Source organism: Poecilia latipinna, unplaced genomic scaffold (genome assembly GCF_001443285.1).
Source record: "Poecilia latipinna isolate Pla-1442-1.1 unplaced genomic scaffold, P_latipinna-1.0 Scaffold265, whole genome shotgun sequence".
In the NCBI taxonomy this organism is placed as follows: Eukaryota; Metazoa; Chordata; class Actinopteri; order Cyprinodontiformes; family Poeciliidae; genus Poecilia; species Poecilia latipinna.
In genome coordinates this window covers 259778-318499 of record NW_015112881.1, presented here as the reverse complement: position 1 = coordinate 318499, position 58722 = coordinate 259778, and the positions used below count along the sequence as shown (strand labels likewise).

The 58722-nt window shown below is 39.6% G+C and overlaps 5 protein-coding genes and 1 long non-coding RNA gene across 7 annotated transcripts; 3 read left to right on the top strand and 3 right to left on the bottom strand.

Moving 5' to 3' along the window:
- Nucleotides 1-6346: 6346 nt before the first annotated feature.
- hbp1 (HMG-box transcription factor 1) lies at nt 6347-14738 on the bottom strand. Its single transcript, XM_015033358.1, has 11 exons — nt 14653-14738; nt 12714-12867; nt 12442-12619; nt 12003-12123; nt 11789-11903; nt 10996-11114; nt 10580-10736; nt 9099-9243; nt 8549-8836; nt 7222-7363; nt 6347-7113 (listed from the first exon to the last, which is right to left on the bottom strand). The coding sequence occupies exons 2-11, from the start codon at nt 12784-12786 to the stop codon at nt 7096-7098; spliced, it is 1356 nt and encodes a 451-aa protein (XP_014888844.1). The 5' UTR covers nt 12787-12867; nt 14653-14738; the 3' UTR covers nt 6347-7095.
- A 1811-nt stretch (nt 14739-16549) lies between these two features.
- Nucleotides 16550-30792, top strand: LOC106947975 (uncharacterized). Its single transcript, XR_001425082.1, has 3 exons — nt 16550-18432; nt 28322-28328; nt 30782-30792. It is a non-coding gene; the product is annotated as an uncharacterized LOC106947975 (long non-coding RNA).
- Nucleotides 18583-27355, bottom strand: LOC106947974 (cAMP-dependent protein kinase type II-beta regulatory subunit). Its single transcript, XM_015033356.1, has 11 exons — nt 26817-27355; nt 24751-24786; nt 23444-23496; nt 23226-23309; nt 22946-23052; nt 22701-22854; nt 20523-20624; nt 20369-20443; nt 20203-20271; nt 19920-20058; nt 18583-18826 (listed from the first exon to the last, which is right to left on the bottom strand). The coding sequence occupies exons 1-11, from the start codon at nt 27088-27090 to the stop codon at nt 18693-18695; spliced, it is 1227 nt and encodes a 408-aa protein (XP_014888842.1). The 5' UTR covers nt 27091-27355; the 3' UTR covers nt 18583-18692.
- On the bottom strand, nt 30238-37252 carry hsp90b1 (heat shock protein 90, beta (grp94), member 1). Its single transcript, XM_015033354.1, has 18 exons — nt 37073-37252; nt 36426-36528; nt 35573-35714; nt 35372-35488; nt 34587-34918; nt 34334-34445; nt 34116-34241; nt 33320-33436; nt 33091-33228; nt 32919-32996; nt 32771-32836; nt 32411-32680; nt 32081-32326; nt 31844-31980; nt 31104-31182; nt 30838-30993; nt 30645-30737; nt 30238-30555 (listed from the first exon to the last, which is right to left on the bottom strand). The coding sequence occupies exons 1-18, from the start codon at nt 37119-37121 to the stop codon at nt 30532-30534; spliced, it is 2385 nt and encodes a 794-aa protein (XP_014888840.1). The 5' UTR covers nt 37122-37252; the 3' UTR covers nt 30238-30531.
- Nucleotides 37253-40082: 2830 nt separating this feature from the next.
- Nucleotides 40083-55158, top strand: nt5dc3 (5'-nucleotidase domain containing 3). The gene is made up of 14 exons (XM_015033355.1): nt 40083-40482; nt 41099-41271; nt 41873-41947; nt 42035-42090; nt 43025-43115; nt 43208-43345; nt 44952-45012; nt 45184-45286; nt 48271-48372; nt 48472-48553; nt 49423-49509; nt 52798-52938; nt 53035-53099; nt 53205-55158. Exons 1-14 carry the CDS (start codon nt 40200-40202, stop codon nt 53500-53502), a joined length of 1755 nt encoding a protein of 584 aa, XP_014888841.1. The 5' UTR covers nt 40083-40199; the 3' UTR covers nt 53503-55158.
- Nucleotides 55159-55302: 144 nt separating this feature from the next.
- Nucleotides 55303-57442, top strand: LOC106947970 (pinopsin-like). Of its 2 annotated transcripts, XM_015033353.1 has the most exons (5): nt 55303-55698; nt 55807-55957; nt 56283-56611; nt 56725-56970; nt 57096-57442. In XM_015033353.1, the coding sequence occupies exons 1-5, from the start codon at nt 55636-55638 to the stop codon at nt 57252-57254; spliced, it is 948 nt and encodes a 315-aa protein (XP_014888839.1). In that variant the 5' UTR covers nt 55303-55635; the 3' UTR covers nt 57255-57442. The 2 variants fall into 2 exon arrangements, with proteins under 2 accessions (XP_014888839.1, XP_014888838.1); XM_015033352.1 differs by having other exon boundaries at nt 55303-55957.
- The last annotated feature ends 1280 nt before the right edge of the window (nt 57443-58722 follow it).

Sequence of the window (58722 nt, the reverse complement as noted above, 5' to 3'; positions counted from 1 at the left end):
TCATGCACTTTTTCACGAAAATCGGCCCGATTATGATCGGTGACCGATCGATCGGCACACCTCTAGTGAACATAAATGTAGGCCTGTCACAATAACAAATTTAGTTGGACGATAAATTGTCCCAGAAGTTATTGCGATAACGATAACATTGTGGTTTTGAGACCATTTTCAACTAATGTAACGATATTGATTGTTGTGACAAATCTGCATAAATGCATGCTGCACTTTTCAGAATTTTGTTTGTAAAAACCCCAAAGTAAAGACCCTAAAAAAAAATGTCTGTTTTACGTCTTTGCCCAACTTTGCGTTGGGTTTTATCCCATAAAATCCCAATAAAACAAACCGAAGATTTCACTCGCAAGATGGCGAAACGCAAAAGAAAGCAGCAACTTTTTTTAAAAAATAGAGCTCTGTTTGACTCTCATGTGATTTCTGTCCTTTCAGCCTCTCTGTTGTTGGACTGTCAGAGCAAAGAGCAAATTGTATCAACACGAGTAAATTCAGGTCTACTTCTCCCTCGTCTGAAACCTGCGGACCAAGATAATGGAATAATTTTCCCCCCATTTCACAGTGTTCACACACCAACCAATTAGAGGGAGGCTCAGGGGAGCGCATGCAGGCAGAGCTGTGGATCTTATAAAAGGACAAAAGAGCGAGAGCAATGTGACAGGTTACAGGACACACACTCAGTGAAAAGGACACAAATTAAGCAGAACATATGGTGATTTATGCATGCAACATGTTCTTAACATAAATGTATTTTCTGTTCATTTCTTCACAGAAACTGAGTACAAATATTTACTTTTCGCAGGTTGTGAGATGCGTTTATGCCTTTCCACTATGAAGGGGGGGGAAAAACCATTTGTACTTTGCTCTCTGCAGTCAGCTTTAAATCACTGACTAATAAAGACCGGCAAGGTAGCAGTCACTGGGATTTCACTGGCCTCTGACGCGCTGGCTGTTTTTCAGACACTTAGCTGTCCATTTTTTCCACCGTTTTCATAAAACTCCAAATAGAACTATTTTAGATGAGGTCAGAGGTCAGTGTGGCTGCACTTTTTATTCTCTGACACAGAAAGCATCAAGGAGATTTTTTTTTCAAAGGCAGAGTCGCTGAATTACAAAAAAATAATAATAATAACTCCGCCATCAGTTGTAATGGATGAAAAAAATAAGCAGCACAGTCAAAGTGACGAATACGTCACAACACAAAGTTCAAAACACTGTCAGGTTTATAGATGCGGCTTTAAAATATTTTCTACCATCTGAAATACAAGGTCAAGGGGTAATTCAGGACAGTCAATCTAAGCCTTCAAATATTGGTTTTGATGTATATTTGGGATCATTTTCCTGTTGGATCACCGTACTGTGTCTCCATTTCAACCATCTGACCCAAACTGCCAACTTGAAATGAAAGAAAATTGATTACATTGCTCAGGAATTACCCACTGTTATCTTTAAAATGCTAAATGTGTCCATGTTCATTTGAACAACAAGTCCAGTTTTGGGTTTGACTTGAACTTTTAATCCTCAATGGCAAAAACAAAAAATCCTTGGAAGAGTCAAGGTGAAGCTTCAAAAGCCTAAAAAGACAGAATCAAGTGTGAGGCATGGTGAGGCAGCGTCATACTGAGGGCCTCTTCTTCTTGTTAATGCAGCTAATGACTTGCACATGGAGATGGAGGACTTTCTCTAAGTTACGACTGAACTTTACCATCTTCAACCTCAATCAGAGGAGGAATTTGTCGATGGCTGCGAAACAAATTTGTGGGGAGGGGGTGGTTTACAACTTGCTAAAATACAGAATAATTATCTGAAATGTTAACGGTGGTCTACATATACAAAAAAACAAATGTTTTTGAGATCTGCATAAATGATCAACATGCCAGGATGAATCTCTCTTTCCCAGCATCGAAAGAGTTTAAACACGTGGATCGAAAAGACCCTGTCCGTCTTTTAGTTTCATACCTCCTCCCTTGTCATCACTGACAAGATTACGAGCCGGCAGAAATATTAGGCTCTTGTGGAAACCGAGACGGCTGAGAAAGTAAGTGAGAAATTCATCCTGTCCTTTACCTGCTGCCTCTTCTCTCCGGTGCCAGCTCCTTTTCGTTGGAAATTGTCCCCGTGTCTTACAAAGTCGGGCATCACACATGATTCATAAAGCACCGACGCCAAGAGGAAGGCAGGAGATGTGTCTTTTGCAGCCTTTTCCACGTGTGTGATTGGATAAATTATATTAACTGCTGCGTGAGAAAGATAAGATCATACATCTGTATTAAAATACCTCTCAGACATTCCTTCCAGACAAAAGCACTTGCTCTAACAAAGACACTGGATGTCTGCTCTCTCTCAGTGAATTACTTAAGCTAATTGCCCCTAATTAGACAGCCATGATTGAGGTGCAGCCTCTGATTCATGAGGAAGCCAGCAGCGATGATGCCTGCCGCATTTCTCCACCATTCAGACCGTTCATCTCAGCGTTCACGTCTCCTTTATGTGTTCTTTCACGCGACTCCATGCATCCGCGCAGTCGGTTTGCCTCTTCGCTCCTGCTGCACCGCTTCCTGTTGTGGACTAATATGCAACCCGGTGACCTCAAATGAATATATAATTTGCACATTTTTGAATCCCTAATACGTGCTTCTATTCTGGCGCGCGGCTCAGTCCCATTTGAATAATGTTGTTTAGAGTAGAACGGAGCTTTCTGCCCGCCTGTTAAACGACATTAAGTGTGTTTTTTTGCTGCGAGATGTACCACATTTCTTTCATGTCCACGCGGTCGGGTTCATAAATAATAGAATTTGGCTTTCGCTCTCTGACAGTGACACATTGTTTTAATTTCCAAAAGTGTGACAATGTTTGAAAAATGCTTTTAATTCCCAAGCACTGTAATGATATTCTTTAGTCTTCCTTGTAAATTTGAAGCGATGTGCAGCCAGGAGCGCATCGCACTCAGCTTCTTGTCTACCACTCAAGTACATCAAGAGTTAGACTTGTATTCCTGTTGGAAAAGCCTGTTATGGATGGGTTTTAATTAGATCCCTGTGCTGAAAAGTAAGTGGGTTCTTGATCAGTGTCTTTTTAAAAAAAAAACAAGTACAGTAAAGGCAACAGCGTCTCATCAGTTTAGGCTGAATTTATTACTCACAGTCAAGATTTCTCCTTGTCTAATTCATTAATTCACTAAGAAATGTCTTTTCTTAAAGCATTTTTTGTCAGCTGTTGTTCTATATTGAATATTGACATTCTGGTAATTCTGGCTTGGTACTAATAAAAACAATTTTTCTTTAGAATATTGTGAAATACCACATACAGTTATGCCATGCAAAGCCATGTTCTTGTATGCACAGTCACTGGAACTGCTGACTAGATGGTTGTTTCGCATACAGTCACTGACACAATACATCATTGCTAAAGAGGCCGGCTGTGTTCAGTCATAATAAAATAAAGTTGAGTGGTAGAAAAAAATGCACAACAGCAGGGACAGCTGCAGGCTGTAAGGCAGATCCGACCCAGGAGTTTTAGGGGATGTTCGCAAATTGTGTTTTGTGACTGGAATCACAAACAGACGTTTCCTGAGCATGGGCGACAAACACTCTGTTTCTCATTTGGGGATCAAGAGTCTGGAGGAACAGTGAAGAGACACAAGATCCACATGGCTTGAGGTCCAGAGAGAAGGTTTTGTATTCAGTGAGGATCTTTGGAGCTGTGTTGTCTCACGGTGTTGGTCTGCTGGCTTTTCTCAAGTTCAGAAGTTTCAGGGTACTTCACGCTTCTCTTTGCCGCCATGTTTCATGGATATTTCCAGCAGGATTTGACCACCGTGTGCTCTGCTGACGGTACCAATACCTGCTGTAATGACCGTGGGATGGCTGAAGTTGCCTGAACCGCAAACTACCCTGACCCAAATCCAACAGAGACTCCATGAGATCAGGGTTTTAAGAGAGCTGAGAGACACAGCAATGCAGACAAGTGAATATTAACCCAACCTGGGCAGAACCACAAGCTGAATACCTCTATACCTTACTCTACTGATTCAGTCATTTACGCATAAAGAGTCCTGATCAAATTTTCTGAAAATACTAAATTTTTGGACACCATCAAAATATCAGACAAAAACATCCTTTGAATAACTATGTGATGAATCTACACAGGTTTCAAGCTTTGATTGAATTACTGAAATAATTATGTACCTATATGGCATACATGCAGACTTTTTCCATAAATCACATTTTACAGGGAGAAAAAGAGATTTCATTGAAAGAAAGTGGATTAATAGCGCCCTCTGGTGACAAAAGCATGTACAGGCTGAAACAGAATGATGTAAGAAATAATTTTATACACAGATCTGGAAAAAACATTAGGAGACCTCAACACTGAACCCCATTCAGTATATAAATCAACATTTGTGGTTATTCCACCAAATATTGGTTTCTGAACTCTTCCTGAGTTAAAACATCAGTATTGCTGTTTCTAAATGAACATGAACTTGTTTTCTTTGCATTATTTGAGGTCTGAAAGCTCTTCATCTTTTTATTTTGACCGTTTCTCATTTTCTGCAGATAAATACTAAATTTTTGCTTGGAATTTCAGAGACATGTCAGCAATTCACAGAATAAAAAAACAAAGTTCATTTTACTCAAACATAGACCTATAGAAAGTAAAATCAGCGAAGCAGATCATTTTAAGTCGTCTCTTAAGTTTTTTCTAGAGCTGTATATTTTACAAAGTTATGCTGAAATTGTATGGAGACATGTGTGGGTGCCCCTAAAGAGAATTTTATTTTCTTAATCTTAGTATTTGATCTCACTTAATCTGGTTTGACGGAACAAATATTCTACTGTATTGCTAATTTTAGGCAATGATGTGTGCCGTAGCGAAGAAGAAGATAACCAGAGAAGGTGAAAGACGGAGCTGTTTGACGAGCTCAGAAAGGCGACTATAGTTGTCGGTATTGGAGGTAAAAGTTGTAAGACCGTCTGCAAGCAGCAGCATGTTCGTGTGACCACTCTTTCCAAATTTATTAAAAAGTGGGTAAATCACCGGGCTGTAGCCAAACTCTCAGGATGTGGATGAAAAAGCAGATCCAGGTCGGTCAGGCAGAGAGTGCAGATGGTAGAAAAAGTGCCAAGAAGAACATCCAAAACCATTCAAGCTGAGCTCCAAGGTCAAGGTACGTCACCTTCTAACCACACCATCTGCCACATTTTGAGTCATCGTGGGCGCCATGGAAGAAAACCCAGGAGGGCTCGACTATTGACAGAAAAAAGCAAACTAGCCAGACTGCGCATTGCCAAAATGAGTGTTCACAACGCCCAGAGTTTCTGGGAGAAAATCCTTAAGCCTAATCAGACGAAATGGAGCTGTCTGGGCAGTCGCATGAGCCTCTACACAAGAGACTTTCAATAAAGTTAGTTTCTTGTTACTTCAGGAGTGGCAGGAGCCTTTCAACCATGAGTGATGAATGTGGCTGAGGAGTCCAAATTCAAAGCAGACACTAAACATTTTATTTAAATGTCTGTCTGGACATTAGAAAGCCAGAAAGTGACATTGCTTTGTTTGATGATTTGGAATATTTTGGCGTGACAAAAAAAAAAAGCAAAAGCAAGACGTTTCTAAAAGGGACAACAATGTTTATCACAGCACTGTGGTTTGACTTATTTTTCAAATTTAACTATATATTTCAGTTTAGCTTTTAATCAAATGTAATGTAAAAACATGCTACTAAACAGAGCCTCACTTCAGATACTTGTCTCTTTATCAACATCAATACCTATTGCCTATGTTTACTGCTTTAAAATATGAAGCAAACCAAATGAGATGTGATGATTTCTTTGGGGGGTTTTGTGAAAGGGAACCAACAAACCCGTCTGCAGCTTTATTTCCTTAACTTTTTCCCTCTGTAACTGCTTGTCTTCGATGCGTCTTTAAGTCTTTGGAAGCAGCGTTTAGCCACAGATTCTCAATGTTCCACATCAAAGGAGGCTTTCTCCAGGGAAAATACAAGTTTGCCTCAAAACCACTGTCTGCAATTAAAACATTTTCTCTCATTTACATTTCCTTTGAGACTCTCCAAGGTCCCAGCGTTTATACGATTCACTTAAAACCTTTGATGTTTTCCCGCACTCAGCCCACCGAAAGTGTCTTTTTTTTTTTTCCTCCCCTCCCCGTGTTTTTGATTCCTCTATACCATTTGCGCACAATGTTCACCGTTTTGGCCAGCAGACATTGAAAGGAAGTCACCTGGAAATCACGTCGTAAGATTGTTTCAAATTCACCGACTTACTTCCACACGTGCGAAACTAAGGAGTTAAATGCGCACATGAAATAACAGACCGACACAAACGGTTGAGAAGTTTTTAAAAAAAATTATTTATAATATGATACAAGGATATTCTGTGCAACAGGGGTCGTTGGTGCAGTGAAACCTGTACATTATCAACAAAGCACTTAAAATCCAACCTGAAAGCAGAGCCTGACTCGCTGGGCCATGGCTGTGTTAAATGGCTAACTACTAAGATACTAGTTTCAATATACAAAACTTTTTTTTTTTTTTTATCTGTATACATTGGTTGTATAGATTCAGATTACATTATTTATATAAAGTGCAGAAAGTTGACTGGTGGCATGATAGGGATTCATATAAACTGTTGGCCATCGTTCAGCGGGAGAATATACACCGCAATACAAACCGAGTTACCAATCTGTGCATTAGCATACAAAAATGAATACAAACAGGTATAAAAGTTTGCTGATATTGCCCTTTTTTTTGTACAATTTTATTAATGCTCGCGGTTTTTTCTGTGCAATTTATTTTTTTCGGTTTTTCGCAGCTGGATAAGAAATGACCTGAAGTAGGTGAGAAGTTTCACACTCTTGGTTTTTTTTTTTTTTCCTCCAAGAGAATAAGACATCTTTAAAAAGGTATATGAAAATATATAAGCTGTTAGTGACTAGATTATATGTTCTGTATACATTTCATAGTTCTGTTTTGTCACTATAAATGCGTCGAGGTTACAAAAGCGAGTGAATTCAGCATCACAGTTGAGTCGAGGATGCAGGAGAGCAAAGAGGCGTCGGGCGGAGGATGGTCTAGGTCTGCTGGGAACCCTGCAGGAGGACAACAGGAGAATGCAGGTGAACCTTCTAAGAAGGTTGTTATTAAAAGACCTGAATTACGTTTTTTTTTTTTTTTTTTTTTTTTTCTGCGTTTGTTACCGAGTTGGTTCGTTTCCGTTTCCAGCAGTCTGGATTGAGTCTCTTCTGCTCCTCGGCCAAAGCCTTGGCCTCCATGGTGTACATCCTCCTCTCCTCGTTCTTCATCTTCTTCCATTTGTCACCCAGGATGACACTGATGGCTCTGAGGTTCAAACAGAAGCAGAAGGGTTTCAGACTTGCCATCATCTCCTGCTTTTTTTTTTTTTTTTCTCTTTTTCTCAATGTCGAAATAATGCAAAAAAGTGCATTTCGCAGGATCTAAAACTAAAGATGTAGCAGGGTTTTTTTTTTTTAATGAACTAGAAACTTAAGACTTTAAAAAAAAGAGAACAGAAATTGGGAACTTGTGCAATTCTTCAAAAGTGTAAAAATAATAAAGATGATGGATATATTTATTCTTTGGATTCTTAAAAGTGATTTCAATGTAATGCTGACATAAGTTGAATCAGTTACTGTATTGTTCAGAGTGTTGATTCTCTAGGTTTCTAACTCTACTTTTAAAGCTGGAGTTAGTAACTTTTATTTAAAAAATGTTTAAATATTTGTTAAAACTCCAAACACGTTTTGACAGCAGAATATGAGACAGATAATCTGTGGTCCTACTGCCATCTGCAGAAACACTCCATTAGGTCAGAAACAACCAATCACAGCCAAGAGGAATATCTTTGCACTTCCCAGCTTTAAAGCTGGAAACGTGCAGATATAAAAACACTCCAATATATTTTTTTATGATATATAATTAAAAGGAGAGATTTTTTATTTTTTTTTATGTATAAAAACCAAAAACAGGTTTGTCTCCGTTACCAGTCCACCGTTTTCCTGCCACGTCTTAACGGTTAAAATCTAGTCCTTGGGTCCAACAGAAATATTCCAAACAGCTAGAAATTTGATGTCTGGGAAAACACAGATTTATCTACGGTGTGATAAGGCCGCACAAATTAGGTCAACCATAAAGTTGCTGGTTAATTCCCGATAATAGTTGTTATTAATCCAGATTTTTCTCATCTTTTCATGCCATCATTACGTCATCTCCACTCTCTATGAGCTTCAACATTTTTCGCAGTAAATTTCCTGTCAGGTGTGGACAGGAGGAGCACTTAAGGTTCACCCTGAAGACCTTATATAATCCCGACATACAGAATGTGGATCCATCCCATTTGAAATATGATAACCTACTAAATACTGCAATTTCACATTTTAAGGAAACGTGAAATTGCACACATTAATACTGCAATAGGGGCTGTGATTCAATATAGGCCCCTAAGGGAGTGGAGAATGAGGTAAACACTCACAGAGAGAGATTTGGACACTATGTGTCAAAGTTCACCTGTTGTCCTTTCCGGGATACATCTGCGTGTACTCCACTCTGTACTTCTTGGCGAAGAGCATGAAGGCGTTCATTGGCCGCTTGCATTTCGTAGGCGTGGCACCGCTGGCTGTCCCTGAGAGGTGGCTCCGGTGGGATTTGCTACTGGAGGATTGTGGGGAGCAGGAGCGCTCCAGCTTATCGCAGTCTGGACTGACAGCGCCCCCGCTGGACAGGGAGGCTCTGCGCTGACGGGCCATGCTGCTGAGAACGTAGACTGCTGAGGAATCTAGTGGGGTGAAGTCATAGCTGCAAAAAAAAAAAAAAAAAAGGAAATTGGAGAATTTTTAATATTGGGGGAATTTAATTTGTAACAGGTTTTTTCCAGTGCAAGTACATTTAAATTAAAGTCTTAAAAAAATGGCACTTATATTGAAATAAAATTTAACACCAATTCAAAATAAATCTCAATGAGGTCATTTTTCAAGCTGGAAACGCTACACATGTATAACCATAAAAGCAGAGCAGGTGTTGACTTATAGAAATGAAAATAAGAATGGAAACTGCTTACCTTCTGAAAGTGTCAAAGACAACCGAGTCGTCACAGTTGATAGCATCTGGGTGGTTTGGTGGCAGGCACACATCCCCCAGCTGCATCTCGTAGCAAGGAATCCCATGGTGCACCACGGTAAGGCTCGGGTAAAAGGAAGACCACCCTGACAGAAACAGATGATGCAGAAATTTAAAGCAGTTTCAAACAAAACAACCCTGACAATAAGTCTGCAGGCAGCAAATGGTATTTTGTCAGACATCAGAGATCAGTGATATCACAACCACAAATTTCAATGTGCTTTATGTTGCACACAATAGAAGGGAATATTTAAATGGGGCGGGCAAAGATAGGTGATCGTATCTTTTGTTTTAGCAAGAAAATCCACAAAGTGTGGTGTACATGTGTATTTACCCCACGAGTTCTGTAATTTTTAGAGACTGTGAGAGAGAGACTGTAGTTACACCTCCAGACTTTTACAAGCAGCTATGCAAATCTACAGGCTAACACTCTTTGTAAAATCTAGAGCCTAAGACTCATCACTCTGTAAAATCGACAGCCTATGAATCATCACTCTTTGTAAAATCTACAACGTAAGAGTCATCACTCCTTGTAAAATCTAGAGTCTGAGTCATAACTCCTTGTAAAATCCAGAGTCTGAGTCATAACTCCTTGTAAAATCTAGAGCCTATGAGTTATCACTCTTTGTAAAATCTACAATGTTAGAGTCATCACTCTTTGTAAAATCTAGAGTCTAAGAGTCTTTGTAAAATCTACAGCCTCTGAGTCATCAGTCTTTGTAAAATCTAGAGCCTAAAAGTTATAACTCTTTGTAAAATCTAGAGTCTGAGTCATAACTCCTTGTAAAATCTAGAGTTAGTCATAACTCCTTGTAAAATCTAGAGTCTGAGTCATAACTCCTTGTAAAATCTAGAGTCTGAGTCATAACTCCTTGTAAAATCTAGAGCCTATGAGTCATCACTCTTTGTAAAATCTACAGCGTAAGAGTCATCAGTCTTTGTAAAATCTAGAGTCTGAGTCATAACTCTTTGTAAACTCTAGTCATCATTCTTTGTAAAATCTACAACCTGAGTCATCACTCTTTGTAAAACAGCTCAAGCTCGATCAGACTGGATGCAGAGATTTTCTGTGAAAAATCTTTACACTAATTTTCAAATAGATTTAAATTTATGCTTTGACTAGGCCAGTAAAACAGATGAATATGCTGCAATCTAAACTAGAGATGCAGAATGGTAGAATACTGAAATGGCAACACTTATTTTGATAAAAATAAATAAATGAATAAATAAATAAATAATAAAAATATGCTCATTCGTGTTGATCCCATAAAATCCTAATAAAATACACAGAAGTTTGCGTTTGTAGTGTGATAAAATGCGAAAATGTTTAAGGGCCCATTAATACACAACATGGAAAAGACTGGAATCCTAATTCATTTTTATTGTTGGCTTTCAAATACTGTAGAAAAAGTTAAACGGTACCTTTGTTCTTGACAAAAAACGGGTGATCCAATCTGCACTCGGCTGTGAGGAGACCTTTTTCTGGGGAGCCGGGGTCAAAGGTCAGCTTGAGAGCAGCCTGGCCAAAGGATACTGTATCTTCATGGTTTACGAGTTTAAGCCCATCTGAACCAAATCTCTGTAAATGAAGTAAATAGCCAATAAGAGAGTTATTTACCAGCAGAATGAGCAAACTCATGTAGAAACAACTTGGCGTCATGTTTCCTGAACCATGTGTTCCCGTTTTATGTCAAGGGATTATCAACGCAAATCATTTAGGTTTCACTTACTGAACCACTCCATTTTTCCTAGGCAACTTGTCTGCCATCTTGTGGCCAGTTCAGGGAAAGTTAGAAAATTCAGAAACATCTCAATCCTTGAGGTGTGCACTGCCTTACTTTGGTTGAGAATGAGGACTGTGACATGTTTTCATCGTCAGAGTCGTCATCCGAATCCCCCAGCTCATCAGCTTCTTGCCATTCCACGTTCGGACCTCGGTGGAAGCGCAGGCGGGTTCCTGAATCATCAGCACAACAAGGTAACCAGATGAAAAGACCACAGCAAACAGAATCCATGTATATAGATGCAGTACTAATGTTAGAACACTAGAGGTTGGAGAGGCTTAACAAATCTGCTTCTTCCAAAAATACTCCAATCAGAGTGTGGAGTAAAACTTTGCCTAATCAGTGCTGCTTGGCCATAAAGAGTCTGACTCAAACCAAACGGGGTATTTTCTCAAATGAAATGACTTGTTTCAGTTGATATTTTAGTTTTATATAATTTAATTGTGTTTGTGTGCACAAAAATGAGTTTGTTGCTCATATTTTCCTACATTACCATCCTAGACTACAGTCTGTTTTATTTTTGTTTTTATGTGACAGACCAACAGAAAGCCGCACCTTTCCACTCTCTCTGGAAGGAAAAGCACAGATTTATTTCACAAATTTAAAACTCCAACTTGATTCGCATCTGAATGCTGTATTTTTTTTAGATTATTTTTGGAAACCAACCATAACGCCATTCATATGTTTTCTACCTCTCACAAATAATTTGCGTTGATTTATCACATCAAGTCCCAGTAAAATACATTACAGCTTGCTGTTGCAAAAGCGATAAAATGCTAAAACGTTGAGTTGAGCAAGTACGAGTACTTTTGTAAGGCGTTGCAAACGTGCGTGCAAATGCATTCACCTTTTAGGAAGCAGTGCCAGGCTGTGGACGGCCAGGAATGAGACCACGCCATGTCTTCGTCATCAGAAAACGACGAGGACATGGAGAAAACCCCGGACTCTGATTCACTGCTGGCCTGTCATGGGTAAGCAGGGTCATTCTCAAATGATTAGGAATAAATAAACAGCGTAGATATTAAGGGGTTTGCAGGAAATCATTTGTGCGGAGAGGTTACCCTGACGCGTCTGCGCTCCCTGAGGTGGCCCCTGGAAGGGCTGGGCGCGCTGCTGGCTAACGGAGGCCGAGCATAGGAATGTAAGCTGTTACTGTTGCCAAAGATGTGAACTGGAGATGATCTGGAATTGATATTGAGATAAATGTAAATGTTTTTCATGCTTAATATACACTTGCAGTGCCATTTTTTTTTTTTTACACAATACCAAAACTACACACACTGTGTAAGTGACACTATAGCTTTAAAGTGAAACATTAATTTGAAAAAAGAACAGAAGTGCTCAGATACAAAAACTCCTCAAAAGTAGTTTTTTGAGCCTGCCAATCCTGCTTTCTAAAAACTCCCCTGTGGGTGTGCTGGAGTATCATTATTAGTGTATCAGCAGGCTTGAGTCACCTAAGTGGATCTGATTTTCAAGTTAGAGCAAATTTATCTGAACCTCTTGTGTGGCACGTCCTTCAGCAGTGGGCTCTGGGGACTGGTGGCAATGTTGGCTAACTCGGCGAGCCAGTTGGTGTTAGGGGAGCAGCCGAGCTCCTGGTGGGACACGGCTCCAACCTGAAATAAGCCCTGAGACCTCTGGTCTTCCTCCACCTCCTGCAGTTCAGGCATGTCGTCTGAAGAAAAGATTGCAATGAGATTCAGCCCAAATATGGCAGGAAGGGGGAGGGAGTGGGGGATAAATGTAATCTTGCTGTTTCAGCATTTCACCATATTCCATGTGGCAACCAGGTGAGGAAGGCAGGTCCTCGTTACACTTGAGTGGATCAAACGACTCGTCCATTCTCTGTGCGAGTCGTTTCCTCTTGTTTTCCAGCAAAGATTGTGAAGGAACTTACTTAGCTTCCATGTTTAGCAACATCAGCTGGTTGGGATAAAAAAAAAAAAGAAAGAATTAACAAGCACTTAATAATTAAAGTCGATAAATCGATGCAATCAGCTGGATTTCTCCTGGTAAATGTTTTTGTTTTTTAATAATTGCCATGAAGTAATCAACTGAATCTATGAATTTCATTATAATATGGATTGAACTAGAATGTACTGGATCTGAATCCTAATAAATGACACGAATTCTTTGGACTAAACTGGGTGTATTGAAACTGGCCGGTCACTGGAATCAGACGATTTTCAAATTAAATGGTACCAATCTGTAACTACTAGCTTGGAAACTCAAAAATCTAATTTTCAACACCAATGAAGTGGCATTAAGATGAAGTAAAAAGGAAGTATAGACATTTTCTATGACATGTCAAGACATGTCTGTGTTTCATTCAGCCACTAAGAGCGAGACTTATCAGCAAATAACAGGAAAGCTTTACGAAGAACAGCTTTTGACCTCCTTGAACCAGATTTGGAAATGTTACGAAATTTGAGACATCTAAAAATGATATGTTGAGGAAAATGCAAGGAAATGCACATTAAACTCTGCTGCTTCAGTGAGACTAACCATACTAATCATGCTCATAGCTGAAATTACAGTGTAATGTTTGTGTAAAATGTCAATTCTACCGCTATTCAGGATTTGTTATAAAAATACAATTAAAATCTTGCTCGCTGGGTTTTAATTCGGTCAAATACAATATAATCAAAGTCTGAATGATTACACCCAACTCTGTTTGAAACGTTTCTGAATTTATACACAAGATGTCAACGACATGTTGAAAAACTGCTCCAGACTGTCTGAAAGCCACGAATGTCATTTCAATCATGAGTATGAAGGAACGAGTGGGCAGTCTTTAGGGAGTCCTTTGTCTCTGTGATTGGTCATGTGACCCGCTGCGTGGAGGCCTTGTTTATAAACTTAGAGGGGGTTGGCGCATGCGCATCAGAGCTCATTCATTCATGACTACGCAGCTGAAGAGTTAAATAACACAAAATCGCCTTAAAAACGGTTTAACGAAACTTTGAAACTCGAAAGCAGAACAAGGAAAATGCTACTGACGACAACACGAGGTGTTTTATAAACTCAAAAAATATTTAGGCCTTCTCCATTAGCGCTGCAGCAAAGCAAAACCGTCTTTATTACAAAGGAAGCTGCTTACGCCAAAATGAATCAGCTCGCAAAAGCAGCACAGGACGAGCTTCTGCTCTCCGCGCAGAGGAAAAACCCACACTTCGCTTTCATAAACGCGGATTCATTGATAGCATATGGTTAAATAAACGCTTTAGGTGCATTAAAATGTTGAAAACGACGAGGTTATCCAGAGGCCTCTGGAGTCCTCTTTACATAAAGCCAGAAGCAAAGCACATCCACTGAGACCCTGAGCCTGTCGGGTTTAACACAGTAAACAAAAGAATGTCAACAAGTTGAGACATGACGCAACCTCTACTGCGGTCAAAATGAATGACACAAAAACATCGACTAAAACTCAAAACACACTTTTACTCGGCTAATGCGAACTTCTGTCAATTTATTTCACGAAGCAGCTGTCGGATGGGGTTCTTATCATCAGCACAGCGAGCGTCACAACGAAAGGGGGGGAAAAAATCATTGTCGATCTCAAGCTGTCATTAACCGTCAAATAAAGCCGTGACAACCCAACTGAAACACTGTATCAAGGCTGCGAAAACGTAGATGGCATAAAAGTCAGGTCAAAACTTAGTTTGAACCATTATTTCTTCGAAAATAAATACTCAACTTCCCACTTACCATTTCTTTCTATCGCCATCAAGAAACTCTGTGGCTTTCAGTCGAGGGGTGGGAACGAGGGCTTCCAGAGAACGCCTCCCATTGGCTTTTGAGAGTATCAGTATCATGAAAGAGGCCATTTCATTGGCTGATACAACTGTGCAAAGCAAAGAAGGCGGAGCTGAGATTGTTGATCATTTTCTGATTGGCTGAAAGTATATGCTTGTTACTGCCCAGTAACAGCTGATTGGCAATAACATGAACAATACACGGGTAGTTTTTCACTACAAAGCTGCGCATTATAATTTTCCACTACAGTGCGATGGTATGTTCCTACAGGCGATTTTTTGTTGTTGTTGTTGTTGTTGTTGTTGCAAGATCCAGCAAATGCAAGTGAATTTCAATACATAAAAATATAATTTTTGTGCATTTTTTGTACAATTATATTTCCTTTCCATTCTATTTTAGCAGTTCAATTCAAAACATGAAACTCATAGTCAATGCACAGAGACTCAAGTGTTTATTTCTGTTCATTTAGATTATCACGGCTTATAGGTCATGAAGGCAGTGTTAGTAGCAAGTATTGGTGCTCTTTTTGGAAGAGTGGGCAGATTCTGCTGAAGAAAGAAATTTTCATCTGCAAAAAAGCTTGACAGCAGAAGAAAGGTTAAAGCTCCATAAGATCTCCTGGTAAATGACTGCGCTAAAGAACACAGTCAACCAAAACTAGCAGATGAAATGGTTACTAAAATCTTCTCTAACTGTGAAAACTTCATACTTGTTTTCTGTTCCTCCCGACTTCGGTGCTTTGATTTCCAAATGAGATTCAGACTTTACTTTCATCCGAATAGCGGACTGGACCACTGAGTATAAGTGAGCTGTATGTTGTACAGCAACAGTCCAGGTTTTTTTTTTTTCTTTTTATGTAGGATGATTCAGATACTTTGTCTTTCCCCAATCCACACCTCAGACTCACACTTTTTTCTTCCTCTCAACTTTCAATTCTTATTGAAAATTGCAATCGTAGCAATCGTCGTTAGCAAAAACATTTTGCACCTTAAATTCTGAATGAAAGTTGCCAATGCCTAACTTCCACATGAGTGTAGGTCATAACACTATTAAAAAGCTATTTGTATTTATGTAAACACAATTTCAGATTTTTACTGCAGGCAAATCTAACAGAAATTAAAAAATGAAATATATTCCCTCTGTGTGTGATAAATTTGTATGTGTCAATTTTTGAACTGAATTACTGGAATAAATACAAATTTTCAAGATATTATATTACTGAGATGTACCAGTGCTTTAATCTATTTAATCTGTATTTAGGTCTTTTATTAATTTTTACCACCATCCTAATAAAATATACTCTGTGTTAAGTAGTTAAAAAAATAATTTCAACTTTATAATCTTCAAGCACATTTGAAGCACACAAATCACTGGCCTGACTGCAAGTATATTGAAGTAATAATTCCTACATCCTCAGTATGTTAATTTGTCAGATGAGTCATAGCAGAATGACTCATGCTTGACAGTCATTAATATTAAGGATAATACAGATTTAAATAAACAAATACAGTGATATACCTCTTATTTCTTGCTGAACTCAAAACTTTTGCATTTTACATTTAGAAATGTTTTATTTTTGTCTATGTTTTAAACCACAGGAACAACAGTGTTGAGATGACAAAGGCCCTGAATTCATGGGTAACAACAAATAATCTCGTGTCACACAGAAATATAAAATGTTCTTTAATGACATGAAAAGTGAGACATATAATTGTTTTGTTGTTTTTGTTTTTTTTTTCTGGCTAATGTTGTGGTCTTGCCTTAAAAAATAAAAGTGCTACTAAAAGGGTTGGAGATCAACATTTTAAAATGTAAACTCAGCTGTAGACAAAAAAAAACAAACAAAAAAAAAACCAGAAGAACTTTGTTACAGAAAACAAAACAAAAAAAAAACGAGAGAGATTAGTTGGGGGAAGAAGAAAATGACCCCTTTTTGATTTCTGTTCGACAGGCTTATGCAAAAATTGTCGTTGGCAGAGGTAGACAGCAATAATGTATATTTTACCTACACCAAAAAAATATGGGCTAAATCTCACATTAAAACACAGCAAAGGAAACTGTCTCAAGACACTGCCTACAATGACTACGATCCAGTGGAGAAATGTCTGAAATGAAAAGTGGGCCTACACCGTATAATAACACTCAGTTTCAAAATAGTACAGCAATGTGTTGTATATTCTTACAAAACTATCAGCTATCTCTCCCTCTGACGTTGGCTTTGTTGTAAAAGCAGAGAATTTCGGCAAAGAGCCACTAACACTTATGAAGAATAAAATACTGTTTATCAGATTAAAGAGTTATAATCTGCTAATAAACAAAGATGTACTTGAGTATAAATGTGAACCAAGTATGAAAGATTTAGAAATGCAGCACGGTGAGAAGGTATTCACCTCCTTTGCACATTTCTTCTTCTGTTGCTTTTTTTTTTATCACGCCTAAATGTTTCAAATTAACAAATCTTAAGATGGACCAGAGATACTGTGAGTAAAACGCAAATGGCAGATTTCAAATGACGTGTTTACGGAAAAAAAAAAAAAAAAAAAGCCGTCAAAAATGACATGGCTTCATGGGAAAAAGCAATTCCCCCATAAACCCTAATAAACTGCTTGTTCCACCCCTTGGGACAACCGCTGCCGTCACACCATTTCTGTGGAACAACTTTGGTTGGCTTTTGCAGAGTCCTTTTAATTTAACCACATTAAAAGGTTTCGCAGAATTCACGTTTCCATTGAGAAAGGGACGTAATCTTGGTTTTAAAGAAGCAAAGCGAACCCCGGAGCATCACACTTCTGACTTCCAAAATGCCGTGCCAATTTTATGTTACATCTAACAGGACACACACCCTCCAAATTGTCCTGCTCTCCTCTCACCAGTCCATAAAACATTTTCCAGAAAGTCTTTGGCTTCATTAAGATACTTCTGGCAAATGAGAGATGGGGCTTTTGGCCTTGCAAACCTTCAAGGATGACATTTTTGCCCTGTCTCTTTCTTATGGTCGAATGATGAACATTGAAATTAACTGAGGAAAGAGAGGCATCAGTTCAGGGCTGGAGAAAAATCTCACTGCAGTTTTAGAACAATTTTGGTAGATATGTTGAAAGTTCCCAATTGTTCAAAGTTTTCTCTGTTTGTGTGCTATGGCTCTCATGTCTCATCAGACACGATTTCTTGTGACTTCCTAACCTCTGGTAATAGTAAAGTCACAGTTAGGTACTTTAAAAGAAAACCTGGTTAATTATAGCTAATGCAGGCATAACAAGGGAAGCAGTTACTTTTTTATTTGCGTAGTTAGCTTGGAGAGGTTTTTCTCTAAGTAAATTAAATCGCCATTTGAAAACTGCATTTTGGATTTACTCAGGCTATCCTTGCACGACATTAAAATTTGTTTCAATGTCTAAAACATTTGTGTCTGACAAAAAGAAGCAAAATAAGCAGAAATCTACAGGGAGGCAAATGCTTTTTCATGCCATTGTAGTTCATGTGGACTTCTCCTACTGCGAAAGGTAGTGGCGCCAAAATTGCTCATGATTATCCAAACACAAATCAGCTTTGGCGTCAATTTACGACTGGTAAAATTTTGAAATTTACAAGCAATAATACACTTTTTTTTAAAAAATTATCAGAATACCACTGTCACAAAAAAATGGGGGTGAGGCATAAGAAAGTGTTTTGGTTTTCAAAGAAAGTGAAGCACTTGACACTGACAAGTAAAATGCACACATATTCTTTACAGTGAAAGTCATGATTAATGTAATAAAACAGGCTTTTAGCAACTTCCCAAGTTGCGACTTTCTGTCGTACGCTCTGCTAACACGGCCCATATCTTAGTCTTAATTGTAAGACACTCAAATGTGGTGTAGTGGATATTCACATTTCTTCTTCTGTTTTGAATAGTGTTGTGGAAAACATCCACAGTGAGATTATTTTTTTGTTTTGTTTTGATTTTTTTTTTTTTGTTTCCGCCGTCTCCTTCATGGTTCATTGGAGTCGCTTTATGCACTCTGTTGCTCAATCTCAGCGCTACTTCCAAACAAGGCCACCAGCTGCTCCTCGTAATTAGCGATATTCCTCTTCATGATGTCCATGCAAGGGCCGAGGAGTCTCTCAAACGCTTTCACGTCCATGACTTTGGAAAAAAAAAAAAAAAAAAAAGACAAAAAGACAGCTTTGATTTTTATGGGAATCATAGAAGGTTGTGTAAAACATGAAGTCTTTATATTGAGAGTAAATTTCATCAAAGATTTTTTTTTTTATTGGCGTAAAGGCAAATGCAAGATGCTAATTAAGCACTGTCTATTTAGAGAAGATGAGAAAATAAAGTTCATTTTGATGAATTACTCACAGAACACCTAGCAAAACTTCATGCTCCTTCAACTTACATTTGATCTTCAATACATTTTGTAGTATAATCCAATGCATGGTAGTGCATTTGTTTAGTGGAAAAATAATGACACGTGTTTTATTATTAATACAAATCCAGCCCTTTCCCCTTACTAGAATCAGCGCATTTAAAGTCAACTTTTAATTCAAATTCAGAAATACTTTATAACCTAATACACTATTAAATAGACATGAAATATGTCTATTTAAGTCAAACTTAATGTCTAGAGACATAAAAAGCTGATCAGTTAATAAAAAAATATTGGATGGATTTGGGTGGAGGTTCACTGTACAACAGGACAAGGTCCCCCAAACCTTTAGCCAATGGAATGGTTTAGGTCAAAGTCTAATTAGAATGGCCTAGTCAAAGTTCAGACCTAAATCTAGTTAATAATCTGTGGAAAGACTTGAAAATTGTTTTTCAGACAAGCTGGTGGGGACAAATCTCAACTTGGTTTCATAAAATATTCATTCACTCAGGAGGGGAAAACATTTTCATGCCACACTTTATGGATTCAATTTTCAAAAAGTATTTTCCGTTTACTTATTAATTATGCAGTGCTTTGTGTTGGTTTTGCTAATAAGACAAATAAGATACAGAACTTTGTGGTTTTGATGTTAGAAAATGTATATAAAAAAAAATCAACTTCCACAAGTAACTGCGGCTGCAGCCATTCATGTTGTTGGTGTCTGAGTGTTCTTAACAACATCTCCTGTCTTATGAGTAATTCTGCACAAACACTCTTCTGCTATGTTTTAAAAAGACATAGCACAAGAGTGAGTATGCATGGCTGCCTCGACCCCTAACACAGCACATCAAAGAAGTGTACAAAATGTACCCAAGCATTTGACACTCCCCACAGCATATGCCGATGCAGCTCTGGGCTTGTTTGTGACAAGAGCCAACTCCCCAAAATACTGGCCCCTCGTGCACGTGGCAATATCGACCTCCTCTTCCTCCTCCTCGTCCTTTTTTGTCTTGTGAGAAACAAAAGGCACAAGGATAAGAAAGCAGAACCGAAAAACACGCTTTCCAGCACACGCTTTTTGAGCTTACGCGCCCGGTTGTGAGGTTGGAAAGCATAGTGGACACAGAAATCGTTTCAAAACGTCCAGAATTACCCGGCTTCTCTTCATGGTGATCCTAACTTGGCCGCTCTCGACGATGTAAAAGCAATCTGCTAAGTCACCCTGTTTCAACACAGCATGCAGGTAAGCGGACTCAAACTTTGCAAGTGCAACACGGAGGACAAAGTCACTAAAAACACTCGACGCGGAGACGAATTACCTGAGCAATGATTTGCTGTGAGTCATTGTACACCCTGGTGGATAGCACGTCGACTACCTTCATTCTCTCCGACACCTGAAAAGACATCAGGCCGTCAACATTTTCACCGTGAGTCCGCGGTGCCCTTTGTTTGATGCTGTGGTGCAAATCTGACCTCTAAAGATGTGAGTAGGGGGAGAGTTTCAATGAACGCTTCGTACATCTTCCTCTTCTTGGCGTTGTTCTTCACTATGATCCTCCGGAATGTAAGACGATCCTGAAACAAAGTTTGAAATAAAACAACCTTTTATTCATGTCTACAGATATAGGTGTTGTTGTTGTTTTTTTGTTTGTTTGTATTTAAAAATATATATTTTTGTACATGTTTGTTAAAATTGTCACAATGACCTGACAAGAACAGATTTTTTTAAAAATCTAACTTCTCTGGCTCCTCCCAGAGATCCAGCTGCTAAATGTTGAAATACATTACTCCCTGTCAGAAACAACCAATCAGAGCTAGGAGGAAAGTCTTGACACCGTCAATCATGCTCATGTATGTGCTGCTCCCACTGTTCCCCCATTCAGCTTGCACAGTTGTTGAAGCTGAAGACTGCCAGCATGCTGCAACTGTGCTAGAGTTGGAGAAACAACCCAGCATTAGAGGAAATCTAACAATTTCTTGAGCTCTCAGCACGGTTTGCTGTGGGCGGAGGAACCTGCAGGGTGTGCGCCTTCACGTATAAGTGAGCATAAACAATAGACAGAAGGATGGAATATGTGAAAATGAAACTATGACAATAAAAGCATTTAAATAACTTGTAAAATGCGCATCAATTGTTGACCCATTGGTTAGCTTGAAAACAAAATTGTAAAAGTAGAATTGTAGAAACACTTAAACGTTGACATTGTTTGTGGCTGGTGGACAATCAGCTTGACTGGCCAGTCTCCAAATCAACTTGTGCCAAGGGCCCAGTACAGCCTGTCATTTCATGAGGTAAATGTATCATTACACTTCTTATTATTACAACTCCAGACTGTTCTGCTGCTTTGTCAGACACCAACTCTTATGAAACCACAATGTGCATTAGGTGTCAAAATGAGCTTGTCATTTTTTTTTTTTTTTTTTTTGCAAGAAAAGCATTTATTCAAATAGTAAAAAAGAAACAAGCCACGCAAACGTTCCTCCTGCTTGTGCCATCTGTCTGCAATACGGTGCCAGTGAATTAAATATTGCTCAAAGAACAAAGTGTCAACAATAAAATAGATTGAACTACAATGTAGGAAGCATCATTAGCTGCAGAGGGCGCCCTCCTCTAGCCGACACTCGCCGTGACAGGCTCGAGATCCACACGCCTTAATAAAGAGGTAATTACTAGTGCACGTCAGACGCCAAATAACATGTCCACTGTAATGTTCTGTTAGCTCAGAGACTCTCTGGCACCACTTGCTCATCCCCAGACAAAGCTGGCTGCATCGTGAAGAAAGGAGCTCCTTGCTCGCTCACAGCTTAAGCTGCACACTCTAAGACTCTCGGGTCAGCAGAGGGCTCAGCGTCAACGTCCCTCGTCTCCCGTAGATGACATAACAGAGCCGCTAGCTGCTCTTTACGGACACAGACCTTGCTGAGTCAAGAATAAGTGGGATGTTTCTCTTGCAACCGAACCGTCGCGCTGCTCATCCGGCCACGGGAAACTTTTCAGCGACAAAATTACATCCAAATTCTATTGAGTCATTTCTACAATTTCATTAGCTCTTAATGAATATGTAAATTCATATCAAGCAGTGATATTACTCCTCCAGTCTGACTCTCACATCCACTGGATTTCATGCAGATGAAGCCAGATATTCACATGCTGTAGGTTATGTGACTTCCTTCTGTCCTCTTTTGGACCAGCTAAGTTTTTATTTTTCGGCTGAAAGAGTGCGGATGGGCAAAGACAGCCTACAAACTTCACTCGGGTCCAAACCGTTTTTAAATTTTGTGAAAAAATACGCAAAATGTTTGACCTAAGCAGAACTATTTTTTTTTATTTAGCAAACAGGAACAGTTTGGTTAGTACTAACTATAAAATACGTAAAAAATAAAAATAAAAATAAAAAAAAGTTTCTGATTTCATTTCAAACAGTGTGAAAGAAACAGCGACTGCGTCAGTTAACGCTTCAGCTGTACGTTATATGTTACCCAATCTTGACTGTGCCATTTCCATCTGTAGCACCACGCTGCAGCGCAACCACAAACAGCCTGGGTGTTTATTTAAACTGTGCCAGCTGACTGCACAGCGTATGTCATTAAAACCTGAGCAAGCAACAGCCAGCTGTGCTCCTGCACACGGGTGCGTAATGTTTTACTCACCAGGCACCAAAGGGCTCCAGGCGAGGTTGCAATTATGGTGGCCGCCCTGGGGGTGTTGTACATCAGCGCCAGTTCTCCGAAGCTGCCCTTGTTGTCGTAGGAGCCCACCAGCTTCTCCGCGCCCTCAATCTTCACGAAAATGTTGAACGTCCCGCTGACCGAAAGCAAAGCCACGAATAAACGATTTAAAAAAATATATAGACAGACACAATTAATCGTTTTAAAGTAAGTGCGTGTTGTAGCACCTTTCGATGACGTAGAAGTTGTCCCCGTCATCGTCTTGATCAATGATGTGCTCTCCCTCCGTGCAGAATTTTTCAAACATGGCGTCCAAAACCTGAGATATCTGCTCCTGAGAAGGAGAGGAACATAAAGCTGTTTCAGTTTCTTTGTGTTTGAAAAAAATAAATAAAATAAATAAAAAATTTAATCTATATTTCAACTTAAACAGCTGACCACCGGTTGAAATGACGCAGGGAGGAAAAACAAGCATCGTAAATCTGCTGGGCCAGGTCATGTACTCACTGGATCTAAGTTCTTGAACAGAAGAATGTCCCTGCAAGCTTCCTGTAGTCTCTGCCTCTGCTCGTCGGTTTTGGGGTGGGTAACCTGCGAGGCGAAACGCGTTTCATGTGGGACTGCCTTACAGTGGACGATGGTTAGATAAAGAAATCACATTCTTCACAAAAATGTCTTCCGATTCTAAGAGATTCTAAGATTGTTCTGTGTGGACTGGAGTTTACCCTTGGCTCTTTATCGTCTTCATCTTCGTCAGGGTTGAACGCCTCTGCACACACTGTATCAACAAAGGAAAACATTGTCACATCTATGCTGTACTTTGTCGACCTCAAAGTACATATTTCTATATTACAAGCTGCATTTAATCATGTTTGCACAGAACCCTGCAGACAGTAAAGACAAACAGCTTTGTTCCCCGTCCTGTTGTCATGCCTCTGAATGCAATACGGTAGCTTCTAGAGGTATTCACAGCCCTTCAGTGTTTTCAGATTTTGTCCCATTACACCCATAAGCATCATTGTTTTTTGGGGGGTTTTTTTACAGACCAATACAAAGGAGCGTACAATAATGAAGTGTAAAGGAAATTATTTCATCACTTTCTACAAACAGAAAGCATGGCGTACATCTGTCATAAGCCAAATGAGTCAAATTTAGTCGTGCCACCTTTGCAAATCTAAAGATTTACTCTTGTGTCAGTTTTTCTATGCATAACATCTCACATTGAATCAGATTAGATGGAGAGCATATGTGGGCTAGAATGTTTGAGTCTTGTTGGATTTAGGTCTGAACTTTGACTGGGCCATTTTAACAAATTAATGCAAACCCATAAAACAAAAAAACAAAAACAAAAACTGAATGTTCCCAAAGAGTCCATTTATTTATGGAACTTTACAACTAATTGAAACACATTATGTAGCTTAATTACAAATGGATGTTTGAAAGCCATTATTATTTATTTACATTGAGGTTTGTGTTTGTCAAGGGATATGCATACTTCTGCAAGGCACTGTGGGTAAACTGTGCTATGTTTCAAACAGAATTAAACAGCAACATTTTGTTAAAAACGCTCTTTTACAGTCCTGTGATAAAACTTTCAGGATAAGGAATGAATTAAATCGTCTTTGCAGGTCCAATTGCTCATGGTTTTCATTTCTATCTTCAACGTTAGCCGACCCGAAATGCTCATGGCTTAACAAAGTACAAGTGGAACGCTTCGTATCAGCCATCTTTCCACCAGAGCCACAACCTTTCCCCACTATTGCGAGCGAGAGATAATTATAAGCATCACTTGTCCTGATTTTCTCACCCACGTCACTCACTGACATAATAAACCAGGTTCAAGACAGAGCAGCTTTGCAGCCTCTTACAAATCAACCTTATTGTAATATGATGACAAAAGACAGATGGCAAAAAAAAAAAAAAAAAAATTTTTTCATTTGTCGGAGAAGCTGCCCATTCTCCGAGAAATGACACAGACCAGAGCCACAGGATGTTAATAACCAACTTTAGCAAGCGGCAAACTGTAACTCACCCGATGCTCTTCTGATGAATCTGTTTATCACTGGCGCTGTAAACAATAAAAAGCCACATGTTCAGTTCCATCTTAAGCTGAATTGCTCTGAAAGCTATTATTGAAAAGAGGTTTAGGTGGCTGTGATTTCACAGCTAATACCCCCGGCGGAGCCTAACTCATTAAGGGATCCATATTCATCACGGTGAAACCTGAATGAGGACAGCTGCTTTGAAGTGGATTTAGGTCTTTGAATCATTTCAATGAGAGGGTGAAAAAAAAGACAAAAAACATTCAAATGTAACACAGTGTAAAAGTGCCAAGCTCCTGGAAAATAGATCAGCATGAAATGTATATTAGGAAGTCTCATCTATTGATAGCCTCCCAGTCGTGCAGTGGCCAGGGGAAACTGGCTGAACGATCATCAAGCGTGACCCAAAAACTCGTCGATTTAACAAATGAACGTGGCGCAGCTGCGCACATGTAGGCGCTGCAGCCGGTCAGTCGATTAAAGCTGCAACTAAATTGAGCTGTTGCTCCCCAAAATAGCAGATGTTTAAAATTACGACTGTTGATTTTTTTTTTTTTTTTTTTTTTTTGTTTAGCTTTTAAGATTTTAAACAGCTAACACAGTGTTAGTGGAGTTGTGCATTTTTGCAATGAGTTTCGTTATATATTTTTTGTTGCTTGAGTCTAAAGACAAATTTTCTGCAAACTATTTTTTTTATTTGTTTTTTTTTTTTTATCAATCATTGTGCCCCTTTTTGAATATCCATCATCTACTCTTGACACCACCTTCAAATACCAGGATCCCATATTTAAAGAAAGAAAAAAATAAAAGACTTGAAAAAAGGAATCAAAGCAGGTGTTTTGTTTTAGTCTAGAAGTTTTCACATTGCAGCACACGTAAAAGTCTTGAAGTTCTACCATGGGGTTTGGTTTTGGTTTAAGTCGCATTTTGTTGGATGTTGAATTGTTTTTAGAATTCCCAGTTGAAAATGCAACGAGAATGTCCTGGAATAGTGTTTGGAAAAACTGGCAATATCAGCCATAACTCAGACCCCCAGGTAGTGTAAAATATAATTAAAGCTTCAGGTAAAACATTTGTTAATGACTTTGTGTCCCTAAAAAAAACAACAACAAAAAAACAAACAAAAAAACAAGCACTCTACAATCTCCATTTAAGAACATTTTCCTTGAGTTTGTGAATTGGATCAGATAAAGAGCAGAATACGGTGATGGACTTTTATTACTAAGTCAGCACCAAACCAACAAATAAATTCCTCTTGTTTTCCAACTTGCAACTAGAATGTACTCAACTCAATTAGTATTCATCTCTCACTTCTGAGACAAACTGTAATAATTAATAATCGTCTTCATTTAGCACCTTTAACCAAACTTTTCTACAACCAAACCTGAGGAGGGAGAAAAATTGTGCTTGTTGGTAAATTCAGCATAGGGCCCTATTTATGTTGGGACCGGCCCTGCATCGAGCCCTTTTTAGCCTCACCACTCATTGGGATGCTGCCTCTGATGTGTGTTGCTGCTGCTCGCATCTCTGCATAGCCAGATGTCTGAAATACAATCACACTTCAGGACACACAAAATGTCACCTTTAAAACTACGCGTTGCTTAGATCTCGTGTTTTTCCGTCTATTTTTCCCCTCTCATTGGCTAATGAGGTTAAATAGGCCTGGTGTATCGTGGCCTGAAAATACTAAAGAGAGACCTTCCGAGGCAACAAAAAAAAATAAAAAATAAAAGGAAAGATCTCTTCATTCTGCAGCTGTTGCTATTGAAATGCATTCTTAACCCAAATAAAACCCTGATTCAGAGATGCAGAGCTGGACACGTTTAGCACGTCTCTCAGCCTCTCTGACCATATATGGCAAATGACAGCGCGGTGGTGGATGCAAGGTGGCGAGCATCTCTGCGCCTTGTTTCTGTCGTCTCCCAGCCGTGCACTCCACCGTGCATGCATATGTCTCGACATGCATTAACATCACCTACATGCACATATGCTCTTGTGTGATAAAAAAAATAAAAATACCAAAACAAAACACATCGAACAAAACCCATCGGCTTACCTATGAATTCCTCGTCGTCGTCGTCGTCGTCCTCCTCCTCCTCCCCGTTCTCCGAATCGATCTGCATGGCCTCGTCAATGAAATTGACCGCTTTCCCAGATCTCGGGGCCGAATTTTGGTCATTGCCAAAGGAGGCCTCTTTGGTCTCGCTGTCCTTCAGCCGGGTGAAGTACTGTAACGCAAACTCGAGCAGATCCCGGGGCTGATTCCTCAACACTTCCACGGTAAAGCTCTGTAACAGCTCCGTCAGTCCCTCAGGAATTTCTATACTCATTCCTGTTTTCAGTCTTTGGATGTGGACAAAACCGGTTTGCTGCGAATTCTACAAAATATAACACACACACACATACAGAAAAAAAAAAAAGACAAAAAACAGCTTCCCCCCCCCGTCCTCCAGATGGAAATAAGGATAACCGGGTGTGTAGTGTGGCCACCCCTCAAGTCAGTCAGTCAATAAGTCAGCGAGCCGTCCACAGTGGATCCTCTCTTTTTCTTGAATGAAAATGGCTGTGGATTTTTGGTCCAAGCATCTTCTGCTGCTTCTGGCAATAGGAAACCCACGCATGTGACCCAGGAATCCATGGTAACCACCTATCCAGGGATTGCGTACATGAGCAGCAGCGGCGCAGAAACTGCAGTCAGTCGCAAAATACAAATTATGGGAAAGAGAAGCCGACGTGTTGTCAGACATGGATTTTCACTGGAGGAGGTCAGATCCTGCAGGCAGAACTAGACATCACATCATGCTTATGTTCTTATTTTTTGTGTGTGTGTGTGTGTGTGTGTGTGTCTCGTCTCTTTACATCGGTAATTAAGCTGTTATGCTGATTTTAAATATTATGTAATTGATAATATGGGAGTTGATAAAATGCATCGGTGCTCAAATCTATTGTTTTTCAGTTTTGTGTTACTTTTTATGCCTGTCAACTCTTGTTATTTTAGGTTGAGATTATGAAACCACACCCTCAAAGAATGTGAGGACAATAAAAGTAATTCGGACTGAAGTTTGCAGTAGTTGTAGGTTTTGTCTAATCCGTGTGCAGAGTGAAATTATACATACTTGTCCACTCCACCCACATCTGAAAAGTGCTTCTTAACTGCGAGCCTTATGATGGATATGAGGACTGTTCTTATCAGAAATGGTTGGACGTGGATTTAACCCGGTTGGGGGGGGGTAATAAATACAGAGGCAAATCTCATAATGAAGCCATAGTGCCAGAGAGTTTGGGGACCGACTCTGGAATCACAGGGGCGGAAAAGCAATAACTCTACTGCAGGAGCATTTCGAACATTGTGACTCTGTGGCAAGACACTATATACCAACAACGACTTTTATTATAGAGCAAAAAGCCTGAATAAACTTTGCTGAAACTATCTAGTAAAACCATTTTAAGAATCCAATGATTATAGAGCTTTGATACAGCAAATTAAAATCTGAGGTGTGCACAAATCACACAAACACAAATTCTGACTTGAAGTGGCACTTTCTCAGTGATCAAAAGTAGCACAAATGTCCTGTCTTTTTAATTCACAGGGTGATGAGGTGTGTATTCCATTACAAAGAGCTTAATGAAGTAAAAAAAAGAAAAAAAAATACTACCAGAAAGCTTTTAGACATATAAGGTGAAGCTGTGACAGTGCAGCTGATATTACAAGTATCAGTTTGTTTTATAAGTGTAGGCTTTGCTCTACACCCCCAGGCCCCCTCCCCCTTCTCTGCCCTATATCTGTCACCTTTTATTTAGAAGGCAAGATATTTTCTCACTCTGGTGAAGATTTTCAATTATTTCTGCTTGTCTGCCTGTTAACTTTCTGATCTTTTATAAAAGCTGTTCTGTGTGTCTCTTTTCTTGTAGGATATTTACCAAATATCATAGTCCATGTATTAAATTTGTTGTGAAAAAGCAGAACAAATTTAGGAATTTTTGATATACTTTGAATCTGATCAGGGCTAGACATAATTAGAGCATTAGGGTCGGCTAAATAAATGTGCATTTACATAAGAGAAATCATTTTTTTAAAAGACAAAATACCTCAAGTATTAAAATGTAGATCGTAAACTATAACATATTTAACAAACTATATTTCAATGGGAAAGTGTACCAGCTACTTTGTAATATACAACCTTGCTGAGTTACAGTAATTTGAGTCAACGAGTTTCTGACATAATCCCATCCGTGTTATAGCGCCATCTGCAGGACGTAATATTATACTACAATGTCTAAGCACAGTTTGTGTTTTCCCTTCACAGAGCCGATAACTATGGATAACGTCTACAGGGTGAGAGAAATAGTTAATATTTTCCCTAAATAATAAAAATATGACAAAGTTGTTGCCAATTTTAATCAAATTGCTTTAAGGCATACTGGAGGTGAATGCTATGGTGTCAAAAGCTTGTCACTGTATTAAAGGAGCAGTGTGTGATTTCCAGCCACGTTGTGCTATAAAATGGCATTACCAAGTTAACTATGCATGTTACCTCCATTTGTTGTAAAAATGCAATATATCAAATATGACTTTAAAGAAATTTGACTGTGTAATTTAATGCCTTGAAATTGGGCCCCGTCTCTTTAAGTCCTGCTCCATCATCTATAGGCAGACTGTTCTTTCTACATAGCTAAATTTTGTACCCAAACCGTTCAGTTTCCCCACAACGTTCCTCCTCCAGTTCGTCTGTCCTGAGAAATGGATGACAGATCAGTATCCGTTTCTCCAGGACAATGGTTACATCACAAAATGTATATGGCACCTCCAAACCAGAGGTGGGTAGTTGACTGCACCATATTTTTTTTCTCCATTTGATTAATATGAAGTTCAGTACTTTGGTAAAATTTCCTCCCCTAACTGAAGGAAATTCAGTTAGGGGAGGCTCCTCAAACACTTCCTGTTTGTACACAAACCGTTCCAAAAATTTTTCTGATGTGCCTTTTGGCACCCATACGAGTATACAGAGTCTCAGGATGTCCTTTGTCATGTTCTGAACCGTTAACATCTACTCCATTTGTTTCACAAGCTGTACGCTGTGAAAGAGTGGAAAGTTTTAAAATGGTCATTCTGTAAAAATACTAGAATTTGCATTCAAATTGTCATTTTCACAGATTAAGCCAGATGTAACAAAGTACGCAGAACGTAATACCTATAATTTTAACTGCAGTAAAAGTAACACTTTAGGAGTTCTACCCACCGCTGCACCAAATATTTGCAGCATGCCTTAAAACTACACAAACGATCCTCCAATTTCATAAACACGAGTTTCTCTTTAGTTCAACCGAGTCAGTTCTGACAAATCTAAAAATTCTGGATACTGCGTCACATTTTGACATCTTGTATGCAAAATGGTTTGGTAGTACTTTACCACATGGTTTCACTTCTGCATTGAAAACACATTTTTAAATCATGTTTTCCAAAACGAAGCAGACCATTAGATTTTTGTGGTAACATTTATTTGATCAATAGACGGAATTGCATCTTTCCATAAACAGTTCAGTTAAATATTAACAAATTTACAGTCAAGAGGAATGTAAAAAAAAAAAAAAAAAAAAAAAAAAAAAAAAAAAAAAAAAAAAAAAAAAGTTTTTTTAAAAAAAAAAAAAAAAAAAAAAAAAAAAAAAAAAAACCATCCCCAGGACCCCACTCAAGATAACATTAAACACAGCAGCAATGGAACAAGAACTCCAATTTCCAGTTCCATTGTCACGTCGTCCTTTTCAGTGCTTCACAGTTCATCCTTTGGCTCTGCCTGCAAGGCAAAAACAAAGAAATGTGAAATCTTTGGCTTTCAGAGTCATGAGAGCATAAAGGATGTGAAACGATGCAAAGAAGCCTCACCGATTCGTCATCGTCATCTATAACTTCTTCATCTTTATCTTCAGACTCTTCCTCTGCTGGCTCCTCTGGCTCTTCCTCAGGTTCTTCTTCAACCTACAGAGAAGACGCCATTTTTAATGGGCACTTTAACAGTAAAGTCATTAAATTATTAATGCATGGGAGTCAAAATTAAATTAAAATCCAGTGAACGTGCCTGTTCGTCCAGAGGAACATTCATGCTGAGCCGGAGCATGCGCTCTATTCTGTCTCCGTAAGCTTTTGTGTCGGCCAGCTGGTATCCTGAGCGCAGAGTTGCCGTCTCAAACAGAACCACTGCCAGATCTGATGCGGTCTGGTCCTCAGCGTCAGCCTAAAAACGCAAGAAACAAAAGTAGTCAGACATATTTTCATCAAAACCCTCTTAAAAACGGTTTAATACATTCGACGATGTGTCAGTAAGAAGGTTATATAGAAGCTTACATTGACTCTGTTGAGCATCTGCTTGACAAGGGGATGTTTAGGGTTGATTTCTAGTGTTTTCTTCTGGCTGGCATAATAACTGAGGAACAGATGACAATGCATGTGAGCTTCAAGTGGCAATAAGACACAAAGACAGGTTTACAGGCACTTAAGCATAATTAAAATAACTGAAAAGTTTAAGTAGGAATTAAACAACGAATAGATTCTAATGTTTTGTCAGGGAATTAGATTGTTGTATCACATGTCATGGACAAGATATTGTTTATTGGACCTATAGGAACCAACTCCAGCTGAAGTCCATACCATCTCAATTTTCCCAAAGAGAGTTGGTAATACTCATGGGGCTTTAGAATCCCCAGTAATACATGTAATTTTTCCTACTAAAGTTTGTCCTTCCACTCAACTTTCCATTAACATTTTTGGATGCAGCACACTTCAATGAAAAAAAAAACTGATTTAAACTCCATGTTGAGTGCATCAGTGTGACTGTTGTACATCGATCATATAAGGGGTTTAACCCTGTGATTGGTTGGGCCACTTCATAATATTTTCACATTAAATATCCCTTCTACAATTTAAGTCTTGTCAATGTTTTAAGACATTTTAGAGTTTTCACCCAACTTATCAAATAAATACTTTAAGTATCCTTCCACTTAATGAATCCATGAGATTTCAGTTGAATTACTGAAAACCGTTTGATGTTCTTGTATTTTCCGACATGCAGCTGTGTTGACACTCACTTTGTTGAAATGTCTTTTCCTGTCTGGTAAGCCTGAGCCTTCATGATCCTCTCCATGTTTCCTGACCAGCCGTACTGACTGGCAACCAGAGCGCAGGGTGAGTTGGTCAACCTCTGAGAGAGAACGGCCTTTTCGATCTGTCGAGAAAAGAGGAAAATAATTTGAATGTGTGACATTAAAAACGAGCCAAATCCATGATTTCTGTTGGTCTGTGAAACACCACAGCAAATTCCCAACCTTGTCCTTCAGGGGCTTGTCCTTGAGCCAAGTAGTGAGAGGCTCAAACTCCTTCTCCAGGGCCTCCCTCTTCTCCTTGGCCTTCTCACTTTCCTCAAACTTGACCCCCTCTTTGGCCACATTCTGGAAGCGTTTTCCGTCAAACTCTGGCAGTGCCTGAATGCAGTACTCATCCACGGGCTCCGTCAGGTAAATGACCTCGTAGCCCTTCTTCAGCAGCCTCTCAACGAAGGGAGAAGACTCCGCCTGTCAAGACACCACAGATTATTTCAGTGAGTTTTCTACTCTTCAACACCCTCCAAGCCACCACTCTGTACCATCGTTACTCACCTCTTTCCTGCTGGTCCCTGCCATGAAGTAGATCTTGTCCTGCTTCTCCTTCATGCGCTCCACGTACTGCTCCAGGCTGGACAGGACGGTGTCGCTGTTGGACGTCTGGAAGCGGAGCAGTTTGGCCAGACGGGTTCTGTTGGAGTGGTCCTCGATGACGCCCAGCTTGACGTTGGTTCCAAACTCTTTCCAGAACTTTTCGTTGTACTGATCATCTGCGATCTTCTTGATCATGTCCAAAGTCTTGCGGACCAGCTTCTTGCGGATGACCTATGGGGTCAGGAGAAATTGTTTTTTAACCAAACTTCTTTCACCCTTTCATTTAAGGACTGTAGAGACTGCAAAGGACTTTGAGATTACCTTGAGCAGTTTGTGCTGCTGCAGAGTTTCTCTGGACACATTCAGAGGAAGGTCATCAGAGTCAACCTGGCAGAGGAGACCACATTTAGTCTCAGACGAAGTGACGATTAAACAAATCATATAAACCAACCAGCCATCAGCAACTCACCACTCCCTTGATGAAGTTCAGGTATTTGGGCATCATGTCGTTGAAGTCATCTGTGATGAAAACTCTCCTGACAAACAGCTGTGTGACACAAAGTTTTGACATGAATCTCAAACTCCTGCATACGTTTTCTCTCCCTCATTTATTGAAACTAAACTCTGCTTTGTTCGCGAACCTTGATGTAGTCGTTCTTCTTTGAGCCGTACTCGTCAAAGAGGCCACGTGGAGCCGACGTGGGGATGAACAGGATGGACTTGAAGGTAACTTCACCTTCAGCAGTGAAGTGGATGTGAGCCAGGGGGTCGTCACTGTCCTGGTGGGGGAGAAAATCGTGACTGGAATTCAACAGGGTCTTTATATAAAAAAGGCTTTCCACTTGTCTGACTAATATAGATCGTTCATACCTTTGAGAAGGTCTTGTAGAAGGCCTTGTATTCGTCCTCCTCAACCTCTTTGGCCGGTCTCTGCCAGATTGGCTTGATGTCATTCATCAGTTCCCAGTCCCAAACTGTCTTCTCAACCTACAATGTGAATGATAGTTTAAGAAATGGTACAATACTGACCTTTGGTACCATCCAATCCACTATGACACAGCAAAAAGATTAGATCAACAGGCAAGAAAAAAAAAAAAAAACTGGTTCTTGGTTAGAAACTAAATATCCAGTTAAGTGCCAGCAGTCTGTATGTACAGTTCTCTTTAGTGTCGACATTGTTGGGATGTGAAAAAAAAAAAATTCAAGGAAGTCCAAAAGGTTGGAAACCTCTTGTAAAACCAATGGTCTGAACCTGAACTTCAGGCATGTACAGCCACAGTAATAACTGTGGCAGTTATTACCACGGTCCATTATGGAGTCTAATCAAGTCCATAATGAAAGATTGTGAAACTCTGTTAAACTGCAGAGGAGACTGAACAAAAAAAAAAAAAAAAAAAGATGATAGGACAAAACTGCTGTTGGCAGCCAACACTCAATTGGAGCCTGTTAACAATTAAGTTGAACATGTACCATTTATTTTAAATGGACTTTGTAGAGAAAAAAATATTTTAATAAGTTGATAATTAGAGTTTCAGGTGAGCAAAGCTAGAGCAGTTCTATTAAAGGAGTAAACATCTAACTTTGGGGTGTTTTGAGGGAGAAAATAAAAAATACACACTAGAAGAAGTACAGCTTAACTAAACTATTATACACTTTAAGCCCTTACCTTCTTGGTCTTTGGCTTATCTTTAGCCTCCTCCTCTTCCTCTACTTCAGCCTCATCTTCAGAAGTCTCCTTCTCTGGTTCCTCTGCCTCAGCGTCGTCATCGATGGGCTCTTCAACCGTCTCAGTCTTACATGTTCACAACAAAAACCACTTACTCTCCTCCATATTCTCCATCAACTTTATAATAGCAGGTATGAGTGTTGAAATTAAATAATCACCTTGCTAGCCCAAACGTAGATGGGGAAGTTGATGAACTGGGAGTATTTCTTCACAAGATTCTTGATGGTTTCTAGTTCAAGGAAGTCTGAGGCCTCCTCCTTCAGGACCAGTCTGAGTTTGGAAAAAAATAAATAAAAATAAGAGGCGAAACACTCAAGTTCAAGGCCAGTGCAGAATGAGAACTGAAGCAGCGACTATGCAACTAGTAAAATGTTTACAGAGTTATTCATCAGCCATTACACTCAAACTTACGTAATGGTGGTTCCCCTTCCCAGCGTGTCCTCACGGGGGTCCTCGATGACCGAGAACTGGTTGGAGTCTGACTCCCAGATGTGCTGGGTGTCGTTGTTGTGCTTGGATGTCACAATGACCTTGTCAGCGACAAGGAAAGCAGAATAGAAACCCACTCCAAACTGGCCAATCAGCTCGGACGTAGACTGCCCCTCAGACTGCATCTCCGTCATCTTGTTGAGGAACTCGCTGGTGCCCGACTTGGCGATGGTGCCCAAGTTTCTCACCAACTCGTCTTTGGTCATTCCGATACCGGTGTCGGTGATGTGGAGCATGTTCTTCTCCTTATCAGACTGTCAACGAGAATGGAGACAGACATGTCAGGGGTTTATTTACAGTGTGACAGTTCTGATAATAAAGCAAAGATGGTTAGGTTTTATGGTTTTTACAAATAATGTTCAAACTGAAATGGTGTAAAATGATCAAATTACTTTTGTTTGCATGTATTCCAGCAGATACTTTGAAAATCTCATTAAAATACTTTAGAAATCAGAAACCTACAGCACCTTTTTATTTTAACCTAATTTGTCTTTATTTTAAGCAAGGGAACAATATCAAAGTAATATTTTTTATTTTATTTTAACACACTCAGGTAGGACAGAATAGCATTTTCCTGCTTCAATCTGAGGGGGGAGAAATGTATAAAATTCACTCTGGCATTCTCCATGCCATCACATTTGAGGAGACTGAATTGAAAATTTTAGCAATTTCAAACATCCTTGAATACCATTTATCTCACTGCTTACTTTAATTTTGATGGTAAGCTCTTCATTTGCTGCCAACGCTGACTCATCAGTAAGCGACAACAGCCGGATCTTATCCAGAGCATCCGAGGCATTAGAGATCAACTCCCTGAGGAAGATCTGAAAGACATGAACAGGTGAGCATCCCCCAGACAAGAATCCAAACAGAGGTTTTTTTTTTATCCTCCTCCTCCTACTACTAACCTCCTTGTTTTTGTAGAGAGAGTTGATAATGAGCTTCATCATACGATTGACTTCTGCCTGAAAAGCGTGTTTTTCAGACTTTTCCCTGAGTTCCTTAATCTGAGAAGCATTCAAACCGTCCAGCTGGATAGCCTCCTCCTCCCTGAAAGTAGACAAATACAGAAACGCAAGTGAAACAAAACAGAGCACACAGATTAAAAACGTACATAAACAGAAAGCAATTGGACTCCTTGTTTTAGAGTTGGAGGACTGAGGAATGAGAATCTACAGCTACGTAGACATCAGCAGCTCGAAGCAAGAGGACACTTTCACTGCTCGCATGTCTGCCCTGATGATCTGTGTGGATAAGCTTGGTGGAGCTGATGTTGAATTTGGGTGATTGTCAGTGTTGCCAAAAAAAAAATTGTGTCAGCTCTGGATTTGCAATAATTCAGAAAAATGTGCATAGTCACAATATTCTGTGATAAAGAAGATGTATTGTGTTTATTTTTTTGGACACTTCTGCTTAGATTGTAAGCATCTCATACACTAAATACATAAGGACCATTTAAACAATTTTATTGTATACTTCCCATCTAGCTACAAGAGCTGTATTGGCAGTTAAAACTTCTCAACATGGCAGTAACATTTCTTAATGGTCATGCAAGACATTTTCTGCAACTCCAAGACAAGTACCAAACACTGATATACAAAGCATACATGAATCAATGACTGTAACACCAAACTGCCCATAATTGATTTTCAAATGTTCTTTTCAGTCCTGATGTTCTAAACATCAATATTGGAAATGACAAATTTGAACGTATTCTGAAGGCTTATTTTTAAATTTCTTCAGCAAATAAGTTGCACCTACCTCTGCACCACCTCATCATCTGTTCTGGAGCCATCTCTGCTCTTTCCCAAGTCGTCCTCAACCATGCCATCCACATCCACTTCATCCTCAGCCCTTACAGCAGCTGCCACGGAACAGATATGGTTACATTTTTGTCACATATGTCGTACCATACATCTGCGTCGGTTGTAACGGTTGACACTGATCATTTAAAATACAAAATTAGCTTGAAAGTCCGATTGACTGCGATAGGGTGGATGTCTTTCTGTGATATGAATTGTGTTGCTAATAGAAACTTATAAAAAATCCGTTACGAATCACAATAGTTTTTATTGTGACAAATGAATAAAAATTAAAGCGCATCTGCCCTAGGATTTCCCTGTCTCCATAGCAGCCAACGTGCGGTTTCATTCCCACAACCAGAAACTTCTGGAAAGGCAACAAGGAATAAAGAACATTGAAGCTGTTCTGAGCTATCAATATAAGCCGTTTTGAAGGTTTAATACTCATATTTATGCATAAATAAAATATAAGAATAGCTATGAAAGAGCACGAGGTGGAAAAGCACAAAGACAAGTTTCTATTAGCCTTGCTGTAGCTAAAGTAGCTAAAAAAATTTATGAAGAGTAAGTGAGCCACAATGACAAAAAAAACTTCCCACTACTCACCGAAGGCTAGAAGTGCGAAAAGCAGCCCTACCACCCAAACTCGTTTCATTTTGAAATAAAGCTCTACTGATGCTGTGAGTGCTCAGCTCCTGAGACAAAAGGCAGGGGAAACAGCGTAGGAAGCTCTGTCTTTACAGCAGTTGCCGTGCGGCTACTTCTTCGACTGAGTGAGCGTGCCCAGTCCGTTAAACCCACCACCATTGACCAATGGCTGCGCACCACGCACAACATTGGACCAATCACTGCCAAGCATATGGCATATGCGGTCCAATCAGATCCCTCAACATAAGTCGATGACCGAAAATCGTGGCTAGACACCATTGGCCAAGAGTGAATATTCAGCACATCACTTCCAAAAATTAAGGTTGAATTTTACATGAAAATCTTCGTTAGTTAAAGATTGATTTGTTGAATAATGTGATAGTGACAAAATGAAACTTGATGACACTGAAAAAAAACGATGTCTCTGTTTTGTTCATGGCTTAAATGCCAATATCATTGTATAATAATATATATGTGTGTGTGTGTGTGTGAATTATAATGCAACAATTAGGTGATAACAGATATGCAGATAAGAAGGATGAATATGTCTTCTTTATAAAGATGGAAGCTTATTTGATCTGTACTAACGGGAATCTCCAAGGATTGCGTTGCTTGTTCCATAAAGTTTAGTGGTGCTCAGCGACTGACATAGAACTTATGCAGGATTTGGCTCTGGGCTCTACATTTTTGTTCTCAACTTTGGAGAATATACAAGTAAATGCATGAATGAATCAGGATTTGTTTTATTTTAAGAGCACTACTTCTCTTATTCCACCAGATGGCAGTGTTTAGTTAGTAAGTAAATAATACGGTTGTCACCTCTAATGAAGAATGTTTATGATAAACAGATGTGCCAGATGTGTATATTGTCGTGTTTCATGCCCCGAGGGCGTATCTGATTATATGAGCATCGCATTAGGCTGCACTTCTTTAAAAAAAAAAAAAAAAACATATTTATCTGTGTGGCCTCAAAATGGATATAATTAAAAAAACAGATTTTATAATAAATCAGTCTCATTTATAAATTGTCATTTCTGACTTAACACAATACTGATTTTCAGAACACGTGAAAATCTACCGAAAAGTGACTGTGTGTAATCATTTCAGAGCCTGACATTTTTCACCAAATGCAAAAGTCATTGCATATGCTGCAATGAGTTTTGGGCTAAAATGGCCATGAAAGAAAGTTATTCTGTCCTCTGTTTCCGTTAAAGCATGTTTAGGATTGCACAGGAGAGTAAGTACCCCAGTTTGAGGTGTTCTTATCAGTCCAGTTGGGGATTAACTATGGACCAATCAAGCCCTGGGCTGATTTTAGACAGCAGAGTTGACATTGACATATTATGTTGATAAATGTATTCAAATGACATTATCAAATGTTAAATCTCTCAGATAGAAGGTGGAAAATAATAACCCATAATTGGATTTCTAAAAAGTAATATTTGGGTGAAGATGAATGATTATTGTCTTTTTAGTTAATTTTCCATACCTGAATAGGGCACCTAACCCTGGGGTAATCAGAATCAAGGTAGGGTATGCCCTAAGTTGGTGGTCAGAAAATAAGCAGCTTTTGTGGGTCGGTCATGACAATTATCTGAAATCAAAGCACATGTCTGCTCTTTGAAGCTATGTGCTTTGACTCAACATTGTAAGTCAGTCTATAACTAGCCACTTTAAAAAGCAGCTACAATTAAAAATATATATTTGAGTTGTCAAAATCGTCACTGGAGATTTTGTCTTGTACTAATTGAATAAAGCATTAAATGGTTTACTCATTGTTTTCATTTCTACTATCCTGTTTTTATCAGTCTGTCCAGGGTCTTCCTAACTTCTTGACAGCTAACTTTTGGAGATAGTTCCCTTCTTTCCACCAAACCCCCCAAACATGCATGGACTAAGTTAGTATAAAATACAGATGAATGATAGATGTAAGAATGTAAGGTGACAAAAGAACAAATTATATATTTTTAAAAACTTTGAAAATACTTTAACTCAGGAGTACATGTTTTGTGTAGTTTTAAGATGATTAAATTATAACTACCTATGTTTTCCATGCATACTTTAGGCCGTTCATTAGGACTTTCACTTTACAGTAGGAAGATTGATGGTTGCAGTCTGCGGGTTTCTGTTTTGATGTCACAGTACAGGACACAGAGTAAATTTGGGAACTTAAATTCCCAATAGTTATGTGTATTTATATAAACTCATGGTCAATTTACAATTAGCTAACTGATCACGCATGTTTTTGGAAGTCAGAGAAACTAGGCAAAAACCCATGAAATACAGATTTGAACTTCTCTGGACAAGGCCTCACCAGAGGCCTTCTTGCTGCTGAAGCAGTGCAAATAAACGCACCATCATCCAGCCCACTTTTCTTTATCACACGTCTACACCTTTCACACCATCACAGCAGTGATGTGTCAACAGCAGATAAAGGTGGAAACAGTGATGTGCAGTGGGAGTTTTACGTTTTACTTATATGTGTTCAAATAGTGTTAGTAAAGTACAGAAACGTTCATGACATGAACACAGAAACTGTACGGTACACTACTGTATTAAACTACAATTCAAACAAAACTAGTGTATTTTTCTATATTTTTCTATATCTGTATGCTTTCTGGGTTTCATTTTAGATGATCTCTTTTTAATCAATTCAGAGCGGGATTTGTTATAAATATGTTGTCCGCAGTCATGACTTTAGATGTTAAAATAAAATTATTTTATTGTCATAAAAAGGGTGGTAAATATATTACTTATATATTTTTTTTACTTATATTGAACTTTTCCCAGACTAATATTTATTTTCACTTAATTGTCTAGAACGCTGCAACACTTTAGTAAGATTATCTAAAACATATCTGTGATTCTCTGCATCTAAAATATATTTTTTTCTCTCTGTTTACCGAGCAGGCAGAATACCGGACGCATCGGCCTCTCATTGGCTGTGACTTTAAGAAACGCGGAAGTGACGTAAGAGTAACCACACAGGGACAGTTTCGGTATTTACAGAAGAGCCTGTCCCACATGCGGCCGACTGGGACTCCTCGGCGCCCTCCGAACCGCTCGTCCCGCAGAAAACACCGCAATGGCGCCCTTGTCGAGGTCCCTTTCGTCTCTGGCGAGACACACGGAGTGTCTGCGGAGAGTGGGTGTCTTCCGTAGCTTCCTACCCAACCACCCGTTCAGGTGTGGCTGGTGGAAGAGGAATTTCAAGGCAGTTTCCTGCGGAGGAGCCGGTGTCCAGCCGCTGCTACAGCAGCGCGGAGCCAAAAACTGCGCAGCATCTGTGAGCAGCAGCTCCTCGGATGGTCAGGACGCTACAGAGAGGCTGTGGTCTGTTTACAGTGAGACTAAAAGACAGACAGAGGGTATGCTGCTCTAACATTAATATCTTAAATGCAAAAATACTCTAGCTTTGTTACGCTGATCTAACCCTGGTGACAAATGCCTTACTATTATTATACAGCTTTGTTGTGAAAGTCTTTGTGAAGAGTAGTTACATTATATCTGCTGTTATGAAGGCAAATTATCACAAATATTAAGTGTTTGAGGCAATGGCAAAATTTTTTTATAGTTTTCTTTTATCCTCCATCTATTTTTTAGGATTTGTAGACACTTTTTAATTGAGTTAAAATTTACGTAACATAATTTATTGGCCAATATTTGAAAAATAAAACATATCAGCAAATAAAACTCAATGTAGTAATGGGTGCTGGATCATTTTTTGGTGTCACCTTGCACAAAGGGCTGTCATAAAATTCTTATATATTACTTATGATATTACAGTCAGCAGGCATAAATAAACTACGACACATTTCCTCCCATTCCAAAAAGAGGCATGTGGTCGTTTGGCAGCATTTTTGGACTTCAAACTAGAAAACAGATCATCCATTTTTACATCGTTAATGTCTGTTAAAGTGCCTTGTCGTTCAATTTATTGAAATTAAAGGATTTTCCTTTGACATTATTTCCTTTCTCTCTTAGTAATATCCACCAGCTCCGTTGATCCCGACACCATTTTTGCAAACAATGAGATGAGCCTACGAGACATCGAGATCTACGGCTTCGACTATGACTACACCCTGGCCTTCTACTCCAGCCACCTCCACACACTCATCTTTGACATAGCGCGGGACATTCTCATCAACAACCACCGGGTGAGGCGCTTTATGGGGCTGACTGCAGAAAACAAAACTTTAAAGGAAATGTACAATAATGGGTTCTAATCGTTTGTATTATCATCGTTCCACCACAGCCTGGAAAAGGATTTGATTAGCAATATTAAGACTCTGGAAACATTCTTCCCTATTGCATTCTCTAGATGACAGATATTTGAATTTCCTTTTTTTCTTTTCAAAAGATAAATAAAAAATCATAAAGTATAAATATTAATTTAACAGGAACCCTGTATTGTGGGTTTTCTAAATTAATCTTGTTTTAAGGCTTAACCCAGGCTTCTCAATATCAGAAAAACATCTAATTGCCATTATTTTGCTAAATACAGTGACGTCTGTATTGATTAAGAATAACCCATGTTTTTCCAGCTCTTTTCTTTGTCGTCCATGCAAAATTTGCAACATAGTATGTAATCAAATATTGCATCCAAGACGTTTTTTTGTGATTGTGATGCTGACACTGTGCTAATCACATTTAAAGTATTGTGCAACTCTAGATTAGACCGGGCTGTTACCTCATCTGTTACCTGCATTAGCGTTGTGTTAACTACTGTTGTCACCTTGAATTTTGTGTGATTATTAGTATCCAGAGGAATTGCGGAAGTATGAATATATTCCAGATTTTGCAGTAAGAGGGCTTCACTACGATGTCCAGAAGGTGAGAGGAAGTTCTCCTCTGTAAAACCGTAAGGATCGGCTAAGGATGGACTTGCCGTGTTAAAATCATCGATCTGGTTTGCAACAGGCTCTCCTGATGAAGATAGATGCCTTTCATTACATCCAGTTGGGAACTGTTTACAGGTATTTTCCTTCAGTGCAGAGGGAAATCTTAACATTTATTTGCTTAATGGTTTTAGGATAGGACGTTTTTCTCATGTCACAAAGAGTCAAGGGTTAAGATTTTTAGTATATGCGTGTCTGTATAGGAAATAAAAAATCTAAACTATTACCAAAATTTTTTTTTTCAGCAAAAGTTGTTGAATATAAGGCTGAAACGACTAATCAGATTAACTGTGATGAATCGATGATGAAATAATTGTCGACTAATTTAGCAATCCGATTACGCTGGACTCAAAAAAAAAAAAAAATAGCCATTTGCTGAAAACACAACATTCTCAGAGCCATTAATTAAGCCCAAACTCAACAAAATTATATATGTTTTGCATTTAAGGTAAAATAAAACCTGTCTAAGCTAAAACTCCTCTAGTAATTTTAACTTCATCCAGTTCAACATCCATACATCCATTATCTTGCATGTTTCTCCCTAGTGGGGTCATGAGGCGTCTTGGTTCATATCTCTGATTAAACATTATGTAAAAAAAATAAATAAATAAAAAAAATCCTAACAATACAATTATTAATATGTTCATCAACAGATTAGCCATACACTGTTTTAATCTTCTATCAAGCAGAAAGAGCTGAGCTTTTCACAAGTTGATGTTAGAAGCAATTTTTAGCCGCAGACGAATCCTTTGCTGCAAATGATCAAGCGTACACTGAAAGAATGACACGGTATCGCATTTTAGGTAATAAAATGTTAATATTATAATTAAAAAAAAGAGTTGAATTATTTGTTTATTTGCATATTTTATTGAATTTGAGATGTTATATAGAAAGGCCAAAGTAGCTAAATGAAAAATCTAAAGAATTTGCCTGTTTCTTTATCTGATTAATCATCAAAATAATTGATAAAATGACAGATTACTAAATTAAATTTTTTTTTTTTTTTTTGCAGAGGTCTTCATCCAATGCCTGACGAGGAAGTCATTGCCATGTATGAAGGCTCCCATGTTCCTCTTGAGATTATGAGTGACTTTTATGGCAAGGTGAGGCTCATTTGCATACTTTCTAGCTCTCAGCTTAGCTGCCAAAGCCTCAAATGCACACAGTGATGATGAACGCCTGTCCTGTCCTGCAGAGTACACACGGCCACACCATGAAGCAGTTCATGGACATATTCTCGCTGCCGGAGATGACACTCCTCTCTTGTGTCAACGACTTCTTCATGAGGCACAACATCGATTACGAGCCCGTCCATCTCTACAAAGACGTAAAGGTAAACGCGCCTCGTCTTTGTTGCATCGTTCTTCCTATCCGTGGTTGCATCTGCTGGTGTCTGCCCGCAGTTAAAATCCTACCTTGCAGTGTATTTCAAAACAATATGAACATTTCTGTTTGTTTGTTTTTTACATTGCAGTTGTGTATATTAGTGAAGTGAGATTAAAATGATTATGAACGTGGTTTCGTAATCATTTCATGGTTATGTGCAGGGGTTGTGCACATGTTTATTCAGCCTTTATGAGGAAATTCTTTGAAGGACCATCTTTCTCCATCAGTTCCGGCTGCAAACGATGAGGGTTGTGCCTCCAGCTGCTTTGCACGCATTTCTTTATTTCCTCTTTGCAGAATAGCTAAATTCACTCAGATCGGATGGATGGTATCTGTGAAACTAGATTTTAAAGTCTTGTCACCAACTCTGATTTTGATCTCTGAAGTGTTCGTTGTGCTGTTTGTTTGGGGTTGTTGCCCGGCTTGAAGGTGAAAATCTTCAAGCCGGCTGCCTCTGACAGGCTTTCTTCCATCTTCTCTGAACTTATCTTTTCATCAAAGAAGGGAAAATCCGTCCGTCCATCCATCCATTTTCTGTACACCCTTGTCCCTGAGTGGGAAAATCTGATTGAATAATGCTGCCACTACCCTTTTCCTGTGGCGAGGTTGTGTTCGCTCAGTGTCAGTTTTCCACCACAGATGGTGTTTGCATGTTGGTCAGTATTGGCTTACTGTGTGACACTCTTACACATTTCTTTGACATTTGTAAACATTATATGCTTTATCACACCATACTCTTGTGTTTGTCACAAATTCACAAAATGATTCTAAAACGCATTCAGGTTTGTGATTGTAGCAAAAAATATTTCTAAAGCTTTAGGGGTATAAATAGCTATCCCAGACTAATAGTGCTCGAGTGTTGCTGTGTTTACACGTTGCAGCTCTCTGCGACACTCCAGCCGTCCTGTGCCATCTTAATTTTAGCACGACTAAAAAGCAGCGTCTAATTTTAGACGAGCAATTTTGCCACCGGCCACATGGCTCTGCTACTTCACAGGAGGAACGGTGAGAAATCAGCGCCGTGTTTTCCCTCTGAGGCCTGCTGTCGTGCCGCTCCTGTCTGTTCTCAGTGAAGCTAAAGCATTTTTTTGACAGATAGCTGTCATTAAAAGCTCCACACACACACACTCGCACACACTCACACGCACGTGCTGCGTTTGAAGAATCCCTCTCATCTTTTCAAGGACGCCCTCCTTAATCTCTTCCTTCCCTCCCGCTTTATGATTCAGTTTTGACCTTTTGCGTTTTTGAAACTTTTTGCTCTTTTAAATTTTTTATTGCGTCAGCTAGTCTTTGAATTTGATGGAGGTTTTTAGGCTTCCCCACAAGTGTACGTGTGGCTTTTATGGAGTCGTCGGTTCAAAAGTTTTCTCGCTGTGACAACAGAGCTCCGAAACTCCGGCTTTCTTCCCGTGTCATTCGCATTCAAGAACGATTCTTCTTGTGCTTCAAGCCAACTGTTTATTTACAGAGCAAAGTTGCTGTCAGAGCTGAATGCTAATTGTGTGTCGCTGACTTTCTGGCTGAGTGCTGTTTGCTCTTCTTCCTCGCAGGAAGCCATCAGAGATGTCCATGTCAAGGGCATCATGTATCGAGCTGTGGAGGCGGATATCGGTAACATACTTTAACACGTTTCCTTTTGTTTGAGAAAATGATACTGCCTTATCTCAGAAGGCGCAAACGCATCGTTTCAGCATTGAGAGGTCACGCTTTTTTAAATAGAAAGCACAATAGATTAGTACTATTGACCCTCTTTTTTTCTGTTTTTTTGTTTTTTTTTTCTAGGAAAATACATTTGGTACGGTGAGCAAAGCCATGCTGTGTTGAAGAAGCTGTCGGCGCATGGAAAGAAGATGTTTCTCATCACCAACAGCCCTTTTGATTTTGTGTGAGTAAGATTAAGCCATGTTTGTTCACAGCGAGTGATGTTTTGCAGTGTTCGTACATTGCTTCCAAAGCTGCCCTGTTTTGGTGTGTTTTTGTATTTTATTGGGATTTTTTGACTGGCGCTCAACTATGAAGTAGAATTGAATTAAAATCTGAAAAACTGTAACGTTCACTTATAATCACCGGATCCAATCCTCAATCTGATATTCATGGAAAAAACAAATTCAGCTAAATCAGTCACCTTCAAAAGTGACATATTTAATCAATAGATGTGCATAATTTTATCCCAGCATAAAGGAGTTTGTTAGCAAGCAGTAATGAACAAACGACATCACAAAGAAGGAAAAACCATCTGGAATAAAGACGTTTAAAGCTCAGTTAGGCCAATTTTTTTTAGCATCTCACCGAACATTTTTCATTCCGCCATGCAGAAATGAAAAGAGAACAACACAACCGCGAGCCTTCCGATAAATGCCATTTCATTGATCAGACAGGCCAGGCGAGGAGAGCATTAATCAGAGAAGCAGCCAAGAGGGCCATATTAACTCTGGAGGAGCTGCAGAGATCAAGAGCTCATGTCAGAGAATCTGTGAAGAGGACAAATACTAGGTTTTTTTTCCCCCCTCGAAAATCTGGTATTTAAGGTGTGGCAATAGGAAAGCCATAAAAATTCCCATGAGCACCAGGTTACTAACCAGCCATGTAAAGGACGCAAACGTGGAAAAATGCGCTCTGGTCAGGTGAGACCAAAATTTAGTTTGTTTTTTTTTTTTTTTTTGCTTTCATGCAAAACATAGAAAGCCAACACATCACATTACCCTTAGGAAAAACGTCATCTCAATGCTGAGACATGGGGGATGACATCATCACAGAGCTGCTGCTCTTCAGCAGGTAGAGGGAAGCTCAGAGTTGACAGATGAATGGATCTAAATACACGTCAGTCTAGGAAGGAAAACTTGAACCGACAGCGCTCCAGACTCAAAAGGTCCAACGGGTTTGAATACTTTTCAGAGGCACTGTGTGCAGCGGGCCTCACACATCAGAGCGCCAACATTTACTATTCCGTACACTTTCGCATCGACCATGAAGTCCTTTGAAGTCAAAGCTGTTTGCACAAATTGAGCAGTTGGGAATTTGAGCTTCAAAAGATTATCTAAAGCCCAAAAGCAATGAAGCGATGTCCTTGTTTTAATATTAAGTCATCAAAGCAACAAGGAGGGAGACGAGTACACACACTGAAATTAGTTAATTCTTAAATATTTACTAATGGAGTGTTTTAAATTGCTATGTAAATACAGGTTTTGATGGATGACGTTCAGAGCGCACGGCAAACACGTTTTCCACCGGGCGGTAGGGTCGGCGGTTCGCTCCGACTTGCGTCTCCAGGTGTCTTTGGAAAACGAGCTCAATCTGTAATTTGCCTCCGTCGCGTCAACAATGTGGAAATTAGTTTGAAAAGCAGGGCACGTAAGTAAGAGGGAAAAGCTGCTGCAGAGATGAGCGAAATGGGACTGCAAAGTGGCCAATTAGGACAAGAAAACACACCAGAAAAGTGCAATGTAACTACAGTCATTTCTGTAAATGTATGTAGTTTGTGTCTAGCTGCTGCATGTTCTCCAGGTTTTGTACAAACAGACGAAAACGCTCACACCGAGCCACAGAGAAGCGGCGTAGATGTCCGGTTGCTGATGTGCCACAGGGTAGAAAAAGCTATCGATCAGGGAGGAAATATTGTCGCCCCTCTATGCTCTGCTTTAAAGCTGGGCTGGCCCTAAATATTGATGTTTAAATTGATAAAAATGTGCTCTTGTAAAAGCTGCGACACAGAGGTTCTGCCTTAGAAAATACTACGCTCTTCGTTCTCACGCCGCTGAATAAAATCTATGTTTTGTCTTTGACGTTCTGCCACAGCCACGCCAACTGTTTATGAAGGACTTTAGGAACAGCATATACTTTACTAATACTCTACCGTATGGAAATAAGGTCAAAGACCATCAGTGATATCTACCAGCAGCACATAAAGTTGTTTTGGTTTATCCAGCGATGACTGAAATATTCCCAAATCTGAAGGCTTAAAGCTTCAGTCTTCAAGTCTGTTTTAACATTATTTTCTTGTCTTTAGCTGTAGATACCTCTCATTGTATGTATAACAGAAACTGCATGTCTGGTATTGTGAACGCAGCCTGTAAGGTGAGTGGCAGCAGTGTTTGTGACGAGAAGCCAGCAGGAAGTGAAGGTCAGTTTTAGCCAGCAGCAAACTTCCTTCACAGAATAAATTTGTTCTCCTCCCTTCTGGTTTGAGGTAAAGACTGAACAGGGCAAAGTTCAACAGATATGGTGTCTTTTTGTTCTCAGGTGTAATAAATTAACTGAATCACTTAAACCCTCCTAGATTTACAGAGTAACACTGAATACTGTTATCTGATTTTATCGATTTCAAATAGATTTTTTTTGGTTCCCCTTTTTGTAGCTTAACTTGGTATTATTTTCTGGCAATATTTTTGTTAATTTGTCCTACGTTGTTGTTTATTTTCTTTTACTGACATATTTTTTTCACTTCATGCCTCTTTATAGCAGATCCAGTTTGAAGTTGGGATCTCTATGTGCCTCAGTTATCTTATGTTTTGACTGTCTCTGCATAATACCTTCATGTCTCAGTCCATAGCTTTCAAAGAGATAAACTCAAACAGTCTTCTCTGTTTTTTCAGCCTTTCTTCTTCATGGTACCTTAAAATTACCCAACATAAAGGCACCAATAGAGAAGTAATAACAGTGTTGCAAAGGACGGCAGTGAACAAAACGTTGCTCCGGCACATCTAAGCAGCTATTCCCCGGTGTTTTGTTTTCATAGGTCGACGCGCACCCTGATCCGTGTATCTTTTAAAAAACTGTTACAGTTGCAGCATTACCAGCACTGTGACCATGTGCTGCTTCCTCCGCCTCGCATCTTGAGGCATCTATCGACTCTGACCTTGTTCTCATCAGGGACCGTGGAATGAGCTTCATTGTGGGAAAAGACTGGAGAGACTTGTTTGACGTCGTTATCGTCCAGGCCGACAAACCGAGTTTCTTCAACGACAGGAGAAAGTAAGTGTTTTCTCTGAGTGGCTTCTGCTGCGTTCTCATAAATATGATTGGTCTGCTTGCTGTTGTTTAGACTATTGACAATTTGCACTTTTTCCACAGACCCTTCAGGCGAGTGACAGACAAAGGTGTGTTACTGTGGGACAGGATTCACAGGCTGGAGAAAGGGGAGATCTACAAGCAGGTACTGCGTCGGAAAATTCACATTTTATACAGTCTAAAAAAATTATTTTGCTAACTGAGTGTTTAGTCAAATATGAATTGATTCATAATTTAACACTTTGTCAATAGATGAGTTCAACTGTTAAAATGAAGACTGTGTTGAAAATAACTCTTATCCTGGATTACTGTAAACTTATGTAGTTTTTAGTTTAATTTTGCATTAAAATGTCTAATCTGATGAAACCTCGTCTTTAAACTCTTGGGAATGAGCAATAAAATAATAAAAGTTAAATCTGGGATAATTTCCATCATTCAGAGAAGTTTGATTGAATATTTAATGAATTATGAGCTGAATTATCTTAATATGACAAATACGCCAAACTGTCTGTTTCCTCTGTTAGCAGTTCTTTGCTCATTGCGTGAATGTCGAACTGAGCTCATGCTCACTATTTATTTGTTCTTCTCCACTTCCATTTTTTTTATTTGTTACATGAACTATTCATATTTATTATTGAGTGAATGAAATAAGCAATAAAATGTAAACATGGAAATGGAAATGCTAACAATTTGGCAACTCGAAGGCAAATGTTTTCTTCTGTGAAAATAATCACTCTCTGCCCACTGACGTTTGTATAAAGTACATCATAACATATTTCTATTCTATATTTGATATAGTGGAAGAGGTTCAGTGAAATCTGATGAGCTCGTTCTTTGGTTCTCACAGATCTCTGACCCAGTGTCTCGTTAAAACCGTCCAAATTCACTCCCATAAAGCCTTTGGCTCAGAGAAACAATCCAGCAGTTTTCTGTGTGAATTTCCTGCTGTGTCAATATTCATTGATATAACAGTTTCATTGTTTTATTTGATTTTTTTTTCTTTCTGCTCTGCAGGGAAACCTCTATGAGTTCCTCAGACTCACTGGCTGGAGGGGATCCAAAGTACTTTACTTTGGAGATCACATTTACAGTGACTTGGCAGTAAGCAGCATCCACACATATTTACTAATGGCTAATTTTATCTAGAAACACTGTTGCTGTTTGGGATTTGAGCAGAAAGAGGAGTCTTGTTTTACCACAGAGAAGTGTGTAATCCTCTAAGCTAAAAAGACAGATCCTGGCCGTCTAATCTTCCCAGTCGTCTACGGCCCATATTCCAGTCAATTTTCCACAGTTCACAATAACACCCCTGCGGGAGTCTCGGCTTATCAGATGAGGTTCAGGAATGTTGCCGACACAAATGCAGGAGCAATCGGCTCGTTATCAGTGAAGACCAAAGAGGTTTATGAGGAGCAGCACAAGTTAACGTCGAATCTCAGCCTGTTTAACTACAAGCTGGTAATTAGCTAACTACATGCACATGTTTGTGGTGTGCTGTTGTACACCACACCCAAAACACAATATAAACTTTAACATCATCACCTGTTCAGGTACTTGGCTTGTGATCAGGGAGTTCAGGTCATCGGAGCGATGGAAGTTCAGTCAGTAGACGTTTGAATGGGTGAATGACTTTACTGTGCAACTATTACAATAAATAAATTACGTAATCGCATGATAGATTTAAAGAAACTCAATAATTTTCATTTGCTCGATTTATTGTCTTCAGTCTGGTGTTCTGGTCTCAAAAATAACAGAAAGAAAGAAATTATCTTTCTTTCTTTTTAAAGATAATTTTGTTTATAGAGACTTCATAATTTATTTTATTTGTTGTTTCTGTGGTTTTCTTTATTTATTCTAAATGTCTTCCAGTTCCAGTGTTTAAAACGCTCATTAGAATTAAAATTTATTGATCTTTGAGAACGTGTTCTTGCATTCTTATGCGATTACTATTATTATTATTATATTACTTGAAACGGCTCTCAAAACAACAATATTATCACTTGTCGCAATAACGTCTGGGACAATTTATCGTCCTGCAAAATTTGTTATTGCGACAGGCTTACAACTACGGGCCGTTTGCTGTTTTCAAGACGTTTGATTTGGTTTGATGTCGGATGAAATTCCAGAAGGAATACCAAAAAACAAGAAAACCGCTGGTCCACACCGTGTTTTGGCATCCCACATTACCCCTGGACTCTGATCGTGTTGGCAAAAAGAATGTTTCTGTGATAACATCACAGTAACAGATCACAGCGTATAAGATGGAAAATAAAATAGTAAAGCAAGAACACAAAAAAAGCTTCAGTTCATCTGGGCGATTTTTTTCTTGCTGGTTAGGTATTTTTGATGAATAATAGAGATAAAAAATAATAATCAGAATGCTGAAATCTTTTGCAGAGCTGGGCCCTCTCAGAGTGCGTACACAGCTTATTTTCGAGCCTAAAAGAGATAGAGTGCCTAGGTGGTTACTGATTTTCTGCAGAAGAAGAAGATAAGACTTGTCTGGGTCTTCCAAGCATATTTGCAGCCCCTGGGAAAGAAAACAATGTGGACTCACTGCTGCAGCAGGTTAGGGAGTTTAATTTTTGTATAGATATGAAACAAAGCTATTGTTTTGTTTGAGCTGAACATCGGGGCTTTGTAATGCTTTTCTCAAAAAAAAAAACGACATGACTGTGTTGTAGTTAATGACACATTTTTTCCAGATGATAAGAAAAATTGGAATCATTTATCTTGTGGAAAAAGTAACAAAAACAAAACAGCACGACTTTTACTCGTAAGGAAACACGTTTTTCATCATCTCAAAACCTTTTCCCTCGTGTTGTTGGCCGTCGTGTTTTCCTCAAAGGAACTTGAAGTGAAACACCGAAACGTTCCAACTTGCAGTCGTGTTAAAACATCTTCTTTTTTCAGCAGTATTCGGATGATTACAGTATGCATCGTTCACGTAAACGTGCGAAATAAAAATGTCACGTTCCCATTTGCAAAGATAACCGCGTCCACTCATGTCTGCCAAAATGTTTAACTGCGTGTGTGGAAAATAAATATTAATTATGAATAGAACTCCATAGAAAAGTATCTGGCCTAATAAAGGTTTTATTATTATTTTATCACTAAAAGTGCAAAGCTTTACTAACACTGGTCCTTATTCATTCTGCTCAAACCGATGCGCAAACTGAGACTCCAGCTCAATGTTTGAAATGGATTAATGGTCACTAAAATGCATTATCTCCTGTTTATTTTATCTGCGCAAATTGTTAAATGTCAGAGCGCCAGTATCACTCCACTTTATTCAATTCTTATCTCTAAAAGTGGCTCGTTTGTTACTGCCAGGCCAACTTCTGCCAATATATTATTTGGAATCGCAGAGTTTAAGTGCTTCGGAGATGTGTTTATAAATATGCATGATCAGCTGTGAAGAGTGATACTGAAACAAACGATTTACATCACTGGCATGAAGCCTGCTCAGTGGCCAGCAGCCACGAGTCAATTATGTTGTCGAGCTTGTTTAGAGCAATAGAAGTTGACATTTGTGGTTTATACTGACCACAGCTTACTGTCAGACCCCCCTGGATGGAGAGAAGGAGATAATGGCTGTAAACAGGCACAGTGGAGGAATGTCTTCAGGTTACGGCAGAGTTGATTCAATTACACAATTATGCTCTCCAACTCCATCTTGGGTATTTTTGAGTCACTCATCAGATCCCATACCAGCTGAAAATTGTCTATTGACATTTCTTTTAATGTTTACCTAAGCATAATGTCGCCACTTTACTGTTTTAACTACCGTATTTTCTGGACTTTAGAGCACACCTCACTATAAGCCGCACCTACAAAGTTTAAAAAAAAAAGAAAAAAAAAGGGAAACGTACATATATAAGCTGCACCGGGCAATAAGCCGCTGGTATCTCCGCCGCTCTCGGTTTTCTGCCGCGTCCTTAATAAATCTGCTATTGAGGACGCAGCCCTCCGTCTCCAACGCAGAACCATGGATTCACGCCGAGTTTAGCAGCTGTCGATCTGTACTACCAGATCTTTAGCCCTCAACTTAAAAGCTGCATCATATGAACTTCTTCCTGTTGTTTCCATGATGAGCGAGTATGAGTTTGAAAACATTTCCTGCTGCTAGCATGTGCTTGTTATAAATAAAAATCAGCACTTTCTTCTTTTGATTTCCAATTTTGACTTCCAATGATTCACTTCCTGCTAAAGCGCCCCCTGGTGGTTGAAGAAAAATCCACAGAAAAGCCACACCGGGCTTCAAGCCACATGGTTCAAAGCGTGGGCGAAACGTAGTGGTTTATAGTTTATAGTCCGAAAAATACGGTAATTTCTTGCAGTTAATTGGCGCAGCTCACATGCTTTTGACTCAACTTTGATTTTCTTCAGGATTTAACTCTGAAACACGGCTGGAGGACAGGCGCCATCATCCCTGAGCTGCGGAAGGAGATAAAGATCATGAACACGCCGCAGTACGTCCATATGATGACCTGGTTACAGGCTCTGACCGTACTGATCGAACAGATGCAGGTCAGACCACCATCGCAAACATTCCATTTAATCTTCTTATGTCACTCCGTCTTTACTTCTTTAATTTTAACGTGCACGGGGTTTTCGTCTGAACAGGCACATCGGGATCCAGCGACCCAAGCTGTCGTCGAGGAGTGGATCAAAGAAAGAGAAGCCATGAAGTAATCTAAGATGGATTTGATCTGAAAGGATTTAGCTGTAGTCATCATTAACTCTGCTCCGGTAGAAGTGCCCATGTCTTGATTGTGTTTGTTTTTTCGTGGCAGGCCGCAGACGAAGGACATCTTCAACGCTCAGTTCGGCAGCCTCTTCCGTACCTACCACAATCCCACCTACTTCTCACGCCGACTCTCCCGCTTCGCCGACATCTACATGGCCTCTATCAGCTGCATGCTCAACTATGACCTCCAGCACACCTTTTTTCCTCGACGCACTCCTCTGCAGCACGAGGCGCCCTTTTGGCCAGAGCAAGATTCTTCTGGGTTTGGGGTCTCTTCTTCTTCTTTTACTTCTTCTCCTCCTCCTCTAGCAGAGTCTGATCACACAGGGAAGTTTAAGAGTTAAAGACTGAACAGTCAGTCTCTTAACATTGCTTTAAGAAGTGTATTTTAGTAGTAGTTTGTATTTTAAATGGACATATATCTTTTTTTTTTCTGTTTTTACCTCAACTGTGTTCAAACTTGTAGATCATGAGTTATCTTTATTTCCATGTCTAAAGTATCAGGCAAAATAATGCGAAAGAAACAAAGCTTTTTATTAGCAAGCTTTGCAGCGATTGTGCAAGTCACTTTTACACATATAATCATTCCGTGTATTTGGTTTTAACTGGCAGTATCAAATCAACTTTTTAAAGCTTTATATCGTGTTATTCCCTCATCAAAAACAAAGTCGGAGGGTTGCTTTGACTCTTTCATGCATGTTTGGGAAATCTTTTAGTCTCCTGTGGCAGCCATTGTGCTACTCCCCCCCCACACATCTCCTCCAGACTAGCGGCTGCAGCAATTGGCAAACACGTGGCGGAACCGCTCATCAGCTGAGCTCATCAGACGAACTGCTTCTCAGTGAAACGCTCAGAACGATGTCGAAGGCTTAATGGAGGAAGGTTTTTGTGATGTCATGCTGAGGGTGGAGTGTTGGAAAGAGCAGGAGCTTCTTAAAGAGACAGAGGCCCAATTCTAAAAATTATTATAAGTCATATTTGATAAATACAGAATTCTAATAACAGCTGAAGGTAACATGGCTACTTGGTTGAGCTATAAAATTCCCCTATGAGCCTGGAGAATACATAATACTGTCATTCATGTCGTCCTTTGAGATTAAAAATCTTTCCCTAATCCTGGGAAGAAATTGTGGGACAGTTTTGTTGGGTGAGGAGAAAATGTTCTTCTTCATCTATGTTTGCCAAGTTTTGCTCTCTCCATTGTTTTTCTGTGTTGCTCATGATCAGCCACACTTCCATCCGCCATCTGGGTGCAGATGATGTGTGGAAGCAGGACTTTTTCAGAATATGTTATTTTAAATCAACTTATGATGGAAAATGAGTCATTATTTAAGCTTCACGTTTTCAAGATTTTTTTTTCTTTTTTGTTTTTTGCTCTGAAATATATGCCCTTTAAAGTGTAACAGAAGTTCAAACTGTGGTTTGTGGTTTCTTTAAACATATTTATTTCAGTCCTTTCAGATAATTGTCTTCACACTGGATGTATTACTTTTTAAGCCAAATGCATGTGTGTGTGTGTGTGTGTGTGCGTGTGTGTGTAACTGAGAGTGTGTTAGTATTTAATAGAATAGATGGATTTTATCTATCTTGAGCAATAGGGGGCAGTAACACATCGGGCTTAACATGCATTTGTGGTTTTGCCTTGTTGTCTCTTACCTTCCCTGGTGAAATGGGAGTTTTTACGTTGACATTTTATTCTCCATTGCCTTAATCTGTTGTTCACATTACTGCAGGACGTGTCGCTTTTATATTAGGATGATATTATGCAGTATTTTGGTTCATTTGATTTTGTGCACATTGACGAATTAGGATCTTTTTTTATTACTGGTTTTGCCATTTTACACCAAATTCAGCCTGTACGTTTCATTTTAGACGATTGGTAAATGATTATTGTCGTGGATGCTGCTGTTTCATAAAAGAATTTAAAAAAAAATCATGTCAAGCACTGATGCATCATGTAAAAGGGATTCATGATATAAACTTTTGGTGGCGATAACCTTTATCGCCATGAAATCACGTAGTTTGTTGTGATTTGTTTGTAATTGTATGTGTCATTTTAGCATTACAATCCTTCCTCTCCAATGTTGGAGGGTTTTTTCTTTAAGTGTTTTAGTAATTACATTCAGCTTTGACTGTATTTGTTTGGTTCCGCTCAAATATTGATATACTTTATATATTTGCTTATTTCTTCCTACAAATTAGAAGCTTTGAAGTTTTCAGGAAAAAAAAGTGTTGAGGTCTGATTGCTGTTTATCACACTGAACTTCCCAATTACAATTACAGCCCTGGGTTAAGGAGGTTTAATCCATGCAAATCGTGTTAAGAGTCAATTTCCCATATTGCTTTTTTTTTTTTTTGCTTTCTCAATTAGACAGGTGCACAATCTGAGATATCAGATGAGACCAACAGGCAGCAGTAATCACAAACGATAAAACCTGCAGGATCACTTCAGAGCCTCACAGGATCATTCGACCAGCATGGACGGGAACAGCAGCCCCCCCACAGCCACGGTGACCGACGCTCCCGTCGTTTTCCCCAGGGTGGGCTACAGCATTCTCTCCTTCCTGATGTTCATCAACACGGTGTTTTCGGTTTTTAACAACGGACTGGTGATAGCTGTGATGCTGAGGAACGCGTCTCTCCTGCAGCCCATGAACGTCTTGATCCTCAGCCTGGCGGTGTCCGACCTCATGATCGCCCTGTGCGGCTCGCTGGTCGCCACCGTCACAAACTACCAGGGCTCCTACTTTATCGGCCACGCCGCCTGCGTTTTCCAGGGATTTTCTGTGAATTACTTCGGTAAGGATGGGAATCTCAATGGGAAAAGAAAAAAGAAACATCTAAAATATCTGTGTGTAGATTTAGGGTGGGGGGGGGGATCTGGGTAAACCTCCAGTTTATAACTTATTCAGTTCTTTATAAATTGCTAAATGAATCACCCTCCCTCCACCAACAGTTACATCTTGACATGCTACAACAATTAAACATCAATGTATTGCATGGATTTGCTGAAGATGAATTTTACCCCTGGCATTAGCTTAGAAACCCTTCCATTGTTGTTGTTTTGCATCCATGTTTCTCTCAATTTCGATTCTGAAATTTAGATTTTTTATTTTTTTTTTAGGCCTGGTGTCTCTCTGCACTCTGACCCTTCTCGCCTTCGAGCGCTACAACTTGGTGTGCCGCCCGAAAGCTGCTTTTAGGCTGAGCATGCGGCGAAGCCTGCAGGGCCTGCTGTTCGTCTGGGTCTTCTGCTTGTTCTGGGCTGTCGCCCCGTTACTCGGCTGGAGCTCCTACGGTCCCGAAGGCGTCCAGACGTCCTGCTCTCTGGCGTGGGAGGAGAGGTCGTGGAGCAACTACAGCTACCTCATTCTGTACACGCTCCTCTGTTTCATCGCACCCGTCGCCATCATCATCTACTGCTACTTCCACGTGCTGAAATCCCTGAGAAAGGTGGACTTTTGTAGATTTCACACCACTTGGAATGCACTTTTAAAATCACTCGTCTAAATTAAGACTTTAGGTGTTAAACGGAGGCTCAAATGTCCTTTTTTTCCCCCCACCAGCTGAACAGGAGCCTGGAGCTCCAAGGCGGCCATTCCAGGAAGAGTGAGAACGATCACGCCGTCACCATGGTCCTGGCGATGATAACGGCCTTCTTCGTTTGCTGGCTGCCCTACACGGCCTTGTCAGTGGTGGTGGTGGTGGATCCGGAGCTGCGCATCCCTCCTCTCATTGCCACTCTGCCCATGTACTTTGCAAAAACCAGCCCGGTGTACAACCCCATCATCTACTTCTTTTCCAACAAACAGGTAAACGGGCACAGTGTGCATCTGAGACGAGGGAGGGGGGGAAAGAAGTTGTTTAATTGTCTACACATTTTCCTGACAGCACATCTCTCTCTCTCTCTCTCTGTGTGTGTGTTTATATCCAACAGTTCCGTGAGTGTGCTCTGGAGGTGTTGTCGTGCGGGCGTCATGTTCCCAGAGGGCCCAGCGGCGTCAGCAGTATCCCTCTGAGCTCCTTGAACAGGGGGAGCTGTCTGTCTTCCAGGAGCAGGAGCGCCAGCACGCGCAGCAAGGTGTTGCCTCTGTGACTTCTCCGCAGCCAAAACAAACAAGGTGCCATTGTTGACAGCGATTGTTGGCGCCTTGTCAAGGACACGGAGTGGAGAACGAAGTGGAGAACGGAGTGGTGGGGGGGAGAATGAAGAGGGGAGGGTGAAATTTACAGGGAAACTTTCCAAAATGTGCAGCTGCAGCTCACTGAATAAAAGTGTTTTCCAAAAACTTTGTTTATTTTGGGAATTCAGTCTGGAAATGAAACTCATGCATGATTTTGAGGTTTATTTCTGGTCATGTTAAGGAATGTGGTTCAGAGCTACAGTATGTAACTTTTTACAAAAATATGTTGTTTTTTTACACATATGTTCAAACTGTTACCATATCATAACAGTGCAATATGAGAGATAATCTGTGAAAAGATTGAGATTCTCCAACTCCAGGCTGAGCACCGCTCCCAGTCAAAAACAACCAATCAGAGCCAAGGGAGAGAAATGACTTACTGTTCCAGGAAACTTATCTGCCATCATCGGTGACCATGCTAATTAGACTGAGCATTAGCAGCAGGCTCTGTTCTGGTGGGACAGCAGTGACTTAGCAGAGAGCAAGGAGGGGGGTCTTAGCATGATTGACAGCGCTAAAACCCTCCTCCTGGTTCTGATTGGTTGTTTATGAATCAGTAGTGTATTTGTCCACATGGCAGCAAGACCGTAAGGAGAAGACATAGGAGCTCAATTTTTTTCACACAGTATTTATCAGCTCTAAAATGGTTGAAAACTCAAAATTCAGTGTCTCAGAAAATGAAAATGAAAGGCTATTCAGAGCAGAAATGTGTTCAGTACTGTTTATGCATTCAGTACTTGGTTGGTGGAAACTGCTGACTTTACAGATGTTTCACGGCTTACGAGTTCAGAAAGCCACAAAACATCATTGCCAAGAAGCCGTCTGTCCACAAAGTGCTGTGTCCAAGCAAATTAACGAAAGTTTGAATGGAAGGAAAGAAAGGTGTGCCGTAGAAAGCCCGTTTCAGAGCCATCCCACCCACATGCGGGATGCATCTGATGCATTCATGTCATCTCATTCCTGAACCTGAGCAGCAATGACTTAAACTGGATTAAGTGGAGAGAAAAAAGGTCCCGTTTCAGATGAAAGTTTTTTTTTTTTTTTTTCATTTGGACATTAAGGTTCTACAGCAGGTGAGGATTGGAGGAACCACGTCATCTGCTGATGTTGGTCCAAGGTTCTTGGAGCACTTCATGCCTCCCTCTCTCAGCTGCTGATTTCGTTCTCCAGGAGGACTCAGCACCTGCTTTAGTGACAGAGGTATCATTGGGTTTGACTGGTCAGCAAACGCATCTGACTTAAACCTCAGCGATCAATGCAAACCAGATAAATGCCACCGCAGCAGAACTGATCCCCACCCCACCCCCAATCGGCCTCAAATGCCACAAGGAATGGACGCAGCAATTCATGCAAAAAAAAAAAAAAAAAAAAAAAAAAAAA

What these genes read in the sequence shown, in the direction of transcription:
- hbp1 (XM_015033358.1), bottom strand. Translation starts at nt 12,786, where the DNA reads ATGGACGAGTCGTTTGATCCACTCAAGTGTAACGAGGACCTGCCTTCC. An exon ending in CTGGCACTGCTTCCTAAAAG is followed by an intron (nt 11,115 to 11,788) that starts GTGAATGCATTT and finishes CTGATGATTCAG; the next exon opens with GAACCCGCCTGCGCTTCCAC. An exon ending in TATCCCGGAAAGGACAACAG is followed by an intron (nt 7,364 to 8,548) that starts GTGAACTTTGAC and finishes TTTGAACCTCAG; the next exon opens with AGCCATCAGTGTCATCCTGG.
- LOC106947974 (XM_015033356.1), bottom strand. Translation starts at nt 27,090, where the DNA reads ATGAGTATAGAAATTCCTGAGGGACTGACGGAGCTGTTACAGAGCTTT. An exon ending in AAGACGATAAAGAGCCAAGG is followed by an intron (nt 23,310 to 23,443) that starts GTAAACTCCAGT and finishes TTCGCCTCGCAG; the next exon opens with GTTACCCACCCCAAAACCGA. An exon ending in CTGGAGCCCTTTGGTGCCTG is followed by an intron (nt 20,625 to 22,700) that starts GTGAGTAAAACA and finishes ACTTTGTTTCAG; the next exon opens with GATCGTCTTACATTCCGGAG.
- nt5dc3 (XM_015033355.1), top strand. Translation starts at nt 40,200, where the DNA reads ATGGCGCCCTTGTCGAGGTCCCTTTCGTCTCTGGCGAGACACACGGAG. An exon ending in AACAGCCCTTTTGATTTTGT is followed by an intron (nt 45,287 to 48,270) that starts GTGAGTAAGATT and finishes TGTTCTCATCAG; the next exon opens with GGACCGTGGAATGAGCTTCA. An exon ending in AAAGAAAGAGAAGCCATGAA is followed by an intron (nt 53,100 to 53,204) that starts GTAATCTAAGAT and finishes TTTTCGTGGCAG; the next exon opens with GCCGCAGACGAAGGACATCT.
- hsp90b1 (XM_015033354.1), bottom strand. Translation starts at nt 37,121, where the DNA reads ATGAAACGAGTTTGGGTGGTAGGGCTGCTTTTCGCACTTCTAGCCTTC. An exon ending in TTTCGCACTTCTAGCCTTCG is followed by an intron (nt 36,529 to 37,072) that starts GTGAGTAGTGGG and finishes GTTCCGTGGCAG; the next exon opens with CTGCTGTAAGGGCTGAGGAT. An exon ending in AGCTTACCATCAAAATTAAA is followed by an intron (nt 34,919 to 35,371) that starts GTAAGCAGTGAG and finishes TCTCGTTGACAG; the next exon opens with TCTGATAAGGAGAAGAACAT.
- LOC106947970 (XM_015033352.1), top strand. Translation starts at nt 55,636, where the DNA reads ATGGACGGGAACAGCAGCCCCCCCACAGCCACGGTGACCGACGCTCCC. An exon ending in ATTTTCTGTGAATTACTTCG is followed by an intron (nt 55,958 to 56,282) that starts GTAAGGATGGGA and finishes TTTTTTTTTTAG; the next exon opens with GCCTGGTGTCTCTCTGCACT. An exon ending in TGCTGAAATCCCTGAGAAAG is followed by an intron (nt 56,612 to 56,724) that starts GTGGACTTTTGT and finishes TCCCCCCACCAG; the next exon opens with CTGAACAGGAGCCTGGAGCT.